At 41.8% G+C, this 69,826-nt stretch overlaps 7 protein-coding genes across 9 annotated transcripts; 4 read left to right on the top strand and 3 right to left on the bottom strand.

The window, feature by feature from the left end:
• Window positions 1–905: 905 nt before the first annotated feature.
• Window positions 906–10,522, top strand: Ms (neuropeptide receptor myosuppressin). The gene is made up of 3 exons (XM_014360055.2): window positions 906–1,020; window positions 10,058–10,267; window positions 10,371–10,522. The coding sequence occupies exons 2-3, from the start codon at window positions 10,063–10,065 to the stop codon at window positions 10,472–10,474; spliced, it is 309 nt and encodes a 102-aa protein (XP_014215541.1). The 5' UTR covers window positions 906–1,020; window positions 10,058–10,062; the 3' UTR covers window positions 10,475–10,522.
• A 4,089-nt stretch (window positions 10,523–14,611) lies between these two features.
• Window positions 14,612–16,617, bottom strand: LOC106644495 (salivary endonuclease-like). The gene is made up of 3 exons (XM_089595500.1): window positions 16,589–16,617; window positions 16,192–16,526; window positions 14,612–15,252 (listed from the first exon to the last, which is right to left on the bottom strand). The coding sequence occupies exons 1-3, from the start codon at window positions 16,615–16,617 to the stop codon at window positions 14,612–14,614; spliced, it is 1,005 nt and encodes a 334-aa protein (XP_089451626.1).
• A 4,092-nt stretch (window positions 16,618–20,709) lies between these two features.
• LOC149373970 (uncharacterized) lies at window positions 20,710–28,673 on the top strand. Its single transcript, XM_089595501.1, has 7 exons — window positions 20,710–20,737; window positions 23,529–24,263; window positions 24,893–25,563; window positions 27,037–27,178; window positions 27,237–27,478; window positions 27,537–28,152; window positions 28,225–28,673. Exons 1-7 carry the CDS (start codon window positions 20,710–20,712, stop codon window positions 28,671–28,673), a joined length of 2,883 nt encoding a protein of 960 aa, XP_089451627.1.
• A 3,775-nt stretch (window positions 28,674–32,448) lies between these two features.
• LOC106644517 (uncharacterized) lies at window positions 32,449–42,679 on the bottom strand. Its single transcript, XM_089595575.1, has 16 exons — window positions 42,300–42,679; window positions 41,684–42,083; window positions 41,474–41,614; window positions 41,168–41,384; window positions 40,973–41,098; window positions 40,001–40,691; window positions 39,521–39,929; window positions 37,458–39,125; window positions 35,300–35,455; window positions 35,012–35,180; window positions 34,565–34,949; window positions 33,961–34,425; window positions 33,629–33,871; window positions 33,009–33,566; window positions 32,799–32,945; window positions 32,449–32,705 (listed from the first exon to the last, which is right to left on the bottom strand). Exons 2-16 carry the CDS (start codon window positions 42,051–42,053, stop codon window positions 32,574–32,576), a joined length of 5,877 nt encoding a protein of 1,958 aa, XP_089451701.1. The 5' UTR covers window positions 42,054–42,083; window positions 42,300–42,679; the 3' UTR covers window positions 32,449–32,573.
• A 2,333-nt stretch (window positions 42,680–45,012) lies between these two features.
• LOC106644520 (steroid receptor RNA activator 1) lies at window positions 45,013–46,028 on the top strand. The gene is made up of 3 exons (XM_014360066.2): window positions 45,013–45,169; window positions 45,237–45,722; window positions 45,797–46,028. The coding sequence occupies exons 1-3, from the start codon at window positions 45,151–45,153 to the stop codon at window positions 45,928–45,930; spliced, it is 639 nt and encodes a 212-aa protein (XP_014215552.2). The 5' UTR covers window positions 45,013–45,150; the 3' UTR covers window positions 45,931–46,028.
• A 185-nt stretch (window positions 46,029–46,213) lies between these two features.
• On the top strand, window positions 46,214–48,212 carry Unc50 (Unc50 RNA binding protein). The gene is made up of 6 exons (XM_014360065.2): window positions 46,214–46,595; window positions 46,658–46,809; window positions 46,884–47,070; window positions 47,141–47,274; window positions 47,352–47,453; window positions 47,520–48,212. The coding sequence occupies exons 1-6, from the start codon at window positions 46,501–46,503 to the stop codon at window positions 47,657–47,659; spliced, it is 810 nt and encodes a 269-aa protein (XP_014215551.2). The 5' UTR covers window positions 46,214–46,500; the 3' UTR covers window positions 47,660–48,212.
• On the bottom strand, window positions 47,913–53,707 carry egl (Egl_like_exo domain-containing protein). Of its 3 annotated transcripts, none has more exons than XM_014360063.2 (8): window positions 53,465–53,707; window positions 53,168–53,372; window positions 51,864–52,539; window positions 50,883–51,787; window positions 50,730–50,810; window positions 50,394–50,638; window positions 49,923–50,317; window positions 47,913–49,843 (listed from the first exon to the last, which is right to left on the bottom strand). In XM_014360063.2, the coding sequence occupies exons 3-8, from the start codon at window positions 52,405–52,407 to the stop codon at window positions 49,500–49,502; spliced, it is 2,514 nt and encodes an 837-aa protein (XP_014215549.2). In that variant the 5' UTR covers window positions 52,408–52,539; window positions 53,168–53,372; window positions 53,465–53,707; the 3' UTR covers window positions 47,913–49,499. The 3 variants fall into 3 exon arrangements, with proteins under 3 accessions (XP_014215549.2, XP_014215546.2, XP_014215550.2); XM_014360060.2 differs by having other exon boundaries at window positions 53,164–53,372; XM_014360064.2 differs by lacking the exons at window positions 53,168–53,372; window positions 53,465–53,707 and adding an exon at window positions 52,878–52,915.
• Window positions 53,708–69,826: the final 16,119 nt, after the last annotated feature.

The following is a 69,826-nucleotide window of genomic DNA, read 5'->3' on the forward strand; positions in this document are numbered from 1 at the left end:
TTTTCCTCTCTCTCGTGACGTACTATTCAAAAACAAACTCGGATCGTCTGTACATTATATAGGGATGTCAAAGGGGGGGTGGGTGAGGGTGGTTGTATACATTTCAACGCTCCTCGAGCACCTCTTGTTTTAATGATAGCGCACATCATCATCATCTCGAGAGCCGTGTTTTCGTTCTATTTTCGACGCCCCATCAATCATTTGTACAATATTTTTTTGTTTCAGTCCCGCAAATCCAATCCCCCCCCCTTCCCTCAACTAAGGGATGACACCCAATAACGCACCGGAATATCTCGGGCGCTAAACAGGTATACATTGAATCCAACAGTTGTTTGAAACTCGACGCGAAATCTGCACTTGTACGGGTGTCACGAGAATTTTTTTTTTTTTTTTTCATCGTAAATGCACGAATCTCGGTAAAAAAGAAAAAAAAAAACTTACCGATAATACAATCGGGCTATCATCAGTTTGATAACAACACTCCAATACGCATGTACACCGATCATTGCAGGGTCCACAATCATATGATAATTTGTACGCATTATTAAAATTCCATCGTTATATAAATAAAGCATTAAATATTAGATGCAAGAAGAAGATAAAGGGTGTACTTGATGCAGTCTTATACGTCATCGGGTATATGGTGGTCGCGTGAAACGTGTTGTACATCGGAAAGAAAAAAAAAAAAAAAAAAAAAAAAAGATGTACTAAGGGAGTTCGAATGTGTATGTATCGTACAGTCAATGGTTGGTGTGCGCGGGTGGTGGTGCGCGCGCGCTATTCTACACGTCGTGTGGGTAGGCGGCATCATCGTCAGGGGTGGAACGGGGCGGTTATATACACCTGGCTGGTGCGCGTATTTAAGGGGGAATGCCGGCCGCCCCGAGCGTCACTTGGCTCGACGAGCAACCACCTGCCGGACTCTCTCTCTACCTGTACACCCTTTGATCGGACCGGTGGTGCACTTGTCCGTGGATACCGGTTGACGATTTTTCAACGAGGCGTCGGCGAGTTTTATCGGTGAGTCCTGAAGATACGTTTGCTTTTTTTTTTTTTTTCATCCCCCTCTTTCCTTCGTGGAAGGGAGAAAGGACTACGAGTTGTAATCGCGCGTGAAAGGGAACGGTAGTTTCGCCAACTGTTGCGCTCTTCCTTCCGTCCGCGGGGGGAGAGATTGTTCTCGGTGCGCGAAGTAATTGAAAAGTTGGCTCCTTTTCCCGATGTCCTTTCGGGAACTTTCTTACATTTTATCACGAAATCGGTCCAATTTTGATCATCCGCTGCACCAACGAATGTTTAACTTGTAACTTATACATATACACGCAAACGTTTGATGGTATAACAGCCGTAGGAAATACATTTTTTTTTTTTTTTGTCAAATTTTAATTTTCGATTTGAATAAACGTTGTTTTGGTGAACTGACGGTTCCGCGGGCGCAGGGCTTCACGAAGCAAATAATATTTGGCTTTACAGTCGCGTCCATACCACATTTACGTAAACGTACATTTAATCGACAACTATTCACATAGGTACAAACTACTTGATTAAATTTCATGTAAGGAAGCCTTGGTATAGCGCAAAAATTGTTTCAGAAACGTTGCCATTAAAACTTTACAACTAAATTGTAAAAAACGATTTTAAAAAGTTGAAAATGTCCCCTGCTTTTTTTATTGCTGAAAATCACTTTTGAATTTCTTTAGTGTACAAGTGTCCGTTTACGGTAAAACCATCCGAATGGCAAGCTATTTTATGCTTGTATCTTCCTATTATTTAATTCAATAAAAAAAAAATATACACAATTATTGTTAAAAAAGTGTCATTGAATAGCTCAGTTCCCCCAATGTGGGCGCTATCATCCACACGGTAACTCCTTACAAAGTCATTACTTTCGTAGTTTAAGTCACAAAAATTAGGGAATAATTACCACGTGTCCGAATATATTGTGTTATACAACTGATTATCTTTTTCTCCCAACACAAACGATATTCACACGGATATTATATTCCCGGCGCATCGGCACCTTGCCAGTAAAACCGGAGGTCGTAAATTCTCATCCCGACCAAAAGACACCATATACTTGTATCCGATGATGAAAAAAAAAAAAAAAAAAAAAAAAGAAAAAAGTCATCTCTGCCAGCATAATCGAGGTGGACTCCATTGTTAATCAAAGCGCGTCCACAGCCCTTCCCCATCGCGATGACAAACGAGTCCCTTCCTCTCCCTCCCGAATAAACTCCTGCACTGCATGACGCGCCGCGCAACTCCCAGCGATTAATATTACCCTCGACCCATCCTCCGTATTCTATTTGCGCTTAATAAATAAATTATAAGCCGGGGAGGGCGTAAAAGTAACAATAAATTTCTTATTTCGATGACGCGCTATAGGGAGGGCGGCTCCGAGATGAATTGGCTCGATCGAAAAACTCACACGACCGCGCGGCTTATGCTTTATTAATTGGGGCGCGTCGGACTCAATAAATTACGAGTGGCTCGAAAAGTGGAGGGGGAAAAAAAAAAGAGAAGTTACTGTTTCGAGGCGCTCCCACGTATGTTATATTATATGAATCAACACTAACTGACGCGATTTGAAATCGTTAAACCAACAAGGAAGCTTTATTCTTCGGATCGGAAGAAGATCAAAATATATCGGAGCTCCGCAGCTTTTTTGCCACAAGTTTACGAATATTCCTACAACCGCATGTAACGGATACAAATAATTGTCCAGAACGTATTTTTTTTTTAGTAATAATCGTTTGTGGTGCATCCCGACGAAAGTGTAAACTTTTATACTTCTGCGAAATCGTAGATATTTGGTACTCGATTTCAAAACGATTTATTTTAAAAAAAAGGAAAAAAAAAAACAAGCTTGACCAAAGTAAACGATGCCCACGCGTGGATACGTTTTTTGAAAACGAACCAGATACGAAGCCATACAAATATTTTCCAACTTTGAAGTAGAGCTTGGCAGACTGGAAATTTTTTTTTTTTTTTTTTTTTTTTTTTATGTTTCCGACGTGCACGGGGGAAAAAAACGATCGACGGGCATTTCGCAATTGCTGTGCACGCGAAAAATCGGACACGCGTTTTTATGCGAATTCTCCGAATGGAGGGAAAAAGCTTGTCCGACATTGGAAATCCGAGGATCTGTCCGTGCGCCGTGAATTTATTTGGATGCGCGTCGAATAGCTCGGACGTCTGTTATTGTACATACCGCGCGAGTTCTAACGTTGCGAACGAATGTCGTCCCGTTGCGAATCAAGTCCTCGAAATTTCGCGATGGAAATCGAAGCTCACTCTTTCGTGCACGACCTTGCATTTTTTTTTTTTTTTTTTTTTTTTCATTGTAAGTAACGAGAAACTCGCGCAAGGTGAAAACATCGAGGAATGCGTCGATGAAGTTTGCGCGCTCGACAATGCCTGCATCCTCGAGACTTGAAGAAGTTTTCAAATCTCCCGAGTTTTGCTTCGAAAACTACGTGTATGAAAAAAAAAAAAAAAAAAAAAGTACCCTTTAGTACGAGTACCATGTACATTATACCACTTCCCCTTCATCTTGCAACTTTTCATTGAAACGCGCACCCTTCGCTGCAGCACAACTACAACGTGTTTTCCCGTTAACAACGTTTCAAACTTGTTCAGCACGTGCGATAAAATGTAGATGCATTTCGTGCAGTTATCAAATTTATTTAAATGACTTACTTTTCGGGATATCGTTTCAACTTTACAAAATTACCTGTCTTACGTACGTAATTTGCTCACGTATGTAACTAATATTTTGTATCATAGTTATTAAAATACACAATAATTCTCAGACGCAAGTAAAAGTTCAAACATTTATTATTATACAGCCAGTGTTGGTTACTATTGTTACATAGGTTTTTTTTTTTTTTTTTTTTTTTGAACACTTTAAGAAAAAATTTTTTTTCCTGATTGAAAAGCATATTCTTCTTTCTAGAAACATTTTTTACTCGGTACTATTTGCAACGTAATATTGAACAAGAAACTTATTTTTCTACCAGTTAAGCGCAATACATTAAAACTTGAAATATTTAAAAAGTTTGACTCATTTTTTTTTTTCTACTAATTGTTTTTCATTTTAGTGTGTAAAGCATAGAAAAAAATATTCCATGTAATCACTACTAAAAAATGCATTCAGCAAAAATAATGAATTTTCGTAAAAAAGTTTTAAAAAGTGGACATTCGATACACGCGTCCTTTGCTTATTTCGAGCGCAAAAGGCGAATGAATAACTCGACGGGAAATTGCGCGACCGGTCGAATCGAATTATTAAAATAATCAGGAGTAACTTCGCGGACGGAATCTTTGATGGGAAAGCCGCGTTCCAACGACAAAAGCGGGACCAAATTGATACAACTAATTATTTTCCTCCGCGTTTTCTCGCACCGTAATTAGCGCGCGCAAGGACGCGGAAACGATTACAAGTATACTCTACGAGAGAGTTTACTTAAATATATATGCTCGCGTATGTAAGAAACCACCGACGCGTCGCCCGAGAGAAAATTACAACCCGCGAATAAAAGCGCGTCAAACTTTATCTTACCTGTTGGTGTAAAAATACACTTTTGCGAGCGGGGGGGGGGGGGGAGGGTGTATTAGAAACTCCTCGCATCGACGAAATCACTCTTGAAAGCATTCGGCATGGCACAGTGTCGAAACTATTTTTTCGTAAGATCGAGTTGGTCTTTTTGTAGAAGAAGCAATAATGATATTTCTACGGGTTGCGCAACTCGGCGGGTGCTTTTTCTTTGCTCGCGTATCGTGTACGCGTGGAGTAGGTATAAAGTTTTTCCACGCAACTTACGTAAAATGTTCTTTGTTGAAAGCACATTGGGTTTACCAAGAAATTTCGTTTAAAAAATCTTTTTTTTTCAAAGCATCAAAAATAATTTAACAAAATTATTACCACGCATTTTGAAAGACGTATACGTTAAATGGCACTTTTCGAGATTTAAATACTGGCTGATTTATTTGTTGAATCCCTCAGAGGAGCCAAGTATGCGTACTTAACATCAAAATCACACGCGATCAACATTTTTCCGCAACGATCCATCAAATTTCACTCGCCAACAGAGTCCCATATCGTTCCTTCTCCTTTTCTTATCGTGACACTTGACTGTGATTTCCCTTGTTCGCGGTGGATTGTATTTTATTATTATTATTATTTTTTTTTTTTCAAAGCTAAAAGAGTGAAAATATACATGCGAAGCAGCAGACCGGAAGGTGTATTTTTGGTTGTGACACTTCGATGAGTACACGCGCGGACGAGTCGTCGCGTGCGTGTAGTAAAAATCTCCCCAAATAGATATTTATCGGTTCGAAAATCGACGAACGGGAGAAAACGAAGTAACACGCGCGACGTGATGCGAATGAGGAAAGCCAAGGTATAACATTATACACACCGACGCGTGCGTGAGCTTATCGTTGCCGTGATTTCCCGTGTATATATATATACGTATATATACACGACTGCTTTTCTCCCTTTTTGTCTTTCCAGTCATTTCGATTGCCGACCGCGGCTGAATTTCCGATTGCACGGCTATATGGGATATCGGATATGGAGACGATCGATCGGCTCCCTTCCGACAAAGTGCCTCTTTGACGTTTCACTCAAGCGCCTTTCTACCTATTTTCCCTCTGCTGAGATCATCCAACGATTTTTTTTTTTCCTTCACTTTTTTTTTAAATTTAAATCCATACCGATTTCATACAACTCACGCTCGGGATTTACGGCGAAACAATTATCTAACTATTAAACAGTTATCAAACTGTACCATCTATATAGTCGCGAATGAAAAAAAAATCCTAATTTTTCTACCTACGCACCACGTACATCACGTACCGTACAGATAAGAACCGAGTGATATCGCAGGGCCGCAGATGTATAAAGAACCGGGGATTAATTAAATCTCGGCCCAACAGAAGGTTGATACGAGACGTTATTCACATCGCCAGGGGGGGAGAGGAAAGATTATCCCGGTAAATAAACGTACGAGAGCGCTGTATACAGATAACAAAAAGAAAAAAAAAAAAGGAGGCAGGGGATCGACAGATTTTCCAGCGGACACTTGTTGACTAACTCCCGATTGTTATCGTTATAATTGCTCCTGCAGCGTGTCGGCACCCCCGGGGGGAGGGGGGAGATTACAACGTAGCCCCTCTGTTGTCAATATTTGCCGGCCAAAGCGACGCGCGCTTTTTTGTTTCCGTTTCGTTTTTAATGAGAAAACGCGCTCCTCGCTCACGTGGCTATACTCGTTATATGTTTTTTTTTTTTTTTTTTTTTTTTCTTACTCGTCGCGCACGTGTGTCCATTATTTTTCGTCCCAATGCTTACGTAATGTACACCCGTACCCGATACTTTAGTGCAGCTAATAATCCGTTGAGCTCCGGCGAGTTGACGATACATATAAAGCATAGTCGTAGGCGCGAAAAACTATAAGAAAGTTTGTTTAATGGAATTTTCCCGAGAAAACGCTCCCCGAGGCCTTCCTCCAATGAATTATTAATGCAAGCCCAAGATATTATTAACACGTAATATGCGAGCACCAGGTGCGTGCTTGGAAATTGTTTTACATCGGTACGTATATAGTTGAAAAAACTTTGCAACGAGTGGGGCGCCCTTGATTTTTCTTCATTTAAAATTTTGTTGAGAGGTTTTTTGCATCGCGAAAAACAGTTGGACTTTTCGCTCCTTCTATACGTGTACGAGCACGTGCAAGCTCACTTTCTCCCGATTACAGGGGAAGCAACAGGTCGGGAGCAGCTTTCCCGCGGATTATCCCCCCCGGCGAGTCGCGAATCGCGCGAGAGGAGTTGCGTTGGAATACCAATTTGTGAGCTTTTTTTTCTTCTTCTATTTTCATTCGGGGATCGGTTGGGAAATGTTAAAACGGTTATCAGTGCTGTACTTACCGTCATGACATGAGTTACTCCTCGAGGCTAAGTTCTGGGGAAAGTTTTATTGCGTCGGCGGTTGCCTTCCCCCCTGGGAATCTGCCGATTTTCGGTACTCGGGTCGTCGGGAGGAAGAGCCGCGTAAATAAATCATACGCCACGATGGAAAAGTATAAGCAAGTCACGTGGCACGTCGATCGGAAGCCCATGTATGGACGCAAAAGCCCCGGGTCGTGCGTCATGTCGCGGTAACATTTTTTTTTCACGAGAGAAACGCGTCGGTTACGGTCGTGCTTTTGTACCCCCACTGGGCCCATCGACGTCACGGCGCCCGGAAGAACATTTAATAATCGAACGGTGGACGGCGAAAAGCCCTCTCGTATCGTTTCATTTGTAATGGCCGGGGCTTCCAGTAACGGGATCACAGCCACGCGAATACATTATTTGTTCGTTTGGGCATCGTTGCTTTTTGAATTTGACGGTAATACAAGTGCTCTCTTCGGCGCGGGGGCTTGATTCGATTTCCACCGAGACGTACGTTTCATTCACCTGGAAAAACATGTCTTTGTACATTACCAGCAAATTGATGATGGTGCATTGTCGAGAGAGAGAGAGAAGGGTAATATTCCTCGGGATCCAATAAAAGCCCACGCGAAGTAGCTGATCAGTCGACAATGCGACGTATTTCCTTTCGTTTCCACGGCAAAGGGTGTAAAATCTATTTTTTTTTTTTCCCCCTCGAGTCCTTGAGCTCTGGCTTGGGGCCCGGATAGCGCGACTCCGACCCAGTTTCGGCTGATTAACTCCCCCTTGTGTTTGCGCTCGTTCGATCCCGTGCACGTCGGGAGCAATAACGAATACAGCGCGCGCCTGCAGGGAAGACGCACGGAAAACTCAATCTGCGCGTGTGTCCTTTTTTTTTTTTCCCCGGGAAAATCGAGCCATATCGGAGTCACCGCTTGGTCACCCCGAGTCGACGGATCATGCATCGCGAGATCGAGATTTTTCAGTCGGAAGTAATTCTTACGGGTCTTGGAATTGCATGGGGGAGCTAAGGTGAGTCGAGCGCCCCCCTCAGAAAATTTCAAGGTATGTATGGAAGCTCTTGCGACGAGCGCGTGATTTTTCAGGGTCCGGCTAGTATATATATATATATGTAGGTGTACACTCCTCCTTTTCATTTGGCGAGAATCTTCTTCTTCCCCTTTGAAATGCGAATCGCGCTTCGCTCTTCTTGTTCAAAATCGTCGGGGGACGTACATCGATTTTTCGCTTGGGTTCCCGAAAGGTACCATACTCGAGGTGCTTTTCCAGTTGTTTCAATACATACGAGGGTGAGTCCAGTTTTGTTAAGTTCGGGGGTCCGATGCTTTTTTTTTTTTCGGAACGAAAAAAGCAATTGGCGAGAAAGTGCAAGTGTGGTGAAAGTGTTACGTGGGAGTACGACTTTCGATTTTTTTTTTTCCACATCTCACTGTCTTTGTCAAATATATATATACGTCTCTGAAATACTGCTGGGAAAAGATTGTTTTTTTTTTTTTCAAAAACCATTGAAACACCGTAGCCTTGATTAGATCAAACGTTATTACGTATACTACCCATTTCGTCCTCTAATGTATCCGTAACACGTGTAAAAGAGGCACGTGTACACGACAAGGTCCAAAAAATATTTTCATTCCGAGGGAACCGCGGTGCAGGTAAGAAGCATATACCAACACATGGGGTGTGCCTTGAGTTTATGGAGGAAAAGAGAGTCGCTTGGCGGAGAAGATCGCAATTTCCGGTCCCGTGACGGCGCGTTGCGTCTAATGAGTATTTACGAAGGAGACGATTGGACGCACGTCCGGTAATTGTGCCACCCCTGCTACACACCTGCGAGACTTTCTTTGGATCATACGTTTACGTCCGTCCCATCTTGTACCCGTTTGTCTTCGGGTTTTACAGACTATATTGGAATAATCGATAATAACTCGTATCTATATTCGTAATTGTGTAACTTTTAGTTTTAAAAGTAATTTACCGATTTCATTGGGTCGTTTGAGGTGTTGTAGACACAGAAATTCCCTTTCACATTTTTTCTGTACGCATCAGTGTCTCCTTACTCGTTTGCATGTGAAAAAAAAACAAAAAAAAAAAAAAAAAATTGTTTCCTCGATTGAAGCCAAGTAGAAAATACCCTCGAGGGCGCCGAGTGATCAAACGTACCCAGGAGATGATCCTCACATTTCATAAATCAGAATACATTGATCATCGATCGCTTTCGTCGGCCGGTGGCTGTCTTAAACTGTGCTTGTAGTTTCTATTGTTGTCTGTTCTATTGTAAATGTCAAGAACGTGCTAACACCTGTCGCGATTCCGATTACCTACATATAGTATATATGTATATTCCGCGGAGACGCACCTATAACGTACCACATGCCCCTCGTCTTTTTCCCAGTCATCGCACAATTTCTGTTTAAAAAAAAAAAAAAAAAAGAATTTTTAGTTTTGAAATTATCACGTGTACACATAAATACGTAGGAATGAAATGGGTATACAATTGTGTTGTATAATATTATACTTATACCTTTGATTGGCACTGCGAATCGTAAATACACACGTCTCTCTTCTCCTGTCCGTCCGAGACTCTCTCCTCAAGGGGAGCCCGGTCCACTCCCTCGATTCATCCGTTATCATAATTATCGTTTCGCTCGCTGGGCACATCTGTCAACGATTACCAACTTTGTCGCGTATCGCGCGCAAAACGCGGAAATGCAAAAAAAAAAAAAAAAAGAAAAGAAAAAGAAAAAACGTGTGTTATTCACAGTGACGAAGATCGCCTGGTGTGGCGAGGGTGGACGTCGATTAATTTAGCCCGAAAATCGATCGTACGGGAACCAAACTCCACGCGCGGGAGTGTATATATATATGTATGTACGTGCAGCTAATGAAATTTCACTCCGTTGATAACAAGTATGTAACGTATATTATATACGGCGTCACCGGAGACGCCGGACTCGTCTCGTTAACTGGTTCGCCCCCCCCCCGGAATCTAAGTTCATGCCAAGCGAATCCGCGGCCATGCACGTATAGTACACGGGACAGTTGATGGTATTATTAAAAATAACGGCGATTAAACCGGTGGATGTATATTATGTTATAGAAACCATGAAGTACAACAGCTGCGCGGCACTGGCGCTCGTCTGTCTGGTGTGCGTCACGGAGTTGAGGATCCAGGCGTTGGCCGCCCTGCCGCCCCAGTGCCACCCCAACAAGCTCCACGAGCTGCCGAGTCGAGTGACCAGGGTTTGCATGGCCCTGCTCACCATAAGGGACCTCGGCACCTCCATGGAGCAGTACATCATGGAGAACGGTAAAACCACCCTCCACCTTTTTTTTTTTTTTTTTTACCCCTCTTTAGGTGTACACCTGTACCCATTTTCGGTTTTTTTTTTTTTTTTTTTTTTGTTCGACAGCCCCGATGTTGAGCGTGGACGACTTGGACGCCCTGCCGCAGAGAGATACCATGAAGCGCCAGGACGTGGACCACGTGTTCCTGCGCTTCGGGAAACGCCGCTAGGCAACCAACGTATATACTCGCGGCTCGTGCGACTGGGAGTGCCGACCGACCCACCAGCATCGACATTTTTTTTTTCTTGTTGTTATACACACGCGCGATTGTACATTAGACCAAAGATCGTTTTGTTTACATCATCCCTGTACTGTATGAACACAAGCGTACGTGTATCTATTGAATCTTTCTTGTTTTTATGATTGCATCGTTACTTTTTTCTTTTTTTTTTTTTTTTTTTTTTTTTTTTTGTTACCATTACACAAACACGTGGACACTGGGGGTAAAAGAAAACAAAAAAAAAACAAAAAATTTAATTTTTCTGCGGTCGCGGTGATGCACAAGGGTTTTTGCGTACGCTTTTTAAACATGCCGACCGCGCGTCTGAGATTATAACACACACCTTTAACGCGTATGTATCGTATAATATGTTATTTCCGTTCGTTTTACCGTATAGTTAGTATATACATATACATATACGGTTTTAGATGTAAGTTACGTAGCTGTTCCGCCTGTGTGGCTTTGTTCGTCTTTTTGATTGTTTTTTTTTTTTTTTTTTTTTTTTCTTTCGTTTACTATAGCGTCGTGTATATTCATAGAAGCGGCAACGAAAGTCTGATTAGGTTTAAAGCATGTATTTCCGAGGCATCACAGTACTGTGTAATTGTACTTATCAAACTACGGATCTTGACCTTACTATGTTCGGGGAAAAAATATATATGTATTGTTTTTTTTTTTTTTTTTTTCCCCATTTCAGGGAAAACGTTTTCGAGTCAACTATTGTATACGCGACTACTAGAATCTCAATGTACGCACGTGGTTGATAAAAATAAGCAAAGATCGGTGTTATTATTATACATATTCTTAAATTGTTTTCCTAAAAATACAATGCTCCTTACACATGTGCTATACAATTTTTTATTCATCACTGCAAAAACTTTGCATAATGGTTTGAAAAAGACAAAAAAAAAAAAAAAAAAATTCAAGTCCGATTACACGATACAGGCTGACGATTCCCCCCAAAAACAACTATTGAAATTATGCATGTATACCTATATCGCGAATCTTTCGAATGTTCCTAAAAGCGAGGCTCAACTTTTTTTCGAGCTTAGCTCTACTGTATAACCAACCAAAGGCTGTTCCCATTTAGTTGATTAATTTTTCCTTTTCATTGTTTTACGTTTTAATATCGAACGTTTAGAATATTCATCTAATATACGGTAGTCGTTAGAACCTTCACCTATTCTTTGCCGTTTCTGCAGTATCGTGTATAGTTAGGCATCATCAACAAAAAAAAAAAAAAGAAAAATAGAAAATCAGTATTTTTACTCTCGATGCAAAGATAATTAAGTTACGAGAAACAAACGCACTTGTGCACGCGTATGTATGTCGTTTGTTTGCGCGGTACAGCTGTGCCAGCTTGCATCTGCTCTCATATAAGGAAACTCTGGCGAAAAGAAAGAAAAAAAAAAAAAAAACCACACAAATGTTACGTAATGAAAGACTATGAACTTTGTGCAGGGGAGTATGCGCTGTATTTTGTTTTTAAATTATAGGTATACGTATCGTAGAGAGACGGATGGTATAGAGGCGAAGGAACGTCAGAGAGGGAGAGAGAGAAAAACTGATCAAAAAACCGAAAATTTAAACAAACGTCAAAAAATACATATAGAAATAAAAGAAAAATCAATGTCTTCGCGCAATTGCTTGTATCTTCGATTGAATAAGTGACCATTGACATTTTAAATCAACACAAAGTACGCGCATGAAAAATGATTATAAATATATATATATATATTTACTATGGAGTACACATCATACATATGAAAATTGATATGTATATGTATATAAAGTTTCTCTCTGAAAATCTTAATTTCGCAGCTGAGTTGTTACTTTATTTATCCCTCCCCCCCCAAAAAAAAAAAAAATAAAAATCCTTGCTGGTTGTACAAATTTTTTTTCACGTATACGATTTATATCCTCAAATAAGCTACTCTCGCGTACATTTATTATTATTTTTCCAACGAGGCGTAATTGTCTGTACGGAATGTATTAACAGATGAAATTGATCCCTTGATTTTCCAAAGTTTTACTTTAGCTCGATAAATCATGCACAGCGTAGATTTATTACTGATTAATATTTCGTTGGATTCCTTTTTCTCCCCAACTTCTCAAATCATCGCACCGAAGGCTACACGGTTCTCCACTCCTTTTAACAAATTACAGGAGAAAAGAAACTTTTTGTACTCCGTAAAAAAAACAAGAATCGCGTGTACCAATAAACAACTTGAAAAAAGCCTCTCAAAAGTTTCACCGACTCCACTGAGAAGGAGCGTATCGGAATAGATGCTCTCGTTCAATAACCGAAGACGACGGTGTTCTTCAATTACAGAAGGAGATCGGGAGCACTTTTGTACTTTCGTCGTACACCGTCGGCGCAGCCGTTTTGACGCGCGTACACGTGACTTTCAAGCGATATTGAATGTTCAATTTAATTTAATTTTTTTTTTTTTTGGCTATTGGAGATGACTTTGAAACTTTTGCAATATCAGTACATCGACGTGAAAATTTATTAGGGTTACATTATAGGGATTGCCCTGAAAAACTTAATTTTATTAGGACACCTCGAGGCAAAAACTTCACTTATTGGCGGAGGGTAGATTTGTCAAAGACATTCAACGAGGAAACTCCGATGAACCGTGTGTTCATCCACTTGGGAAAGTTGAAAAATAACAACTGGAGCCTGTCAACTTGGTGAGATGGAGCACATTTATTTTACGAATTTGGCGCTTCGTCGATCCACACGTCGACCTCTTCAGAATTATTTACAAGTGGCACGTGTCGATGAACGTAGTTACAATTTTAATGCATTATACTGAGGCACAAAACCACACATAACTTTTTTTCATAAAAAAAAATTTTTTCCTCCTTTCGGGCGGAAAGTGAGGGCCGAAAGTACTTTCAGTGCCTATTTCACGGGCGGAAAGTGGAACCTCCCGCCCTAGGGCGGAAAGTACATTCCCGCCCGCAAATAAGAAAAATTAGTAAATTTTGTAGTTGGTGCTGTACATTATCAATATGTTATATGCGACATCTATCAAATATCTTTCTTTATACATCTTCAAAACAAGACTTGATTATTTTATGAAATTCTATTATAAGTATATTTTGTGTATAATTTCTTAAGAAAAAATATAATATTACAATAAGGGAGTATTATATCTCTGATTGCCATTTTTTGATACTCATACTCTCATTCCACCAAGTTTTTTTTTTTTTCGGGAGATTAGATTAATTTAATTTATTTTTTTTTTTTCGGGAAATGGTTGTAAATTTTTTTTAATCGAACGATCAATTGATTTTTTGGACGAGGGGGGGGGCTTTGCCCCCCCTACCCCCCACCGGGGGCTCCGCCCCCTGGACCCCCGCCGGAGGCTTTGCCCCCTGGTCCCCCACCAGGGGCTGCCGCCCCTGGACCCCGCACAACCTTTGATGCGAACTTTCGTTTATTAACAATTAACTCTTACTTATTTTAAAAAATTCCCTACCTTACCGACTACTTTTTTAGACTTATTATTTTATAAAAATAAAATCATACTCAATTTTAAATAATTGATGCAAAATAAGCTTTGTGTACATTAGATAGACATTGAATAAATATTTTTCATTTTTAATCCTGTAGTTAAATTTCTATTGAAGTGATCATTAACCAGACAAAATACGTTCTCACTTTGCGCCCTTAAGGAGAAAAATACGATACGCGACTCGGGCGGAGGCCTTCCCGCCCTTGAGCGCACTTTCCGCCCGAGGGCCGAAAGTACTCGAAGGGCGGAAAGTGCGCTCAAGGGCGGGAAGAAGCACTTTCCGCCCTAGTGGCGTAATATACTATTGTTTTTTTTTGTTTTCATACTTAATTTAGTTGAATTGTTGTATTCTGTACAGGTTGCTATGCCCAGAGACAGGTCGACTTGATGGGCACAACGTCGACATAAATAAAGTACCCCACACTTGGCTTTTTCACTTATCCTACTTAATATTAACATTTACATCTTTTTTTTTTTTTTTTTTTACATTTTTTGTACATGCTTGTTAAATTAATAAATAATAAAATTAATTAACGAATGAGGGACGCGTTGAAAAAAAGATTCAAACATTGTTTTTCTTGTTCTTCTTCGAGGGCTTGTACTCACCCGTCTTTTTCCAGGGCGACAGTTCCAACCTATTGTACCCCACGAAATCTTTCAGCTCGTCCAGACCCAACTCCTTGTGGTTCTTCTTATAAAAGCTCCGGAGGTCGCAACAGTACATGTACCCCTTGGCTGGGTCGTCGTGGTTTGGGCTGATCCTGTCGCAGGTCTCGAGCTTCTGGCACACCCTGTACTCGCCCTTGGCCATTTCCACCTCCGTTTTTCCAGCGTAGGGGTTGTTGACCACCAAAAAACAAAGGGCCTCTTTGGCCTGTCTATCAACCACACACTTGTAGATGACCTTGGGCACGGGGATCCTGAGCTGGAGGTCCTTGCCAGTGCCTTGCTTGTACAGGTGTATCTCCTTGCCCTCGAGTCTGAGGACCCCGACACCACCGGCCCACACGTCCAGCTCGTGGTTCTTGTGGTACGCCAAGTGGCGCACGTACTCCTCGACGAAGAACCAATTGCCCGGATTGGCGTTTACCTGCTGCCACATGGGCACTACGTTGGCGTAGAACATCGTGCTGTCCTGATGGAGTTTTGACGTCATGTCCGCTTTGGCGATGAGGTGACCTTTGGCCAAGTACTTCTGCTCGCCTGTAGTTTCAAGGGGCATGTACATGTTGTTATACACAGATCGATGTTCTCAATAAATATACGCGAGTCGTACCGATGTAGTACCGGTTATGGTTAATTATAGGGTCTTTAATTCGCACCACCCAGCCGATATAAATTTTAATTTTAAATATTTATCAGTAATCCCATAAATTATCTTGATCCAAATGACGATACATATTGTACCGTATGTAGATATATATGAACGTATAAACAGTGCCGATTTTAATGTGTTTCATTACAAAGTTTCCGTATTTCATTTTACTATTTTCCAGCTGCATATACTTTCGTATCTTGTATAAGTAGTGCCATTTCTATTGGTTGAAGTTTCGTTAATGTAATTGTTGGTGATCGAATAATATGTCTGTACTGATAAAAATGTGTAATGCCGAATTATAGTGGGTGAGCACAGATTATAAATGACACCATTTTCTTACTTTCTCGCTCGTGAAGTAATAGTAACCTTCGCCACAGAAGCGCTAGCGCTATCAGGGCCATTTTTCATCCCAAAAGACTGTATAGAGTATATAGCACATGTGCCGAGCCCTATTACGCGCTGTCAACGTCCAAATGTCACGAAAAACACGTTACGAAGTGGGAAAATTTGCCCTCGTATGATAAAAACTACTGTTACTCTGTGAATAATATATATGTTATTTGGGAAAGGACACTGATGATTGCGACATATTTTTTGACATAATAATATACCCCGGCGTGCCCATTATTGTACTTTGGCGTGCCAAAGACTATAGTGAGTGAACGAGAAAGAAAACATCGCTCATGTGATGTATATTAGACACTGCTGGTGTGTTTATATACCATCAATCGATCATCACTATCTATGAGCACTCTGGTGTGCACTTTTAGTCGTGTGCAACTTATATGGAAAAAAAATTTACCCGTAAATCCTATTGAACTCACTCAGATTGACCGATATGTACTTTGCCGACGCTCCCTCGACGCCTAATATCGAGTCAAGGGTCCTGCAGGTGTTATTCACGTAGTACGCTCCTCCACCGGTGCTCATGCGCATGTCGCCGTACAGACTTCCAGTCCTGAAAAAACTCTGATATTTATCCTTGGGTTGCTTACAGACGTCACTGTTGTTGGCGGGAGTGAGTTTCGCGTGGGCCCACAACGTGACGGCCCTGCTCTTGTCGTGGCACAGCTCGATGGTCCGTAGAAACATGTCCTGGCCCACGTCGAAACCGATCTCGTAGCGCTGGCCATTCGTGCAGTTGGGGTTGTCCGGGTGACTCCTCAATAACGGGGAGCTTATGGAGTTGCCCTTACTCAGGGCTGGCTTTTTTTTTGGTGCCTCGGACTTGGGGTCTGTCGCGAAGTCATTGCTCCTCTTTACCTCTTTTAATAGATCCGTTCTTTTTGGTGACTGGATTGTCTCTGAGGAGGATAAAATTTCATTTTTTTTTTTTTTTCCATAATTTTGTTTCGTAAATCCTTCAATAAGCTAAACGAGTGACCATAGAGAAGTTCATGAATAATATTCCTTTTTTGTTAAGTTCGACTTTTACTTTTATTACCAGAGCAACACGTGTATATTATTATTATATCGAAGTCTATCCTTATTCAGATTTTCCAATGTTAATTTAAATGAGAAAATGTGAATAAGGCTAGACTTCGTACGAGGCGTCGATATACAGTACCACAAAATTGTACTCAAAGATATAGGTAACGAAGTCACTCAAGATTCGTTCAGCGCATAATATAATGTTTAATATTTGGAACGCAATCGTTAAATTTTAAAATGCATTTTACTGAAAAAAAAAAAAAAAAAAAAAAAAAAAAACGGTCATCAGTGTGTAGACTGCGCTTTTTACAATATTAGTTGTATTTTACACTTCTAGTAATTATGTTGGACACCCTCTGATGCGGTCTACGTTTATGATATTACTTTTTGAATCCCTTACAAATATTTTCATATTTTATTATTCAGAAAGTCAATGTCGCACTACTCGAAGACTGCAAAATTTTCTGTCTTATATTTTGTCGTCTTTGGTGACGACCATACTATTAAGCGTACAAATAATTTTTTTTCATCAATACGTAAACCTTTGTATGCACTTAATGCAATTACGATTACACAGGATGTGTAATTTAATTTCATATAAACTTAAAATTGATTTTTATTGTTTTAATATCTTATTGTCATACATTTCAAAGCGCTTGACTTTTTTTAAATCCCACCAAGCAAATCATATGACAAGTTTTAATTAAACACGTATCGAATTAAAAAGCTTTAAACGCGTAACAACACATTTTTTGTTTATATAATTAAGTTGATACTTAATAATTCACTCTTTTAAAATAATCACACTTGAAGAGTAAAAATTATTTGAGTATTTTTATACTTACTAGGTGAAATCGGTTCGGAAAAAATGAAAATGAATAAAAGCACAGAAAAGATGATATTGCACGACGACATCGTAGGACCAAAGTTGAACACCTACTGGTGATGAAATTTGTTAATGAATTTATTATAATAACTGTCTTCCTACACTTGCCCAAACACAAATGGCTCATCGAATTTTCTTTCTTTAATTAAGTAGTCATTCCGAGAAATTTTTTTCTCAACCCCGGGAATTTCCTTCTTCCTACAAATGCACACTCCATTAGTTAGCCATTCTAATGTAAGTTAATTCAATTACGAAGCTTCGGATGAGCATTTTTATCACCCGAAAATTGATTTTTTCGACACCATTCCAAATTAATTTTTTAATGAGTTTTGCTATAACTGCAAGGACTAGACATTTGCATGGTGTATTTCTTTATCGAAACAAGTATCTTATGATCGATACAAGGAGTCTACTCAATTTTCTAATGATAATATTTAGTAGCTCATTATTCATGTGCGCAATTACTCAAGTACCTAATCTACTTACGTCAGATGAAAAAAAAAAAATTCAAATTCAAAATGAGCTTACGCACGTAAAAATCTACCTCTTTTTGCTCCTCCCCATTTAGAGTTAAAGATAATATCTCTTTTACAAAACTGAGGAAACAATAGAGGTGGGGGAGGAGGAAAAAGCCCCACGTATGCCATTTGGAAAAAACAACCCTCCTGAATTGGTTTCACCCTTTTCTTGATAGCAGCAAGTGAACGACCGGTTATTTAATTACCGGGTGACGTCGCTATAGAAGAGAATCATTGCATGTTTGTAGCTGCATTTTTTCAAGCTATAGGCATCGTCAATATCGTCATTGGCGATAAAATATAAAGTATGTATAGGCACTTTTTGTTGTCAACTGTCGATTGGATGTTTTACTGTTTGGACTGAAACCGGTCGTGAGTATTGCATTTTATCGTTACGTAATTTTTATCAGGGGAGCTGTTATTGGTACATCCAGTCCTTCGTTAAGTTCAATTTAACTAAAATTATATAGTTTTTCAATTAGTGTTGAAAAAATAAAAAAAAAATTAAAAAAAATGATTTACTTTCCGAAGATTACAATGATCACAAATTAAATGCGCATTTTATTTTTTAATAATCAACTGGAATGGGTTGGTAAAACCTTTTGTTTGTCTTCTCTTGGTATATCATTGAACTTTTTATATTTTTAAATATTTTACTTTCTAGGTATTCATTCCAGGATAAAAAAACCTTGCAAGTGTCATTTACTTAATATTTTATTTATTTATTACAGAATCCAAAAAATAAAGACTGCTGGACAATGAGGTCTCCTTAGAGGTGGTGATACAAAATTGGAATAACATTTGGGGGGCTAACGAGAGAGTAAGAATTGTAATTTTTAATTATCAATTTAATGTTTCTTTTGACTCCAGGAAACGGAAGGTTTGTCACTGGGTACGAGAGATCGAAAATGACAAAGTATCCAAAGGTAAAACGAAACGGAGCAACTCGTGCGCTCGTCAACTTTGAGCCGTGGCTTGTCGAGAATTTCATCATCACGAATATTCAATTAGCCAATGGCACTGTGCGAAAGGCCTTGCAAATCATTTGAAACTCAATGTTGTAATCCACTAAACACGCGTTTTCACTAATAACGAATCTTTATTTATTTATTTTTTTTCATTTTCAAAGTAACACGAAGACGCACGTAAAGTTTGCAAGTTCTCCTTTTAACACATTTTTTAATAAAAAAAAAAAATGACAGGAAGTACCGATGCAAATCGAGGAACTCTCTAGTTTGGGACACTTTGTTTTTTCCTCCAGTAAAGCCCACGATTATTTAAAACAAATATAAACCTCTCGATCCTCGAGGAATAACCGGAATGAAGACACGTCAGTGCTCGTTGGAAAAAGTCCGCAGAATCTTTAATTTCTTACGAGGGCTGCAGCAATGTATGCAACAGTTTCCCATTCGGAGACTTTTTGCGATGAAATTGGAGGAGCCGTTGGGGCAACTTGTCATTTTCACACTTGACAATTAAAAGTACGATTGTCTTATGTGTATACCTGCGGATGAGATTGAATAAAAGTGGAAGAGAAAAAAAAAAAAGTAGAGGTGCGTAACTCGAGAGGGAGCGCCCATATAAATATACACTTCCGTGCGCCGCTTTTCTCGTATATTTTTTCCTCGGCTCATTTTCCGCCCAACGCACACAAACGCGCGCGGTTTTGCCTCGGACTCTTTTCTCCCTTTTCCCTTCCCTCTCTCTCGGACGGTTTTTTGTGTCGTCCCTTTGTCTCGGGTGCAGCTTCCGCGAAGCCAACCGTCTGCTCCTCTGCCCCATCAAGGCCTTACCTAACATGAGACTGATTGCGAGGAAAAATAAGACTCGTCGTAGTTGACCCCCTATATAGGTGATATGGCTAATAGCGAGGGATTTTCCTTTCACTCTTTTCTTTTGCTTTCCTCTCGATGATTCGCGTTGGACTGCAAGTACAGAGTGGAATTTTTTATTTCCAAAGCGTTTCATGCACATTCCGAGTCTTTGCAAAAGTCAGCCAGATCTTGGCGCGATGCAGAGATTCTTGAAGTGTATATCCACCGTCGTTGGACTTGCACAACGTGTAAATATATGCATGGTGCAATTAGATTCTGGATTTTTAAACGTGTAGTGGGAAAATTGTTTTTTTTTTTTTCTTGCTGCGAATAAAGTGAATTATTTTTGATGCAAAAATATGTTTACTCATCAATATTCATAGTAAACTACCGAGAACAATTTTTTTGTTTCCAGCACATGAGTGACATGCAAGATATTTTTTTTACCCCCATCAATTTATAACGTATTGTTTTTGTTGAAAAAAAAAAAAAAATTTGTCAAGCACCATGCTGAGAGTAGCAATTGAAGTAAAACTTATTGAGCATCAAAAATTAAATTACACTTTTCGCAAAAAATTGTATTGCGAAATAATTTTTAATGGATCCGTGCCCAAGCCATTGAGTTTGGTAATATTGTGCTCGAATATTTTATGACGCAATCTAATTTTCAACGTTTTTTTGCGTACGAAAAGTATGACGCTGACGCCCTCGCAACGACAAAGTAAATGAAGACGCGACGACTGCTCGAGTGAATTACGAGAAATTGCGCGTGTGCTTATATGTTATATAGTACATGTGTACATATATAAGTGGTACGTACACTTTGTACTTGCGTATGTTGCGTATGGAGGGGGGAAGGGGATGCGGCTGAAGTTGTTGGAACTGTTTTGTATTCAGAGCAGTTGGTTCGTCGGCATCTCCATCTTTTTTTTTTTTTTTTTTTTCCTCTTTCTTAGGTATCTGCGAAACGGCCTTGCCATGTACTCTGCTTGTACAGTTGTTGCTATATTTTATTCTATAGGTACAATGTTATCTTTCGTTTTTTTCATTCTGTTTTTGTAAAAGTATAATAGAAATGTTTACTCGAATTTCTAAAAAAAAAAAAAAGGGAGGAGAGTTTTTGCGCACGTAAGCTTACTTTTAATTAAAAATTTTTTTTTTTTCATCTGACGTAAGTAGATTAGATACTTGAGTAATTGCGCACATGAATAATGAGCTACTAAATATTATCATTAGAAAATTGAGTAGACTCCTTGTATCGATCATAAGATGCTTGTTTCGATAAAGAAATACACCATACAAATGTCTAGTCCTTGCAGTTATAGAAAAACTCATTAAAAAATTAATTTGGTAATAATAAATTACTGACCCCTGAAACCATTTGAAAAAAAAAAAAAAAAGGAAAAATTCACTGCTTGTGGATGCAGAGCACGACTCTATAGGAGCGAAACAAATATATATCGGCCCTAATCGCTATACTGGCACATCAATCCTCCCCCGCGGATTTGCGTATTGTCCCGAGATCTTTGGCGATGGTAGAATTTTCTTCTTATTTCAAGAGAAGATCATGTGCTATTCTATTTTTAGATTTTACTGTGAAAATTTCTAAACAACTCTGTTACTCAAAGTTCAATATTTTTTAATTAAGAATAATCAAGAACTGAAAATAGCTACATCTCCGCAGGTAATGCAAATTGAAACAACTAAATAGTTGTTTGTAACACTTTAATATTTTACAGACTAGCTTATTATACCACACAAAGCCCGGAAAAAGCAGTAGCTGTGCTCTAAGTTTTAGATTTTTAAACTAAAAATAATTAAGAACTTTAAATCGCCATATCTCCATACATAAAGCAGACATTGTGAAAGGGACGATATTCTGTAATCAGTAAAATAAACAAAATTTTTTTTTTTCGATACTGTGGGACTTTAAACCATAAAAATGATTAAGTATTCGTTCGTAACGCTAAGATATCTTACATACTATCTTATTATACCACACAGACCCGGAAAAAAGCCGTGGCTGTCCTCTAACTTTGGAATTCAACTGCAATTAACCGAAATCTCAAAATTGCTATTTCTGTGTAAATAATGCAGATATTGTAAAAAGAACGATTCTTCGTCATTATTAAATTGAAAAAAATTTTTTTTTTTACTCAACTGCGAGACTAGGACCATTTAAAACAACGAAATATTCGTTTTTTCTTTCACGTTAATATATTCTACAGATTAGCTTATTAAATCACAAATAGTTCGAGAAAAGAAGTAGTGTCGTAAAGAATAGTTACTCTAATTATTATTTTTTCTTCAAAGATTTTTCAAAATTATATTCATTTCTTATGAAATTTTAGTACATTTGATTAAAGTGTTTTTTATGTTTGATATTGTGGTAAATATTTTTACACATCATGCGTATACTAGATCATTTCAGCAGACAAAAAAAATCGATCTCCTATTACGGATTATGTTTCTGAAATACAAATTTCAAATCATAATTATTCAATGCGCATGTATGTCATTCCAATATTAGCCAAGTCATAAATTTGTTCTGTAATCGTACTTTGTTAAAAAATCTCTCTTTTCTACGACAGTACTTGTTAAATAAATAATCAGTTTCTTGATAACGGTGAAACTAAAGTGTCTGAAATAACGTTACTTTGGATACAATTTGTATTTATCAAAAATTTTTTCAGAGGCTTCTTAGATTTTTCAATTTTAGTAATGCACTGTGTTAACCGCTGAACTATTTTTTACTACTTTTCTTAGTCGATCCAATCAATTTTTTTCGCGTGGTTCAGTCGTTGGTGGACAATGCGACGAATTAATTTTCGGGGGTGATAAAAATGTTAATCTCAAGCTTCGTAGTTGTACGATTTTTTCTATTTATGTGGTAAATTTAAATTAAAAAGAGTGAGCGTTTTTGTTTGAATCAGGGAATCCCCAATGTTAAAAAAAAAAAATAAAAAAAGAAAAGTTTGAAACGCTGCTTTGAAAGACTAAGTAATTAAAGAGAAAAAATTCGATAAGTCGATCTTGTTTGTACAGTTGCAGTGACAATAATTTCCGATCACTATCAGAACCGATAAGATACGAAAACTAATATTTTTGAGATCAGGGACCGCTAAAATTGTTGCATAAATGATTTAACAAATTTCGAACGCCAGTAGACGTTCAACTTTGGCCCTACGATGTCGTCGTGCTATGTTATTTGTTCCGCACTCTTTTTATTTTTCATTATTTCCGAACCGATTTCAGCTAGTAAGTACTTACAAATATGTGTTTTTTGCTCTTGTAACCTGACTATTCCACCACAAAAACCGTTTACACAGTGAAATACTTCATTACCGATCTTTCCCTTCATACCTTTCCCCTAGAGTACAATATACCAGTGCTCATATACGCTACGCAATATTTTGCTTTGGTGGTAAACGAAAAAGTCGATATTTGCATGAAATGTATTTTTCGTCTCCAGTCACTCAAAGTTGAAAAAAAACAAAAACGTTTTCTCGCAGAAACAATCGAATCGGCAGTGAAACCAGATGCGCCGAAGAAGCAAAAAGCCGAGGACGGGTGCACGATAAACCTAAAGTCCGACATGCACAAGGAACGGCCACCCATGATAGTGAGCATGTCGTCGAACCTGAGCTACTTCTACCCCTCGGCGTCGGACCCCATGCACCTCTCGATCGGCGAGAACGCCACGGTGGGCGTGTTCTGTCCCCGCAAGTCCAACCGCCTGAGCAGCGCTGCCTCCGGGTCCGCGGTCATCCTCAAGGAGGACTCGGTGCTCACCGAAGTCCAGGGGGTCGCGCCGATCGTTTGCAAGGCCGGTAAACGGCTCAACGTGGCCGGGGAGGAGGTCGATCTGGCCAAGATCAACTGCAAGGAGGTGTCGCGGGCGAGCTACAACGCGATACTCAGGGAGCACTCGAAAGTGCCCAACTGCAAGAATGGCCAGCGCTACGAGATCGGTTTCGACGTGGGCCAGGGCAGGTTTCTACGGACCATCGAGCTGTGCCACGACAAGAGCAGGGCCGTCACGTTGTGGGCCCACGCGAAACTCACTCCCGCCAACCAGGACTCGAACAGGCACTCCGGGGAGAGGCAGGGATTCAAGACGGGGATGCTCTACGGGGACATGCGCATGGCCACCCTAGACCCGTACAGCTTGAAATCGGCTTACGAGACCCTTCAAGCGATTCTGGGGGCCAAAGGGGCGGCGGACAAGTACGTGTCGATCAAACCGGGTGAGTTGGGTGTTCATCTTGGGCTATAGCAGTGTCTAACTTGGGCAAAGTTGTAAAATTACCATTTTATTTTACATTAATTTGTTCATGACGAATATCAATGTTTTTAATTCCAAGTATTCAATAACAATTTTAATTCTTTCGACAAATATTACTTACGCAAATATTTTAATCAAATTCTTTTATAATGATTACTATTTCGGGTGGAACGGCTAATGTAGCCATTTTGCCAAAATATTGCTTTAAAAAACAGTGATTAATTATTGAAATAACTCTAGTTAAAACTAAAATAAGGTATTATTTCATCGAGTACTGCTCATCTCAGACCAGTATAGATCTAATATGTGATGTTTGGATTCTTTTTTACAACGGCCCTATAAATACCATAAAAGTTTTTTTTCTCGTACACTCTGTATATAGACTCTGACACGCGCAAAAGTAAAACAACGCGTGCTCCATAAAACGATGCCCACGTACATCAGAGATTGACCCGCGAGATATAATAAAAAAAGCGTCGCTCGCGTATCTAGTTCACGTCGTATCGGATATTGTATCGATGTACAAAAGAAAAATACGCGAGTCGTATGCATATACATATATCACACACACCTCTAAAATGGATGTTACAGGCGACCGGAAGTACCTGGCCAAGGGCCACCTCATCGCCAGCGCGGACAAAATCTACAAGTCCGAGCAGGACAGCACGATGTTCTACGCCAACGTAGTGCCCATGTGGCAGCAGGTAAACGCCAATCCGGGCAATTGGTTCTTCGTCGAGGAGTACGTGCGCCACTTGGCGTACCACAAGAACCACGAGCTGGACGTGTGGGCCGGTGGTGTCGGGGTCCTCAGACTCGAGGGCAAGGAGATACACCTGTACAAGCAAGGCACTGGCAAGGACCTCCAGCTCAGGATCCCCGTGCCCAAGGTCATCTACAAGTGTGTGGTTGATAGCAATGCCAAAGAGGCCCTTTGTTTTTTGGTGGTCAACAACCCCTACGCCGGAAAAATGGAGGTGGAAATGGCCAAGGGCGAGTACAGGGTGTGCCAGAAGCTCGAGACCTGCGACAGGATCAGCCCAAACCACGACGACCCAGCCAAGGGGTACATGTACTGTTGCGACCTCCGGAGCTTTTATAAGAAGAACCACAAGGAGTTGGGTCTGGACGAGCTGAAAGATTTCGTGGGGTACAAGAAGTTGGGGCTGTTGACCAAGGACAAGCTGGCCAAGCCTGTGCCCTGGTCCAAGAGGGATGAGAAGAAATCCTCGAGGAAGAATAAGGAAAATGTTATTTCAGTTGTTCGTGTTTGAAGAATTTTCCAATGTACAACTCGAGCGTTGACTAATTTAGTCGATGTTTTGTTTGACAAGCATTTTCAAAAAAATTTTGTGAATAAAAATGTAACGTTTAATACCTTGGTATGATATAATAAAAATTATGACCTGGAGTATATCTAGTTGAGCGCTCGAAGGACGAGTAGTTGATGGACTGTTACTTGAAAAGCCACACCTGTTTGTACCAAAAAATATTGCCTTGTAGAGAATAAAAAATAGCGAATTAGGTATATTAGTTTTTGGGATAAAAGATAAACAGTATAGAAAAATTATGTAGATTGTAATTGATGTATTTTCAAAACTTTGATCGAATGAAACTTTCGATGAAAAATTGCAGAAAACAAATTTGAAATTTTTAGCATCTATCTATTGACAGTTCATTTTGTGTGTTATCAAGCGCTCAACAAGTTGTTCAATCCATGGCCACAATTATTAAATTGTCACATCATTTGTATCAAATTATTTCACCATCCTTGCCTATCCAACATTTTTTTTTTCCGTTGGCTTATTTATTATTTATTTATTTTTTTAATTATTTTTTATCTAAACATATATTCGTGAATAGAAAAAATGTAATAAAAAGATTTTCCAAACGTCTTCCTCTGCGCGACTTGTGATTATTCTTCGTTGATGCTATCTGTATCGTATTCGTACTGAAAACAGTCACGGAAGTGGACACGGATATATATACGTACAGAAACTCGACACGCGAAATCCCATATTTTTACACAAGACAAATCAATATAAATACACCACAAGGAAATACCATCCAAATTTTTCGTCATACTGACGCACTCCTGTAGGGCATGGAAAAACAAGCGTAGTGTCCTTGAGATGATCGAAGAAAAAGAAACACACGCCTCCCGAAGAACGAGATCATTATCGGTACACGCGGATCCGTTAGATTTTACGAAAAGAAAAGAGACGCCCGCCACGTAAAGCGCTCGTCTTATCTGAGGAAGATCTAGCGAGGAACGGTGTATTTGAATCGCGCGTGCCGTGGAAACAATGGGCGCCCGCTTTCCTCGTAACCTTCCTCTTTTTTTTTTTTTTTTTTTTTTTTTCTACCGGTTCATCGATCGATTCTTTTAACATCTTATCGATCACCTACTTTTTTTTTTGTCCTCCCCCGCTCTTCTCTTTCTTTTTTCGCAGGTGAAACGGATGAGCAATCGGTGATGTCAACGCTGATCCAGTTGAGAACTTGTCGAGGCCTTGGGATATGTAATCGATTGTATTTTCGTTGCACGAAATCGGTAAAACGACGACGAAAATAGAACGATATAGATGCGAAATTTCGTCTGTATACTTTTTCTCGCGGGTATACCCGTGACGCAGATTACCATCGGCCTCCTTCCACGTATCCCGGGTTGGGCAATCGCGCGCCAAAAGACCTCCGAGTCGAAATAATGGCACCGATAAGCCCGCCAATAAAAGAACGCGGCGGGCCAGGGTGCTTGGCAAGTGTCACCTCCGACACCAATCGAGCACCTGCACTCACCGCCTGCCTCCACCATGACGTCCAAGTCGGCCGCTTTTCTGGCCACGTGCCTCTTCTCCTGCTGCATCCTCCCAGCCCGTAAGTGCCCCTTGAGAGAAAAAAAAAAACAACCAATTAATTGCCTCACAAAACGCAGTCTCGCTGCTGACCTGCAACGTAAACGTCAAGAAGGGCCTGAGCGACGCCCACCCCCTACTGCTGCACCGAACCAGCGACGAGTTCTTTTACCCCAACAAGTGCAACTCCGAGCGCATAAAACTCCAATTCTGCGACACCCTGCGCGTCGCCTGCACCGAGGGGGACCTCCAAGTCTACGGCAAGAGCTTGCGTCGCACCGCCGCTGACCTCACCTGCTACGGGGTCAACCTGTTCCGCGTGGTATGAAACAAACCAACCCAAGTGTGGGCATCAAAGATTAATATATATATCTCGGCAGGGCCGGGACTTTCTGGCGTCGCCTTTGAAGAACGTGACTTGTCCGAGCGCTCCGGCCGCCCGGCTGGCAAGGACCGATCTCGGCTGTCCGAAGGGAGTGACGGCCCGCGTTGCCTTCCCCATGGCCAATGGTAGATGGGCCAGCACGATCGACACCATCTGCCACGACGAGGCCTCGGCCAGTACCAATTGGCTGCACCACAAGCTACCGGGAGCCATCGAGAACCGGCAGGTGCTGGACGAGGTTCCAGAGTTTGCCACCGGTCCGTTCTACAACGACACGGTCCTCGACTCGAGCGTCTTTACCAGGGACAGCCAGAGGGCCAGGTTGTTGGCCCTGACCGCCAACCAGGCCCTCGTCGATCGGGTCATCCCTGCCACGGGTGGCGACGTCCTGGTGCCGGGTATGCTGGCGCCGGTCGACGACATGTTCTACCGGAAGCAGCAGAGGAGCGTGTACTACTACGTGAACACGGTGCCGGTCTGGAAGAGCATTGACGACGGCAACTGGAGACAGGTGGGCAACGCGGTCCGCAACCTGGCAGGTCGTACCTGCAGGACCCTCGACGTGTACTCCGGTGGCTTGGACGCTCTCGCGTACAGCAACTCCATGGGCGGTGAGTACCGATTTTTCGATCCTTTTCCTTCCTTCGAGGGTTATTGGGATTTTTAATCCTCCTCCGTCGCAGCTCCGGTGAGTTTTACTCTGACCACGACCAACGAGCCGATGGCGCCCAGGCCGGCGGTGACGGTGCCCCGTTACCTCTTCAAGTACGTGGTCGACCGGGCCAAGAACCAAGCCCTGGTCTTCGTCACGATCAACGATCCGATGGGGGTCGTTCCACCTGTGGAGCCGCTCTGCCCGGAGCACAAGGAGTGCTCCGACAGGTACCCCGAGTTCAAATTGCCGTTGCTCGGCTACACGTACTGTTGCACCGTTGCTCAGGGCAGCGGGATCGCCAAACGGCTAGCCGATCTCGGAGTGCCGATTTACCCGAACGCCCAACCTTTGAGCCTCGGCGGGAAGGAAGCTGCCGATCCATCGACGCCTGCTCTCGGCGACATCTTCTCCAACTTCATCCAAGACTTGGCCGACCCCGACACTTTGGACTCCACGGCCTATCTCGATGACTATTGAAGGTTTTCTTCTTTACTGCGTTGTGTGTGTGTGTGTAATGAAGAAAAAATGGAACAATTGAGTGTACATTAGGTGTAATTTAATGATTTTAAGAAATAGTTTTTTTTTTTTTTTGATGATTATTCATTCGCTTGCAGCTAATTTCATCAATTTTTTAAGGCTTTTTGAAAATAAAAAAATTAAAAGATCATTTGAACAGTTTTTTTTTGTACATTTGTACACGGACTCGTTATTTTAAGAAATTCTACTCATTGCGATCCAATGATTTTCAAGCGGATTGGAAAAATTTTTAATCGATGAATAACTCATGCATGTTATTTAGATGAAAAATGAAAATGCAGTTGGCGGTACGTGTTAATTTAATTGTTTATGCAGGTTTCATAATTGAAATACTTATTTTAGGCTGCAATGAAGATATTTGAGACGATATATGAGTAACAAATAATAAAAAAAAAAATGTTTAAAACATTCATGCGATGATAATCGTTCGATGATACGCACTGGTATGAAGAATTTATAATGTGTGCAAAGCAGCCACACATTTGACGAATAATCAAAAAGACGGAAAATTTGATAAAAGTGCTTTCAGAGAAATCCAGCTATATTTTTCTTTTGCTTTTTGATGTTTGATGCAGCATTACGTAACGTATGTCATAAATTTTTTTTTATCAAGTTTCCAATGGCACGTCTCTTTCATATAAGTTATTTATTTACGATCGAATTAATAATTTATGAAAAATGTGAAAGTGATCAGCAACTAATTCGAACCCAATAAATTTCCAAGTACTTGTTATGCTTCAACAGTTTTAACAATATTAAATAATGTACATGTAAAAATATCGTCATCAGAGTATGGTTATCAAGCTAAACATTTGAATTCTACGTTTATTTTATCAACTCACGCGATGGAAGGAAGAAAAAAAAAAAAAAATTAAAATGCATCCATGCAATAGAAAGAAAGTAGATTCTGCGTTGAATTACAAAGATGCAAATGAGTCGAATTATTCGAGACTCGTCGGCAGAAAGGGGAATATCACAATACAGGGTCATTGTTTTGTTAATGAAATACTCCACTCGCTAATAGATTAACCTTTGAACACACACAACTAGCGACTCTCTCTGCAGTGTAAAGTGCTGGTTTGTCTTCTTTGCTCGGCATGTTTGTGGCGTTTTTTTTTCTTTTTTTTTTTTTTTTTTTTTTAATTGCGGTATCAAAAAAAAATTATAAAAGATTCATTAAAAGCTGGAAAAATTAGGATAGGATGCATGGGTATGTTATGACAATAATACAAATTGTCGTTTATTATTATTAACTGTATTAAACTATATTTTACAATTTTTACTTTAATCAACAAAAAACACTTTTATTCGTCATCATCGTTTGTTCGAAATTAATTGTTTTATTTATGACTATTCAACCAACCTGTAAAACGATTCTTACTCATTATCAAAGAAGTAAATTATCATACAAAAAATTTAACGTGAAAACATTGAGAGGCAAACTCACACGTGAGATACTCATTGTTTTACTTTTATTGCACAAATAGCGATTGCTCAACGAAATCATAAAATCACAGCACACCCACACACATACCATTTTGGATGAGAATAAAAAAAAAAGACGAAATTCATTATTTACAGACAAAAAGTTAATAATTATAAAGCGTACCCATTCAATTGATTTTTATACATTTGATTTGCACGTACGTCAAAATAAATATATTTATTATTATTTAAAAGTTAATGACGAGGTATGTATGTACACGTAAAACAATCCTTTCTGATGAGAAAAAGCATATTAATAATACAAAAAAAACAGATCACGCAAACATCGGTTTGAGCGATGTTTAACATTTTAAGATTTGTCTAGTCGCTACAACGTTTTTTATCAAACAAACTATTAAAGATAGCAACATTTTTTTTTTCTCGTTTCACGACAAGAATATCGTAAATTTGCGCGACTGCCAACGTCGGATTTATTTTTCAATACCACGATATCGGTATTTATCACTCAACTTTTCCAAAATTCAACTATTTACAAATTGTTTTAGGAGATTCATCAAGTTAACTTATTCCTATAATGATGCAGGTATAGACTAGATCACGTCTTGTCCGCACTTGCAATTAGTATTGCAATAAATTCCTTGAGATTATTACTTCATCATATCAGTAGAAAAGTACCTACTCTTGCAGCATCGAGTAAACAACTTTCCCATCTAAAAACAATCACTAGTCTTTTTTTTTTTTTTTTTAATTTTTTCAACGCAAGTAGGTAAAGCTTTTAGGGAAAACTCGGTGCTCGTTTTGATAACCAAGTCGGTAGTGGACTACAGTTCTCCTTGAACTGGAATTTCCCGCGCGCACCACTCGCGCCGCCAACATTTGCATCTATAGCATTTAATTAACGCCAATAGTTGCAAGCGTTCATTCTTAAAAAAAAAAAAAAAAAAAAAAACAACAACAACAACACTTTGCTGATGCTAAGTGAATTAAAGACCCTCCATTGTTTTTTATGCGTGTACTTTCTGAGATGAAAACCCAATACAATACACGTACGTGTAATAAATGCATTTTAGATGTGATTGTACTAGTCGTGCGTAGTCTAGTATCGAACTTTGATCATTAAAAAGGAAGCGTCGCGGCAATTGTTTTGCTTTTACTTTGTTCGTATTGCTTTGCTATTTGAGAAAATTTTGTAAAGTTATGAGTAATTATGCAACATTGACTTTTGATTTCAATAATAACACAATAAGCCTATATTCTAGAGGTCAAGAATTTTTTTTTTTTTTTTTTTTTTTGTTGGAAAAAATTGTACTAAGCAGACACTGGTTGTTTCGGAGCGCATTTATTTCCTGAATTTTCCTTCAGGGTGGTTTCGAGTCCCCCCTTGTCCCACAGGTGTAAAAAGCCTGAGCGGAGTGCGAAACAGCAGTAAGTACTGTATAATCATTAGTTTAGGAAAATTATAAGCTTAGCTGATCCGAGATGCTACGGCACAAAGCGCCAGCCTTGCCGGTGAGGAGATTGGGCGTTTTTCAGGGAGACTAAACTGTTTGATAAGTACCTGCCAACAAGGTATGGATTCTTGTAACAGGAGGCATCCTTACGGAATACTCACATATGGATGTTTCGAATATTTGATTGTTATTTCAGTATATTTAAACGACGAGTCAGAAAACATTGTCACTGTATGTCGATAAAGAGGGATGAACGACAAGTTATTCAATGAACACATGAATTAATTATTTGTTTGATTATGGGGTGTGTCTTGCACAGGAGCTTTCAAAGCCGCTACCTAAAATATACATGCATGAAAAAAAAAATTTGCTGGGAACAGTTGACGCACTTTTTCTGAATTGTACGTATATGCAGGAGAGATGCTGCAAAGTTAAAACTTTTTGAAAATATTAGCAAAGATAATCCTTGTTTTTGACATTTTTCTTACGCAAATAATTGTTCCTAATAGTTGAACAGCAATTGGTTTGGATGCTGAATAACTATTAAAAATTCAATAAACGTGCACATCCACGATTAGGAGTAAGCTTTTCTTGATTTACTTTGACTGGTTCGATATTTGTGCGCTCACACATTTTTACAACGTGCAACAGGACCATGTCCGAATACCATCATTTTCTCGTAACTGTTTTTCAACACGTATACAAAAGTAGACAATAAAAATTACCTTGTGATTTACAGATGCTTCGGCTTTAAACGAACAATTATCTTTGGGAGCACTGAGATTCGTTCTTTCGCCAAATCCAAGATCAGTAAAAAAAAAAAAAAAAAAAAAAAAAGTCCATACAAATTACTAAGATTACGATTGATTCACGGCTCGAAAATTTTAAAAGCTCGGAAACCAAGCTTGGGCTAAGGGGGCGCGGAGTTTGGTGGCAGTTGTGGTCAGCAACTGACCCCCGTCGTAGTCGCACTTGACATGGATTGTTGCTGCTGCTGCTGTGGTTGGGCTTGTTTGTCGTTGCCAAAGTACGACACGCTCACCACATCCCCGCCCACGTTTATCAGGCACTGACCCTGTAAAAAAAAGACAAAGAAAACGCCACCAATTAAAACAGTGATATTTCTCCGCTCCTAAAAATTCGTTCATTTCAAAGATCGTAAACGTACCTGATTTTTATGAGGACTATGCAGCAAGACACACTGGTTCATGAAAAAAGCGACCATCGCGTTGCCACCAAGTGCAGTGATGTGTGCACGAACTATTGCCAGCACTTCGGTGACGAAATTGTGAATAAAGCCACTGAGACCCCCGCTCTGGAAAAATTCAAATAACACATTACGGTTCGATAAATCACGATAAATTCAAACAAAACTTACCTCTCGAATGGAGTTGGATTCCCTGATGAAGAAGAAGTTCAAGTTGCCCAAGTACCTCTCGATCCTCCCCCCAGGCAGATAAGACAGAGGAGTAATGTCGACCCCGTACCTTTCCTTCAGCGGCACGTGTTTGTGCCTGTACGTCGTATGCTTGAGCCTGAGAGGCGAGCGCGGTCGAGGCTTGTGCACCAAGCCCATGCCAAACGTCGACGACTGTACACTTTGCGTTGCGACCTGACTCTCAGCTTGATCCTCGTCAAGGCTGAATATCATGTCACCGTCGTCGTGGATTTTTTTGACCTGATCCTTGCTCTGGGAGTGGGAAAGCAGTCGCCTGCGGTACTTGTTGAACCGGGTCGGCTCGCCAAGGCCAAGGGCCATACCGACGAGAGTCAACTGGATCTCGTCCTGCTCGGGCATGATGATCTTGAACTGAAAATCGCACAGCGCACACGGCACCATACGCCTCAGTTTGTAGTACACCGTCTGGAGCAGTTTGGCAAAGTATTTGGACGGCATCGACGTGGCCTGGCCTGCTGGGATTTTTGCTCGCGAGACCTGATAGAACAGCGACAAATTGAATAATCGAGTTGACACTTTGGTCGTGACCGACAACGCACCTGTATGAACATCTGGAGGTTGCGAACGATTTCGAGATCCTCGAGCCCCGGTATCGTCTCCGTGTTCACCACGTGGAAATCGTTTGGCGGCCTCTCGTCAATCAGCAAATTGATACGGTCCATGTCCTCGACGTCGTCCACCTCTAGCACGCACACGTCCTTCATGCCAAGGCCGAGATCCAACTCCGGGAGTTCCTCCTCCGACTCGTCCGTGTCCGACATCGAGCGCCCGTTTTCCACGTCCTTATATAGCGGTCAAACAACAAACAAGACTGGATATAAAAGAGAGAGATTGAATTTTATAAAAAGTATTTTACGAAGGCACCACCAACCGGCAGAGGCTTGAGCTGGTAGAACTCCATGTTCTTCTTGACAGCGTCGACGAGGCTCCTCTGCATCTCGGAAACCTTACCCTCGTTGTTGAGCGAGTCCGTGGCTATTTGTGGCATCGAGGGTGGCGGCAGAGCCGTCAAGTAGACGGCCGTGCCTACGGCCATGCCGATGACGAAGCGCTCGCCGATCGACACCTGCACCCGGAGACCAAAGGCCGCGTTCATGCCGCGCACCCGGAGTTTGTTGATCAGCAGGCTGTAGAGCTCGTACTCGAGGAAGGGCAGGCAGTCCGAGATCTCTTTGGCGTTGAGTTCACCGCGAAGGTCCTTCTTCGGGCGGCAGACCGTCGCCTGCATCAGGGAACCTCGACCCGTCATCGGGATGCTGTCGGGCAGCTCGACGGTCGACATCAGGACGTCCGGGACCTTGGCTCGCCGGCACATGGCGCACTTTGACACGCTCACCTGGTGTTTAAATATAACCGTGACTCTTTCATGAGGTGTTTGAATTGTAATTGTAATTCTCAAAATTACACACAATTATCATCATTTCGTAAAAGTTACAGCTCTACCTATGTTCCGAGCAAAAACCATAGGGACCCACCTGGAACTTCATGCTGCTCTTGTTGTACGGCAAATGACAAACGCCACAGTTGAGCGGATAAACGGGCTCGTGCTCGTTGCTCTCGGAGGTGTGTCGCTGCTTGGCCGATCTGGTCGCCGGATCGGCAGCCGAAGCTGGCATACAAATCGGCAACTGCTGGCTGTTGGAGACGGAATTCGCGGTGACCACGCTCGCAACCTCGGACGCGTCCTTTGGCCCGCTGCGCTTCTCAGGAGCCACCGCGCCGGCCAACTTGTCCGAATCCATCGAGGCCGTCATCTGTCCCTGGACGTGGGTTATCAGCACGTTGTCCTGGTCCTGGCCCGTACTGTGGAGGTTTATCACCGCAGCCGTCCCGGTACCGCTCAACACGCACACGTCCTCGCTACAACGGGACCGTTTGACCCCTCCGGTTATACGTACTAGTTTGGTTTGCCTACAAATTACCTGATGCTGGTCTCCTCGCGGTAACCGATCACGACGTTGCAGGCCAGGGCGCGCGCGTGCGAGCGCACCTCCATCCGTATCTCCGTCCACCAGGAGTCACGGCCCTCGGGCTCTTCCAAGTTGCTGATGCGCTCCAACAGCTTGACCGACCTCGCGCTCACGTATCCACCTTTTTTTTTTTTTTTTTTTTTAATTGACAAAAAAAAAAAACGTACAAAAGATTATTTTTCGCATCGGGGATTTTGTGGGGCGGGTCAGGGGAGAAACGGAAAGAAAAAAAAAGCTCACCTATGTGGAGGACAAAGCCGGGCGGGTACTGTTGCATCGTTATGAACGGGTACTCGAGCATCTCGAGGGCCTCTTGATTCATCGTCCGCACGACCCCGGCACTCGAGGGCTTCAAGTAACCACCGGCCGAGCGATCGCTGCCCGTCAACGAGTTTCCTACAGGTTTTTTTTATTTATTTTTTTTTTTTTCCTTTTTTTTCTTCGTTGACGTCTTTACATGTACGTACACATAGACAGGCGGACACGCGCTACCTTTACGTATACATGCTTCTTTTTGTCTTTAATTTAGAGAGAACTGGCCTTTTATCTCGGGTCGCCTTTGATCGGCGTCCGAGAAGTAAAGGATTTGGGGAGAGGGGGTAGGATGCACTTTGAATTTTTAGAAAAAAAAAAAAACAAAAAAAAAGGAACGTGCGGAATGTTCAAATTTGTTAATTACTTTATTTTTTGAAGGTCACTGGATTTAACATTCGGTGTGGTAACGTACACTTATGTGTCACATATTAGGTGGGGACTTTATTTGTTACGAAAAACTATTGATACGTGTATTTTTAGTTAAAGTAGTACGTGTTTACTTATATAGTAGTGGTTTTTGGTGGCTTGTAGGTTTTTACATTCGCAGTAAGAAAACATCATGAGAACATTTGACAAAGACTTGAAAAAAAAAAAAATCAAAATATGTTGATACACACGTGTACATACATAAAAATAGGATATGTTTACAGTGTAAAAAAGTTGAAACAATTAACTTGAATAGTTGGTACACGACTGTTGTTCTGTAAAAAAGTGTTTTCGTTCGCATAACTTTGTAGACATATAATGGAATAGTAAACATACAAAAACTATGTTCATAGGAAATTCTATGTGGGTTATCTCATCAAACGTTGAAGTAAAAATGGTAGCTTGAATGGTCCTCTTGTGCATACATCAATGACAGTCACAGATTTTTCTTGTTGAAAATTGAGAAATAATAGATAACTCGAACCATCATAACAATAAATCATGGGAATTTAAAAATTCGTGCTGATACAAAAAAAAAAAAAAAAAAAACTCAAAGTAAATCAATTTACACCTTGAATAATTTATAAGCCATATATGGTTGATAAATCGAGGGTATGTCAAAGTTCAATTTAACAATGACAAATGCAATTTAACTTCGATAAGAATCGAAAATGGGAGAGCGTAAGTATCAACCAATAAGCTATCCTGCCGAAAGAAAAAGCTCTCTTTCATTCCCTTGCTCTTGTAAACACAAATAAAAATAAAACGGGTCCCGACGATAAAGCAACGAGCAGCCGATTAACTTGATTTGTTTGCTGTATATACATAGGACAACAGAGTAAACAAAGGGTCGGGGGGTGTAATACCGTCATGAGGTGCACCTGAACTCTTGTCGCTGAGCATCGATTTCGAACCGTAGCCTCGACCCGATCGAAGTCGGAAGGATCTGCCCTTCTTCATTAAACTTTTATCTACAATGTTCAATTTAATGTTACCTTTTAATGTCACGCTCATTTAAATTATTACGCGTGAATGATCGTGAAACTGATGTACGTGGGTGTGTTATGAACGATAACATTTATTACGTTATTTGACAAATAAAAAAGAAAAAAACCAAAAAATCTCCCCTTTGGCATGACTCATAATGGCACTTGTTAGAATGAAGAAAAAAAAAATCAATCAATCAAACATTAATTGAAAAAGAAAAATGAGCGATGTTAGTGTGGTTTGGGACGACGAAAAATGAAAACATCAATTCGAGGGTCGTTTCTTATGCTGGTACTCACGTTCGCGAAAGAACTTATAAAATCCTGCTGGTATGCAAACAACGCGAATGTAACAGAAAAAACAAAAAGAAACGCACATAAGGAGAATGCACGTACTTATAAGTTTGCACATAATATATCATATGCATTTTACTCGTGTTCATGTACAAATATTATTATTATTATTATCATTATCTGCTGGGTAGAATTGAACTTTTTGCAATGCACGAATGATTTTTCTCTTTCACTTTCTGTACCGAATGACTCTTGTGACGAACAACAATAGATAGATGAGACAAACGGAGCAAAGAAGAGAAAAATTATCGGTGCATGAGAAAAAGTCGTGTGGAAGAAAAAAAAAAAAAAATATATATGTATAGAGAGAAACCAACCTTTGGGCGTGATGCTGAGGTCCGAGTCGCTGGACCTGCGATGCAGGGGAATCCCCGGTGGGTTTTTCGGCGACTGGGTGGCCTTGGCGTGCGGCTGCTGCTGCTGAGCCTGACCGCCAGTCGGACTGGCCGAGGTGGTAGCTTGGCTGTCCTGAGACTGGACTGGCTGGACCTGCTGCCTACGAGTGGACGGTGTACGGGACAGCACGCACACATTGTTAGCCGAGTCAGTCGTTACATTAGTCTCGTTACTGGGTGCATTTGCGTTAGTGGCGGTGGTAGAAGAGATGGGAGCTGACGTGGAGGTAACTACGGGTCGGCCAGGGCTTTTAAAGCTCTCGCGGGAGCGCAGCGCATGCATCTCTAGGGAGTCGCTCTCGGCGGGGGGTATCGCGTGACTGACGTGGTGGTGGTGGTGGTTGTCGGGCTTGGCTTGGGCGAGGGCTCTGAGCGGTTCGGCCATGGGCTCGAGACTGGGACTACGGGGCGGGCGCTCGGCTATGCTCTCGGAGGACTCGTGGTGGCTCCTGCCGGGGTGGTGCAGGGAGGACGAGTGCGGCGAGTGATGGTGATGGTAGTGGTGGTGCCGGGGCGACGAGGACGACTCCGGGGATCTGGAGCGGGATCGACGTCTCGGCTGTTGGTGGTGCCGGCTCGAGTCGGGCGAGGGCGTCTGGTTGTTGTTCTTGACCAGGGCGAGGTGCTTGCGCCGGCGAGTCGACTCCGAGTGGTGGTGCGCCAGCATGCGCGTGTCTATCGTCCGGATGAGCTCGAGCATGCACGACTGGCGAAACTTGCGGGCCAGCATCTCGGCTACCTCGTTATCCTCCGGGAAGATGAACGCGCTTTTGGACTCGACGGCGACCGGGAAGGGGCTTTTCGGTACAATGTCCTTTAGGTTAACGCTCGGCACCTTGAGGTGGTTGGTGTCGCGACCGGTAGGTGAGACCGGCGATAGCGGTTGCTCCGCGTTTTTTTCTTTCGGTCCTTTGTAGATGACGGTGTCGGTGCGCTCCACTCGGCGGGGGGACTTTGATCGCGGATCGATCGTCGGACTCGGCACCGATAGTTCCCGACTAGTCGCGTGGTGGTCGTCATCCAAGCTACTCGACGGTACTATCTCCGGGAGTTTCAAGGGGGGCGGGCGCTTCTTCGGCATGTACTCCTCTTCCGAGGATTCCGAAAGGTCCTCGTCATCCGCCTGTACGATGGACAGTTGCTTGTGCAGCCGGTGCCTCGGGGACTTGAGGCCGACGCTCTTGGGTGACTTTTCCGGGCTGACGGCTTTCGACTTTTCAGTTGCGATTTTCGGTACAGCCGCTAGTGATAAAGTTGAAGGTTCTGGTAGATGTTTCTGCACGATTTTGGGGACCTTGGAAGGCGAGGTGTGTTTTCTGTTTCGCTTCAAGCGATAGTCGTTGGGGATGGCGCTCACGGGCAGGTCGGAGTCGACATCAGAGGAGAATTCAGAGGAGAGCATGTCGTCTATCGAGAGCAGGCGCGCTTTGGCTGACGGTGGCGGGGGTGCTTGTGGCTCTGAGCTTTTTCCGATGTCTATCAGTACGAAAGTTTCTTCTTTTCCTCTGACCAGCTGGTTATTGTCTGTTGCGGCCTCTTCGATCAGTCGAGTTATTTCTTCCGTAGTTGCTGCTTCGTTGGGTGCTTGTTCTGGAAAATGGGTAAATATCGTTTTTAGAAAAGTACCGAGAGAAAAAGGGGCATACGGCTATGGAGCACATTATCGAGGAATCCAAACGTGCCAGTCTCTAGATATATTTTCCAAACAAAAAGTTGACCAATCTACAATATTCTACGCATGTATAAGGAAAAGCAAAGCTTGTGTGTACTTGAAAAACACGCAAAATCCAACGGAAAGTCGTCAACTAATTCTAGAAGCAAACAGCCTGTTTCCATCAATAATGTAACCATTTCGTTCCGCCTTTGCAAAAGTAAAAAAAAAAGAAAAGTTTATCCATCAACTAGGAAGAGAAAAAAAAAGACAGGAACGAAATGAAATAGCAGTATAATAAAGAAAAAAAAGACAGCCATAAAAAGTATCATACGCGAGGAAGAAGCAAGTAAACTCAGCAGCAACGGCGTGTTCATCGGCTCGCAGCTGTCAGGCTCGGGGGACGAGCTAGGATCTAAAAGGGACAGCGTGTCGTCGAGTATATTGTAATTAGTACTTGATTCCGAGGGCTCGTCCTCTTCCTCCTCCTCTGAACTCGAGGTATCCGACTCCGAGGACGAGATCATGGGAATCGGTGCCTCCGTCTCTTCCTCCGGCACCTTCAGTTTGCTGTAGCTCACCAGAAGGGTCTTGCTCTCCTTCTCGTCAGGAGCTTCTTTCGCTACCTCTACCAGAGGCTCTTCGTCTTCCTCGCTTTTCTCAGTGATCGGCAAGACCCCGAGTACCAAGTCGTCCCCATCTATAAAATTATCCGGCGACGGAGTCGGTGTCTCTCGATCCTCCTTTAGGAAAAGAAAAAAAAATATTTCATCGGCTACTTGGCACATTGCACATTGGCATATTGAATACCTACCTTGACGATGTCGAGAGGCAGTCCACCGCCCACGTGGACGGACCTGATGAGCATAGCGGCCATACTCTCGCCAGTCTGCTTCCTGTGCGTGAATCTTTTCTTCCTCATGGACGTCAGCTGAAAGTCGGACATGGAAGACGAGCGTGCCGAGTCCGAGCCGATGGACCACGTGCTGGACCAAGAGCTCTCGAGGTCGCTCTCTTCGTCGAGCGAGTCTGTCTTGGACCTGCCGCGCTTGGCCAGGTGTTTCAGGTTCCTAAAGCCACGGGAGAACCGACCGACAGCCTGAGGCTGGATCTCGAGCTCGAGGAAATCGTCGGCTAGTGACAAGCTCGAGTCCAAGTTGCGGCGCGCGCTCGTCCAAGATTGGACGGACGGCTGGCGCGGTGGGATGCTCTTGGCTTCGACGAGTTTCAACGGCGTGATGGGTTGCAGGGGGACGTTGTCACCGTACAGGGGGAATTTGTTGCCGAGGATCGTTTGGGGGGCCGTGGTACCGTTGCCATTGTTGTTATTGTTTACAGGAGCGAGATTGCTGGAGTGGTGATGGTTGTGGTGGTGGTTGTAATGGTGGTGATGGTGATGTTGAGGATGATGCGGGTGTCGAGGTGGCAAGCGGGGACTGCTCTCTGACTCTGAACAATCGGAGGATGGTAGTGCTCTGTTAGTTTTTACACTCGACGAATCAAGCCTGATTGAGGCCGTTCGTTTTAGTTTTAGTAAAACATTTTTTTAATTTTATTAATCGGGAGGTCAGTGACATGCGAGGTTGTTAAGTAGGGGCGAAAGCAAACAAGAAATATAATTTTGTAGTCGTGCTTTACCCAATCACCAATATAAAGAGTATTTAGAGCCTGCATAGATTACGTAATGGATTTACTATTTCAAAAAGAATGTAAATCGACAATAGTTTTTTTAAGCAATAATAATTTTAAAAAGTAATGTTATTGATTTGAAAATTTAAAAACGTACTCTTCTGCTGCGGTCGCTTCGTTCGGGAGAGTCGAAAAATCGTGAAGCTTGAGAAGTGTGACGACGGTGCCAATGCCTCTGGCAACGACTCCAGATTCTCCCTCGAGATCTAAATTTTGAATGTACCTGAAATACAATAACTTTCAGTATTTTCGCAAATGTGCATCTATTTTTCAATATTTTCTGACGTCTTACCCTATGACGGCGTTCCCTCCGAGATCCAAAGCTTTGAGACCAATTTTTCTTTGCACCTCATTACTTATCTTCATAAACAACATTTGTCGCGCTTCATTTGACGCTCTTGGGGTTCTTATTTTATCGATCCATTTGTATTCCGGGTCATCGCTTACAACAAGTTCTTCTATGAACCCATGTATTACCTGGGCGTGATACCCATGTGGCACAATAGAAGCTTTGAACAAAATTATGCATCTCAACTACTTATATATATTGTCTTACAAGCGAATGAAAAAAATTTACAGTGAAAAATTTCAAGCTTACAGTGAAAAAACGTAACCCCACACGAAGATTGCTTGAATTTGTTGAAATCACAAAATAAGTCTACTTTGACAATAATGTTGACTTCTCCCCTTATCCCGTGCATTGTGTCAAACACTGGAAGCCAACCAGTCATAACTGACCCTGGAAAAATAAATCAGTAACATTTAAGATTAAGATACAAAGTGAAAATTTGGTGAAAAATATATTTACCTCCTTGAGAAGTCATACTGGTATTCATAGAAGCTTCCAACGTCCAAATATTCTTAACTGGTGGAGGAACACCCGGCAGTAATAATGGATGTAAATTGATATAAACCTTGCCAATGGCATCATTGGCCGAATAAGTGTCATGATCCATTAGTCTGATCTGCAGTGGCTCATCCTGCAACTCTGCATCCTCAACCTCAAACTTGTACCACTCGGAATTCCACTGAGGATTCAGCGATTTTCTGCACACGTCAGTCTTGTATGTTGTATTGCCAAATTTCACCTCCACGTATGCATCCGTGGTATCGGCTGAACGATCCATCACTGGCAGGTTCCTGCCTGCCAGGATCTTTACTTTGATTTTTCCAGGCATGGCTGATCATTAATCTTCAATCTTGATGTGCTAGAAAAACAAAATTAAAAGTGACCTTAGCCAAAAAATACATGTATAAGCTTGGATACCGACTATATTTGGAATGCCATATATGTTTACAAAATTGGAAATTTAACAAGTCTAAAATTAGCTCTGTTGAACAATATTGGGTACATACATTGGTGATGTTAGGAAATGAATGTTTTGTGCAGTGTAAATTATAAACTCTTGCACATTTGTACTTACACGTGTGGATGAGAAAATAATTAAAAATCACTGATGACTTGACAAAATCAACTTGTACGATGAATAACATCCCCTGCATAAATAATCGGGCTTTTAACAACGATGTATAAAGATCAACACTAATCAAATCACAGCCAATTCCTTGAACTCCATCCCATAGAATTCTCTGTGTCCATCACCATCAACTTTTTTCTCATTCCGAAAAATACTCCAAACAATCCTAAAAGTCATGGAGAAAAATATCACGGTTTTTCCTGCTGCAGCCCATCGACTTGGACGTGCGTGAACAATTAACTATAACGTCCGAATTGCGTCGAACAGAGGCACCAGCAAATAAGTTTATTTTTATTTTCGTTAGCGCCCCTCTTTATTACTCGAGAGAATTAAGAGAACCTGAGATGACAGTTTGCGCATCAGCGTTTCTTTCTCGATAAAAGCTTCTTCTTTCTCTTGCTAACATTTTCGTTGCGTCTTTTAGGCGAGAAAAACGTGCCAAATGCTTGATCTCATCTTAATCCAGCGATGGGATATAGTTCCGGCCAGATTTGGGAATTCTCTAGGACCCAACCTCTCTGACGTGGGAAATCACTAGATCAAAAAAAAATTAGTACCAAAGGTGACGCGCGAGATTCAAATAAGGTCCAATAACACAAGCATCCATCACCTGATGACCCAGGGCGCTTACTGGCCACTCTTTTAAATAAATAATTATTAATAAATAACACAAGCGCCTATCACCTGATGACCCGGGGCGCTTACTGGCAACTCTGTAACATAAATAATTATTAGTAAATAACACAAGCGCCTATCACCTGATGACCCGGGGCGCTTACTGGCAACTCTGTAACATAAATAATTATTAGTAAATAACACAAGCGCCTATCACCTGATGACCCACGGCGCTTACTAGCCACTCTTTTAAATAAATAATTATTAATAACACAAGCGCCTATCACCCAATGACCCGGGGCGCTTACTGGCCACTCTTTTAAATAATTAATTATTAATAAATAACACAAGCGCCTATCACCTGATGACCCGGGGCGCTTACTGGCAACTCTGTAACATAAATAATTATTAGTAAATAACACAAGCGCCTATCAACTGGTGACCCGGGGCGCTTACTGGCCACTCTTTTAAATAAATAATTATTAATAACACAAGCGCTTATCACCTAAATACTCGGGGCGCTTACTGGCCACTCTGTTAAATAAACAATTATTAATAAATAACACAAGCGCCTATCACCGTATTACCTGGGGCGCTAATTGCAAATCTAGTAAATAAATAATTATTCATAAGTATGTCAAGCACCTTCTTCCTGAGGATCCAGGACACTTGTTTGCAACACTATTAAATGATAAAAAGTTGATCGATAACACATTAATTATATCACAATTTTGATTGCCCATCTAGTACGACAAAGATATTTTTAATTGGCGCTCTTGTAATTACTTGATAATTTATTATTCAATAGTAGCTAGTAAGCGCCCTGGGTCATTAGGTGATAGGCGCTTGTGTTATTATTAATTGATTATTTAACAGAATGGCCAGTAAGCGCCCCGGGTATTTAGGTGATAAGCGCTTGTGTTATCAATAATTATTTATTTAAAAGAGTGGCCAGTAAGCGCCCCGGGTCATCAGGTGATAGGCGCTTGTGTTATTTACTAATAATTATTTATTTAAAAGAGTGGCCAGTAAGCGCCCCGGGTCATTGGGTGATAGGCGCTTGTGTTATTAATAATTATTTATTTAAAAGAGTGGCTAGTAAGCGCCCCGGGTCATCAGGTGATAGGCGCTTGTGTTATTTATTAATAATTAATTATTTAAAAGAGTGGCCAGTAAGCGCCCCGGGTCATTGGGTGATAGGCGCTTGTGTTATTAATAATTATTTATTTAAAAGAGTGGCTAGTAAGCGCCGTGGGTCATCAGGTGATAGGCGCTTGTGTTATTTACTAATAATTATTTATGTTACAGAGTTGCCAGTAAGCGCCCCGGGTCATCAGGTGATAGGCGCTTGTGTTATTTACTAATAATAATTTATTTAACAGAGTTGCCAGTAAGCGCCCCGGGTTATTGGGTGATAGGCGCTGGTGTTATTAATAATTATTTATTTAAAAGAGTGGCTAGTAGGCGCCCTGGGTCAATAGGTGATAGGCGCTTGTGTTATTTATTAATAATTGTTTATTTAAAAGAGTGGCCAGTGAGCGCCCCGGGTCATCAGGTGATGGATGCTTGTGTTATTGGACCTTATTTGAATCTCGCGCGTCACCTTCGGTACTAAATTTTTTTTGATCTAGTGATTTCCCACGTCAGAGAGGTTGGGTCCTAGAGAATTCCCAAATCTGGCCGGAACTATATCCCATCGCTGTCTTAATCTCACATAAGGTGCGCTCGCGTGATCGCGATTTCGTTGGTGTGTACTTATTTCTCGCTGTACTTATAACGTTAAAAAACCAGTGTGCAGAAATTACCAGCTCGACTTTTTTTTATACATTATTTTTAATGATAAACCGGTATGATTATTTACTTCATTTTTAGCTTTATTTATTGTTCAAAACAGTATATGTGTCAGCTTTTTTGAATTGGTGCTTTTTATTTTATATGAGATGGATGAACGCACTTGCTTTCTTTCTGCTATGTCGTCTGCTCTCCGATGTAAACTATATGACATATATATACTGTCAAAATTCACAGATGGTGATATATCATTTCTTCGTTGTTATAGCAGGCTTTCCCACAATATACTAATTACTAAAGTTGTTACTCTAATTTTTTAGTGTGTGGTAAGAAAAATGTATTAAAAGCTTTTAAAAATAAACATCGAGATTTCAAACTGTGGTTTATAAATATGGAAGAAAACAGCGAGAGTAAGTCATTGTTTGAATCAAAATATTCATTTGAAAACTATTGTTTCCATATGTGGTTTTCCATCAGATGCAGTTTCGATGCAAAAAAAATTACCAACGTCCCACGATTCTGGCTGGAATGATCCACCAGCCTGGGCTCTAGCGGCCGCATCACAAAATTCCAGCACTGGAACGCCGAAAAAGAGGCTGATGAACAAGAGGGTGGCATTCCCACTGAACTCTAAACCTACGGAACTAGCAGCTTGTCCTACCAAAGATCAAAACATGCCTCCGATGGTTAACATGCCACCACCTGTGGGTGTAGGAAGTTTGACGACAGCTCCGCACAAGCCACTTGTGGCACCAACAAAAGCTAGGGATGAGGATTCAGACGTTGAAATTGACAAAGAAGAAGCACTGAAGGATACCCTTGATAATTTGTGCCATGCCATGGAGCAGCTCAACTCTGATAGGAGTGGTGAAATCAAAAAGAGAATAGATAGGATGGAGACCATGTGGAACGAGGATAAACTTAACAAAGTTGTGCATCGGAAACTGTTGGAAGTTTCTAAAGGTATTTTGTAAATGTTCTGTTGGTGTATATTTCAGAAATTTTTGTTAATGACTGCTGTTTTACTGTCTTTGCAGCCCTAAGGGAAGGTGAGGTGGAAAAAGCAGATCAGCTCCACGTTTCGCTCATGATGAGTAATGCCTCAGTTTGCAGTTCTTGGATGCCTGGCATCAGGCAGATCATTACAGAGATGAAGTCTAAAAAATTGTGATTGTGGCTTATAAGACTTTTTTTTTAACTAAAATAATTTTTCAAAGTAATTTATCTTGTTTATATATGATTTCATGCGAAAAACTGTACAAATTAATAATACCGAATTAAATATATGTTGTTTCGAGAAAATTGAGTTTGTCATTTAGTTTGCAAAAAAAATGTTATACATTTCAAACTATAATATTATAACAAGCCAATCAAAATACAATAAATAATAACATCGTATACCATATATACATATATATATCTCACAAATGGTGAATCAGTCACGGCACTGTCATCAGCAAAAGTGATGTTCTCTGCTGCGTTACCATGTTTACATTTCATTCATCTTAGTTCATGATGCTTTTTCTTTCTAATTTTGATGCATTGATTGTGTTGAATTTGCAGTGATAATAAGTACTCAGTTGTTAAATAATACTTTTCAATGACGAAATTTGAAGCATAAAAAAAATAATGATTTTTAACCTCAACTTGTGTTATCGTATTCGTGTCGTGTTTGCCGATTGTAATCTGTATTAAAGGTTTTGTGCGTTCACTGAGTTTTTTGTGAAGATACCAGGGAATAATGAAGTACTCCACGTCGCCTCCCATGAGCCGTTGCGCTTCGCCTCTATCCGTTAGGTCGTCCAGCTCATCTTTACCAATGCCAGTGACATACAGGTAAACATTTATAAAACTATTTTTTTTTTTTTATCCAATTAATTGTGCCGTTTATTTTTCAGGCAAGATTGCTTTGGAGCAACCACCAAATTTTACAAATATTTAAGAAAGCTCCTCAAGTTTGACCAGATGGACTTTGAGTTTGCAAGTTGGCAGATGATTTATTTATTCACATCACCACAAAAAGTATACAGAAACTTCAAAAGTAGAAAACGTAAGCATCACGTAACACTGCAATTGTCTTAAATGTCGAGAAAAAAAATAGTACTATTTTCATCTTCATTTCAGAAACGAAATCTCAGTTTGCCAGAGATGACCCAGCTTTTTTAGTCTTGCTAGCTCTTTGGCTCTGTGTGTCATCAATTGGATTTGCCATTGTCTTGGGACTTGGATTCATCCAGTTTACAAAATTTCTTTTGTATGTTATATTTGTTGACTGCATCGGAATGGGAATTTTGGTGGCTACCGTTTCTTGGTAAATTATGTTTCCACCTACAGTATAGCCATTATAAAAATGGAAATAATTTAAAAATAATGAATTTTAGGGTGATCACAAACAAATACTTACGCATAGATCATTCTCAAGATGTAGAGTGGGGCTATGCATTCGATATACACTTGAATGCATTTTTTCCCCCTTTGGTTATCTTGCACTTTGTACAACTCTTTTTGTATAACAGTAAGTTTTATTTATAGCGTACAAAATGGACTGCAATTTTGTCACATACTCTTGAGCAATAATGTTTTTTCTTTTAGTTTTAATTGGTCATGACTACTTCTTTTCACGTTTTGTGGGTAACACCTTCTGGCTTATAGCTGTAAGCTACTACATTTACATAACATTTTTAGGATATGCAAGTGAGTGATGTATACCTACTTGTGTTGATAAAAAATGACATTTGCTACATTAGCACTAATTTTCAGGTGTAGAAATTCTTCAAAATACAAATACAATACTGCAAGCAGCGATGCCAGTAACAATGCTCATTTACATCGTCGCATTAGCTGCTGGTATAAATATGAGTCAAGAAATGATGAGATTCTATCACGAACGAGTTGTGTAATGAGTTTACATTTAGTGCTTCCAAAAGTGGACTGCTGAGGAAAAGATAAAGTAATTGAGTTTTTTTTTTTGTAAACTATTAGTCACATAATTTAAGATTTTTTCATCCAAGCGTTGCGCGTGTGATTCTTACGAAAATGTAAGCGTTTCAGTAGGGACAAGGATGGTTAAATAATTCTGATAAAAAAGCTCATCAACCGTGTGAGATTTAGTATCGAGCAAAAAAGAACATCTAAAATGATGAGACAGTTACATTGTTAAAAATATGTTTATTTCACAATTTTTTCCGGTATATAAATTAACGCTATATATAACATTGTGTAAATATTTCTATGTTACTGTATATGCCCAGATTTGATATAAAGCCATGTTTTTTAAATATTATATTACAAATTGAATTTTTTTCTCTACGTTATACGTCTTGTCTCAAAAATTGTCTCGTTAATATTATTTACATTATATTGCTAGGTCGTTGGTTGCATCAACCAATGTTACGAGATTAAAAATTTTTTTTTTAAAAGCGCAAAGTAAACTAAAACTATGGTCTGACTCTCTTCTTACATGTTATCATGGATTTTCTTTCAATTGGCAGATTTGTAAGAAATTTGACGTTTTACATTACACAGAGGCAAATGATTCATATGAAACAAAAACCTTTCGAATCGAGGCGGTTTGAATAATCGTATAAGGCAATCACTACATTCTAGTCTGTACAAAACATTATATCAATAATATACATGCTTCAGAAGCTTTTTTTTATATGGCCAAAAAAATTTTTCCTTATTAATTGCATTTATAATTTCTACAACTATCTGGCAACGTGAATTGTAATTTTTTTTTTTTTTTTTTTAACCGCGATCGAACGATTTCCACATTTCCCAAGTGATTTTTAGTTTTCGAAACCCAAGCACCAAGTAAATAAATTTTTCATTAATGACAATGCAAAAAATTGTCTAAATGGTTGAAAAAATTCATGATATTAGGTACGTTAATACACTAAATTTCATCATCAACTGTTCAATTGCTTATGATACAAATACAGTTCGTTATTGTTAGTGTGTAAATAGTACCCGAAATCAATCGTCTAAATAATTACGTATACGGCAGTTATTACCAACGCTTAGGTATTTATTAATTAATGCAAAAATTAGTCTCCTTTTGCACAACGCCCGCAATAACCCATTTTTATAAAATCCTTCAAAACTCTACGTTGTAACGATCATAAATTATTTCAAGAGAAATATAAAAAACCGAAAATTCTATACCATTCGTAAAGTATCATCTTCACAGGTAATCACACGCATTCTCGATAAAAGTTACGGTTTCATCGCTCAACGTACGCATATCATATGTCTGTGAATTTCTCTCTCTCAATGTACAATATCTATCTATCCGATCGCAAAGGTATCCAATTAATGTCGTCACGATTGCTTCCAACAAAAAAATTATCAACAATTTTTATAAAATACATAAAAATCCAGTTTCGCGTTTTGATTGGATTTCAGCACAATTTTTATCATGAATACGATAAATAGCATTCGACTGACAAGAATCAGTCCAATGACAAAAAGTAATTATGCGTGATAGATTAGGATATCACCATGTATTCTTCTCTCAACGCGGGGAACAAAATCCTTCTCGTTTCGCTTTTCTATAACAGCACCGTTTCGTACGTTCGGAAACAGGATAAACACACACACACACACACACGATTAGCCCCGCTAGAAGGGAACGTTGTCATCGGTTGCATAAATAAATGTACAAAATGGTTCGTTAATAAAACGGAGAAATAAAAAAACAATAAAAAAATCAGGCAACAAAAAGTAACACCATCCATGCAGCTACTTCGGCGAATTGAGCAGTCTCTCGCGCTCCTCTTCCTCTTCGGTGAAGAATATCCTCGTGATGACTATGTCCCCGGTGCTGAGGGTCTGGCAGGCGGTCTCCTTACGTTGCTGCTGGGCCCTATTGTTACCAGCTGCTTGGCACATGCACGGACACTTTGTGGGCGACGATCGAGTGCTGTCGTGGTCGTTGGTTGTGCCCGTCACCGCCGACAGTATGGCCTCGAGGCGCTCGATCTTCTCGAACCCGTCCATCGAGCCATCCTCCAGGATCTCGTCCACCATCTGCATCGATTCCGTCAGACTCGGTGGCTCGAGATTGCGCGGCGACATGACTCCCCCTATCCAAACAAGAGGTATCTCAAATTACTTTTGTCCTTTTCTTTTCAAAAAGAGTATTGTCAGCAATTATGAAAATACCCGAGTGCGAGTTCTCGGATGTGTAGCTGTCCAAACTCGGGAACTCGGTCTCCTCGGTCTTTTCGTTCTCGTCGTCATCCTCGCCACTGCTGTTCTCGTTCCTGTCCTGGCCCATGCTCTCGAGCTTTTCGAGCTTCTTCGCGACCTTGTAGCTACCCTTGAGCTTGTCTTTCTCCTCTTTGGTCAGCTCGAGGTAGCGCAGCAGCCGGATCTCCCGGTTGCTTAGCACAATGGTCCGTCCCACGCTCTCGTCCATCTTCCTGCGCAGATCGGCCACTTCGGTCTCGATCTTACGCTGCTTCTTCCGCGTCTTCACCTCCGTTGGATTTACGTGCATCAGCACCTGCTCTTCGCACAGCTCCGCGAACAGCTTCTGCATCTCTGGCTTAATCGATCTGTCGAAGCAAAAATATGAGTTTTTCCAAATAAATGTATCCCTGCACGAGCAAGCTGCAATAACGATCGACTCACTTGGCCATGGCGTTGTAGATGAGCGGCACTAGGCTTTGCACGTCGCTGCTCGCGTAGGCTATCATGTCCCGGGTGAGCGGCCTCCGGGCCCAGTAGCGCTGATCCCGCCGGTATATGTTTTTCACCTGCTCCTTGAGCATATTGCACGGCGCCCCGTAAAACTCGCATAGAGTATTCAGCGTGGCGTTTTTCACCTTGTAGACCGGCTTGCCGGTGTTTTGGTATTCTATGACACTGTGAGCCGCCTGAAAAAAAAAAAAAAAAAAAAAAAAAACACAGAGTCAAAGACAAAATTAGCTTATACAATTGTAGCGAGCAATTTGGCGATAAACTCACCTGTGTATCAAAGACGTTGGCGAGGGTGATCCCGTACTGGTAGAACAGAGTGACACTGTCGTTCCTGCAGTCGTGCATCACCTGAAACGAGGAGTTGTACACATACAACATTCCACGTGGGTCGATTTAAAAAAAAAAGTAACTTGCGCGCACCTTGACGACCGCGTCGCTCTCGAGGAGCTTCCTCAGCCCACCGTACTGAACGATGTTGGGACACGTGATCAGATCAAAGACGTAGACCTGTCCGCTCATCGTTCCTATTTGCATGACGGTGATCTTGCCCTTGAGCCCGAGGTTGATCCCCTCGCAGTCGAACGAGACGACGCACTTGCCGTCGACCATCGACTTTCTGTTGTTCATGAGCTCGTCGACCACGGCCGAGCAGTCCTTTACGCTGACCACGACTTTCGTCTGCTGGGAAACCTTGGACTTGAGGGCCTCGCCTATCACGGCGTTCTGCAGCGACCTGTCCCTCTCCGTGTTCTCAGCCAGGGTTTTTATCAGCAGGCTGTTGATCCTCTGCTTGAGGGTCTGCTGCTGGAGACTCACGGGCGGCGAGACCGAGCTGTTGTTACTGTTGTTGATGTTGTTGACAATGAGCACCTCATGCGGCGAGGTTAGCGAATTCGGCTGGGTCGACGAGGCACTGTTGTTGGACGAGGTGAGGCTCTCGGGCTGGGAGCTGCTGCTGTTGTTGGTCATCAGCCGGGGAGAGACGTGATTGCTTCGTCTGCTGCTGTTGTTACTGTTCCTGGCAGTCCTGTCATTCGGCTGTTGGTGGTCGTTCGGGGTCGATGCAGCTGATTTGTCCTTCTGCTGTTGCCTGGGCCTGCCGATAAATGTCACGAGATTGCTTTGCACGTGGAAAGCATCGGGAGTCATCTTGAGGAAAGCCGAGAGATCCTGCTGGGTCTTGAACATTGCATCCCCCTCCGGGAACCTCTCCACCACCTGGGCGAACAGCTGATCCACGAGAATCACGCCCTTTTGCTCGATGCAATGCTCCAGGAAGTCGAGCAGACGCGCTGTCACCTCCGGGTCCATGGATACGTCCGGCTCTACACCGAAACGATTAGTAAGCGTTCAACAACTACCGTGTGGGTATACGCAATTACTTGATATATATGAACCTACCCAATTCTCTGAAAGGCTTGGCCTTGACACCCTCGTACTGCTTGAGCACGACGTTGTCCTCTATGACGACGAAGGCGTCGGGGTACCTCGCGAGAAAGTCCTTGAATTCCCGAAAGTGCTGTCCGGATATGTGCCTAACCTCGGGCGATGCCTGAGACCTGTGGCCGAGGAGGCTCTTGATGGGCACCTCGGTGCCCTCGCCGTACTGCAGCAGCTTGTGCGAAAAGTACTCGACGGCTTCCTGGGCGTAGTCGCGCTTCTTCACACCCGGACTCGCGCCGTCCTCCACCTCGGCCTCGGCCTGCATGGCGTTGACGCCCACGTAGTCGCCGTCCATCCGGAAGAGCACCGGGTACTGGGCGAGGAACTTTTTGAGGCCACTTTGCGAGCCACCGGCTATCTGGCGCATTTCCTTCGTGAAGCCCTTGGCGCCGAACTGACAGCTCAGATCGTGGAGGGACCTCGGGCCGCCCTTGTCCATCAGCCGCTCGAAGAAGAAGAGCAACGTCATGTTCCTCACCATCTCGTACTCCGAGCTGTCCATCCTTGAGATTTTGTTTATGCTTTGTTTGTTTCTTTGGTGCCTATTTTGCTGCTGCTGCTGCTGCTGTATATATACTGTAGCTTATACAGTGCCGCTGTACGTTGGATTCGACGAGCTCGGCTCCGGTGACAGCTGATGACAAAAATAGGGGCAATCAGTATACATTGCTACAGCTGATAACTACAACACTACGACCATTGGTATACATATATATTTTTGAAATTATAAAATTTAGTCTATCACAATATCTGCCAGTTATACGCCCGAGAGCCGTTATATATACTCACTGTCCCAAGAAGTAAATTAATTATAGCAGCCCGTCGCGAATACCTAATCTCATTAATTTTTTTTTTCTTTCTTTCTTTCTTTTCTGCAGAATAATCAGTTCCCCCCCGACACACGTACATCATATATACGTAGGCAGCGAGAAAAGAAAACGCCGTTACAATATATAAAACAAGCGTACATACCTGTGATAAATTACCATGTATTATATCTCACTTTGAATGAAAATGTATAAATATGTAAGTTCGAAGAATGCAAAAATTAGCCCTTAGGAAAACACACACATTCCGGAATTTATGCTGTCTCCCCTCCGACCCCAATAAGCAATGAGCGCGATATTATTATATCCATCGCACGTCAGGCAAAAAAAGAGTAAGAGGAGGAGGAGGAGGAGGATGAAGTATTAGTTGCTCCGAAAAACACAATTAATTAAAACACACGCCTATATTGCATGCATATACGTGTACGTACCTACTTGCTTTAGAAACGATCAAGTGATGTTATATCGAAGAGAGGAAGAATCTCGCTCTCACGCTGTTGTCGTCGTGCGTGCCTTGCTCTCTTTCCCTCTCGGCATGCACTTGTATTATATACCGCAGACGGACAGCTGCTGCAGCACGTATCTCCCAGGTGGTCCGGACTCTACTCTACGTATTATAAGTACCTCCTTCCTCCTCCTCCTCGAAACGAAACACACGCATATACATATGTATTGTAAACAAATCAACAAACTTTGAGATCATGTGTAATCTCAGGTGTGGTGTGTGCTTACAGGTGTACCTGCAGATAAAGCGGTGCCCCCAAAAGTGATGATAACGATGAATGTGTATAGGGTATTAATAAACGATAACACACTACGGCAGAGTGAGGGGGAGGGGGCGAGAGGTATTATTGTACGATGTGTAAGAGGCCCCCCGGGCCTGGGCTATAAACTGCCAATTGTTTCCCCCATCGTCGACGGACGATCTGCAGGTCCTCGGGGAGAGCCTCGTCCGGCACTGCTAAGCTCGGGCTTATAGCCACAGCTCTCGACTCCCCTCGTGCATATGCATGCACTTGTGTGTATATACAAAATATGCAGAGAGGAGGAAGGAGGACTTTTTTTTTAGCCGTGTGTGTGTGAGCACCTCCTACTTACTCCGCGTGCTTGGAGAGCGAGTGCCCACGCCTCGCGAGTTTGGGTTTTTTTTTTTTTTTTTTTTTTTTTTTTTTCAAGTATTCTGCTCCACATAACATATACCGTACGTGTTCGTGGGAGCTGTGGAATATATATATATATATATATATATATATATATATGTTCAAGTGCGACTAATCGCACCTGTTTTATCGGTATTTTGTATCGATTGATCGGTATATTAAGTTTTGTTGCTGAAAATCGGCAAAATGCGAGATGATTAAATATTTGGGTTAAAGTTTGGAGTTTCACTATTTTTGTCTCCTCCGCGTATCATTACTTGATTCGAAATTCTGTGAAAGTTCCGCAAAGGCATCTCGTTGGAAATCGGTATTGCAAAAACACTTGCGTATATTACTTGGCTCCGGCAAGGTAGATGTTGGACTTGATGATAGTCGGTATGACTCGCACATCTACTATCACTTATTTGGAGGATAGTTTAAAAAAAAAAAAATATTTTTTTTCTCTTTTTTTTAGTATGTATGATTACCGATATTTATGAATCGTCAAATTACGGATTGAAAACGATTTTCTGATGGATCGGTATTGTCTCCTCTTTTATCTCGCTTTGATCGGGTGATTTATTAATATGTGACAGACGAGCTATACCAAACCAGTTACGCTCTCTTATACACAGATTTTACATAGATTTTGTTGCTAATCGAGGAAAAAAGCGAGCTTCACACCCACACTCTCACGACAGCTTGGCGCGAACTTTATCAAACACCTTTCTGATTCTGTTCGATATCGTTGGATTTTTTTTTTTTTTTCATTTTCAATTATATTCTTTCTTACCGATTTATCGATCTTACAAGCAGACGACGGTTCGTCAACCGATTTTCGCTCAAAAAACGTACTTATTTAACTGTATGACTAAAATAACACCCGAAAGCACAAGAAATCGGTATTGATTACGTGGTCGGACTCTTGTGAGTATGTATAGTTTACTTTGTTGGAAGACAAAAAAAACGACACGGTCATCCTTGAAATTATTCAGAGAAAAAAAAAAAAAAAAAAAAAAAAAAGAAAGGTAGTAAACAAACGACGATTCCTTTATTTAACATGCCTACTCGAAACGACGCAGATACACATTAAGTATACGTCGTCTGTTCAAACATACGATTATTTTTTTGCGCTACGGCTCTCTCTCTCTCTCTCGATTACGTATGCACTAAAAAAAAAGAAAAAAAAATTTGACCAACTACATAATTATGTGAGGGCCCAAACATCGAGAGCCACTTGACATTTAAATATTGTTTTCAGGGCACACCCCCCCCCCCCCAATTTATTATTACTCTCACGTATGGACTCTCAATCCATCAGATTTGAAAATCGAAATTCAAATTGGAAATCCAACACCTCGAGCTCATCCTTGCCGGAGAGCAACCCTCCAAGTCCCAACGGTATAAATGTAACCCCCAACGTGCACCACACATACCCTCCCAACCACGCGCACACAGCGTGTACATACATATACATATATACATACACCATCTCCAGAGAGCAGAGAGTGATATATAAGCGACGAAGCAAAGGCCGAGCCCATCACGAATTGCCGCCCCAATAATTACACGTCGCGTCTCGATCTGTTTCCCTCGCGGGGCTCAATTCGCGACCGACTGCATCACTTATTCCTATACATGTACCAACCGGCACCAGAGTATAACATCTTATTCGTTCCTCCTCTGCAATGTATCACACGTACTTATATGTATAACAACAACAACAACGTGCACACGTATGTATGTATGTATGTATATAGAGGTACAGCTGTGCCAGCCAGCATCATCATCATCATCGTCCAAGATGAGGTGCACACACTGCAGTATAGGTACGTATAGGAGGGGGTGGGAGGACACACGGAATCGGCGTCGCGACGCGCGGCCATATCGCCGTTCGAAGGGAGTAGTCGACGTAGCTGCCTCCCCTAGTCGGGGGCCGAACGTCGCGACGCCCGCATCGCGCCCCTTTGCCCGTGCACGCGTGTTTATACACTCCCGCGCGTAGTTTACCCGCACTTGTATACGTGCGAGCTGTTTTTTTTTTTTTTTTTTTTTTTTTTTTTCTTATCTCCAGTGAATATTGGTGAAAAAAAAAGAAAAGGAACTTTTCATTCATTGTCGGTGTGTGCATCAGCGCCTCGTCTAAATGAACGACGCGGTTGGACCGGAGCCGAATGAGTGCAGTCTTCGGGCGGGTACGAGGGGAATCAGGGAAAGTCACGAGATGAGTTTCATGGCTAATATGTACTCTGGCGCAGTTGGCGGGACCGATGTATTTTACAGGTGAGACGTCACCGGAGAGAAAAAAAAAAAAAAAAAAAAAACAATTTACTCGGTTGATGTACACATTTGGCGCGGATCGATCGTCCCAATTGCGATCACCTCTCGGATCCATCGGTCCTCTCCGGCTTGTGATTTTCATTTCCGATATTCCCCGGCGCTCGTTCAAATTGCCTCTTGGATGTTATTCCCGCTGCCGTTACAACGGCACTTTGGCCATCATACACATGCGTCCGTTGATTCGAAAAACCCTTCCGATGGGGCAATCGGCGAGTATTACAATACGTGTATAGTCTATAGAGATGATCTTCGGACGATATATTATGTATATCGTTGTAGATATTTATTGGAGTCGATGCGTAATGTACGAGTAACGGGACGGATTTGTCACACCGAGGTTCGGTGCTGTTTCCCTTGAATGTTCCCATCACGACCGTTGGGCAAAAGAAAAAATCGAGAGGGACAGTTATTAACCGACTCTGGTCGAATGAAAGGGGCGGATGTGATGTGGTTTTCGTATATTATATATATACATACATGTTATCCTTCCGCTTTGAGTTATTCAAGATATCTTCGATTGTTCCACCCCCTTCCTCTGTATGGTGTGTTTTGACGTTGTACGTGTATACGCATCGGGCGCTTTCTCTCTTAATGGAGATGGACAAGATAATCCGATCTTATTTGACTTCCTGACTCGGTGAGCGATGGGGCCGCGCGCATTGCCTACCGGATTTCATCCCCGAAAATACACATGTATAAATGTTATCCCGAGCGGATTAATTTTCTCTTGTCCCGAGATGGATGATTTAATGTTCTTGTTTTTGTTGTTGTCTGCCTCAGTGAGGGAAGAATCTACTAATGTTTCCTATATAGGAAAATGTTCTGGTATATAACGGTGACGTGGCTGTATTTATGGTTGCTACTGTGATCCTTGATCAGACAGCAGTTGCATATCGTAACAAGTAGGAAAAATAGTACATCACGGCAGTGGTATCGATCAGAGTTTCAAAAAAAAAAAAAAAAAAAATCTTGAAGATTATTTTTCGCTTTTATGTTACAATTTTTCGATTCGGCAGAGTACAGGCTCGTTGTGCTTGACGATATTTTTAATTAATACTCTACACGGCCTCGTTACTTTATATATTTATAATTTTTTTAATGCTCCACACCAACTGTACGTGTATCTTTCTTCTTTTTCGTGTGAAAATCAAAGCTTTTTTGTAACGAAAAAATTACTGTTGCCTATTTTTGTCAGTACATTTATAATGTGTGAATTACAGGTGATAGAACATCAACTTTCACGGAATAGAAATGAATGAAAAAAAAAAAAAAAAAAAAAAAACGATGAAAATGAACATCGGAGGTCGGCCTCGCAAAACGCACGGCGTTAACTCGGCGAGACCACGCGAAAACGGCAGAATCACAGGTCTCTTCGGCCGAGCTGTCAGAAGCAGCCCCAACTCCTCTTTTTTTATTTTTGTTTTTTTTTTTGTTTTTCAAAGGTCCTCCAAATCCAATCTACGGCTTCAATCCGTTTGGAAAACAACTCTGCGCACGTGTCCTTTTATCTTTTCGCGTTAACTTTCCGACAGCCATCGGTCCAGCAATCGCATACGCATCGTCGACTACTGCATAGTTTTTTTTTTTTTTTTCTTCCGAGGCCCTCGCGATCGAATGGAGATTTCTATCAGCGAAAAAAACACTCCTCTGGTGCTCGTATATTCAAAAATTCAAAAATGTTCGGTACACTCATACTCGAACTTACATCGCGCACTCGACAGTATACTGCATCCTTGTAATTTTACGCGGAGGACAAAAAACCCAGGCATGTGTAAACACAACATGATACCGTCACTTCACGCATTACCCTATTTTTCAGGCTGTTTCCCGGACGAGTCAGCGGCGAAATGAACTTTGTAAATTAGAGACACGCGTTTCCTTTCTCCCACTTTGGTGGCAGCTCGCGCGGAAATTACCTTCCCTCGCGCACCTCCGTGTACACACACACAGACTTAGATTTTAATAAAGGAGATGTCCCAGAGCTGAAAAAAACAAACAAACACCCGGTCTTTGCAGCGCAGTAAACTCTTTTTCTTTACAAGATTTACGAAATGAAGAAAAAGAAGTGATGCTCCGGTTGGCTTTTCCCTCCCCCTCACGTTTGGCGTGACGCGTATAATATCTTACAGGGATATCGTTTTGTAAGTATACAACGCTCGGTAGACCATCATCTTATACACACCGCTGATCCATCCCGTCGCGTTAATAACAAATGAGGTTTACCTTTTCATGTATATGTATATACTATACATACATAATACCGTCTCACCTCGGATGGATGTACCTATAACCCATCACCCTATAAATGTATCATAATTTCTCGCCCGACTACACATTTACGAGCTCTCGTTTGCGTACACCTTTAACATTTACACACACAGGTATTATATACAAACATGTGTTGTACTATACGGTAAATATATACATACGCGAGGGATAAACTCGTTAGACGCCGTTAATTTTTTCCTCACGTGCAATCCATCACATTATTATATTGTGGTTACAGACTCCACGTGAGATATAATTACCTATAGTAGAGCGTATTACATAACATTGCATCTATAGTTCAAAGGAGAAGGAGGTATACGTAATATTACATATAAAGCGCCAAAGTAAGATTCCCCACGGTAATAGGGGGAGGTGCGCTCGTAGCTGCGGCTAATGCAAATTCCAGGTGCGAATTGAATTATTATGTTGGTGTTGGGGTAACGAGGAGGGCCCGGGGGCACGTGTACATGCCCTATACGTGTGTATGTACAATACACACAGACACACTGACAGAGCGAGGGTGAGCTTTTGAATAATCATCGAGCGTGTAGCCCCCCCTTCTTTTTTTGCTGTCAAACTTTGCACTGATACATATAAATTATATATGGGCTTCCTCTTTAAATTTGAATATCGGATGAGAATAGGTACAATATGTATGAGAGGGAAAAACCTGTACTCTACCTGTACACCTATACTAAAAACGTTCAGTTCGGCAAATTGCCATGGTATAGAAAATTTATACATTCGGTCCACTTGACTGGGATGAAATAATAAAATAAAACAAAAAAAGAAAAGATTTGCGACGGTAAGTACAATGTGCGGGTATGTATAATAATACAGGAAGGAGGAGAGAGAAAGTATCGTATATTTCGGTGTATTTATATAATATACCTGTACAAACGAGTCGCGAGTACTTAACATCGGAAGGCAAATAAGACGTGGTCTACATATAAACTGAGTATACGCGTGTCCGGGACGTGTTGGTGTATAATATAAGGGACACACGTGCACCAGCGATCTATCTCTGGAGGGGGAGGGAGGGATACCGATCTCCAAACGATATCCGATTGTCGAGGAACATAAAACCAAACGGATACAGACACGAGTGGCTCACACTGAGGTACTATACATGCATGTATATGTGTCGCGGCGTCGAGGATTTATACATGGAAATCTATAGCTCTCGCTTACCAGGGACGTAAAACTGTTTAGGGGGGGTATACATGCGATATTGGTTAACGCCCCCGTGCACGTATACAACAACGATTCTCGCGGTGTTGGGGGTCGTCTTCCGCGGAATATGTTTATAATTATACGGAAGCGGGGAGTAACGCGATCACTCTGTGTCGCGTGTCAACGTTGTTTTAACCGATTACATTTTGCGGGAGACGTCGCCAGCTCGGTTTGCTTTCCGAAAAGTAAGTGCACGGAGATACCGAGACGCGCATCGAATTACACACGGATCGATATAGCTCCGGAGTGGCTTGTATATTATCTGTCCGTCATCTCCCGCGCGCGTGTGTATCCCGCAAGTAAGTATATTGGGGGAGAGATACCGATGCCGAATTGCCGAGGCGCCGAGCTGTGCGTTAGATATGACACTTTGGCCGACGGACGGGGCAATCCGAGCGTCGCTCGCGCGGAAGGATCGATATATACACACCTGACGTTCCGCTGATGCAGGGAAAGGGAAGCAAAACAACAACAACAAAAAAAAAAGAAAATCAAACCAAAAGCAAAATTGCTCAACTGCACATACATGTACATAGGTTTTTTTTTCCTCCCCCATCATCGTTATATTGCCCGTAGCAGCTGCAGATATACATTCGGGAAGATGGATCGTTCGCACGTATAAGCAAGTGGATGTGTAAAATATATATATCTGGGGTACGTGTGCACGCGGGGGGAGAAAAGATGAGGCTCGAGGGAGGATTCATCGGTCGCGTAGAATCTGGTGACAAAGAAACACGGAAGATGGGCTGGCTTATCGGTGGACCCCACCAAATGACGTATAAAGAAAGAAAAGATCGGAATCGAATAAAGGTATTTTACGCGGAGGAAAAACTTTTGGAACAAGCTGTTGCCGTTGTTGGTCTAATTTTCATCGGGGGAGCCACTGCACGCACACTTGTGCATGCGTAAACTTTTACCAGGGGCAGGGGAAGAGCCGGGACGTTATACCCCTCGGTAGTCGACCTTCTCCTCCTTCCATTGAAAATTACATGGGCAACCCGTGCAATTGAAACTTCATTGGCCACGTATATACCAAAGGGGAGCAAGTGATTCACGATGGAGCGAGGAGGAGGAAAAGTTGACGCGGGACAGGTACATATACATATAAGGTACATTGTATAGCGCTTCGAGCCATCATCCGCAACTAGGTAGGTATATATGTACCTACATAGAGAGAAGTTTGCGTTGTTGCTCGTCCTCTTCTCCTGATACATCATCTCTCCCTTGGTGACGATACGCACCCACGAGAGCGCAAATAAGGGATGCGGCGAATCGAAGCGAGGACTTTAAAGGACATACTATACCTATATAGATGCGCGCTTACTCGATTCCGTCCGTTTGTACGTATACATATACACGTTACACACGCGTGCACAACCTCGCTATAGGTTTGTACCTTTGCATTTACGTATACACGTATATACACAGCGTGTGACCAAAGCACTGTAAGGATATATATACGTGTATATACAAGCGACGTGAAATCGAACAGATTGTCGCACACGACGTGTACGGGGTATGCGTTAATCTAGGTGCAGATACGGATGTTTGCTCGCGTACATATACAAGTATAGGGTGCAGCTGTCACCTGCACCATAGGTTTGATCCTATGTATACATATAAGTATAGACATTACGACGGAAATGGACTGTTTGTTTTGAAATGTGCTGGTAATCTCGTTAGGCGCTCTCTTTTTTTTTCCCATCAAAACTCGATTAATATGTAACACACTTATCTATATACGTATACGTTTGCTGCAGCCGCGCGAGAGACAAATGAGCGTGTATATATATTATAGTGTATGTTGTGGCCTTTCTCTCTCTCTCTTCATTTGTCATTCATTGATTGAATTCGATTACGGGGTATATATATATAGGCAAAACATCAGGTACACCACCTACACGCGCCCCGTAACTATAATTAATCTTATTGATACCTCTGTCGTCGTCCTCGTCCTCTGCGAGTTCTATCTCTGTCTCCTTTCCATTAATCGACGACCCCCGGCCATTGTTTGCTCCTTTGCCGACTCAATCGCACACACATTGGGTGTAATACGCGTCCTTTGATCGATTCAAGGTGAAACAGCTAGACCATAAGCTGCTCTTTTTTTTTTTTTTTTTTTTTTTTTTTTTTTCTCAACCCTGAGCTTACGAACGAAAAATTAAAAAAGCACACGCGACGACTGCGAATAATTACGTAGTGTAAAGGTATACACTAAACTCACGTGTGTGTGACACATGACGTTATAATATTGCGTGGGCACGCTTTTTCTCGATCCGAATCTTAAACATTGCGTACATAATATATACGTGTATATATCAGGCTCGATTGGGTTTGTCGTTGTTACAGGTGCGAGGAGGGCAAATAGGAGGTTGGCAAGAGGATGTCGAGCGGCGATAAAGCCAGCCCGAGCCTGACGATCGATCGCGCCGCCTTTTTGCTGCTACGCGTCAAGAAAGCCTTCAAGAAGAAGAAACAGCAGCGCAAGGAGAAGAGGTGAGGCTTTTTACCCCTCCAACTCCTACACATATTATGATATGTATACTCATGAGGATCGTGCAATACCGATCTCTCCTCCCCCACCCCCCCTAATTGCCGCTTATCGTCCTCCGACTGATTTTTCTTTTGTGCAGCCTCTAACCGCCTTGTGTGTGTATTATTTACACACGGGCTGACGTAGGTCGCTTATTTTTGTTTGCCCCGCGGGGCGCGTTTGGAAGGACAAAAAAAAAAGCAACTCAGCCGTGTCCCGTCTTATCACCTCCCACCCCATGGCTCTTTGGAAGAAAAATTATTTGACGAGTTCTCTACACCTGTGTACGCGTCTTTTGGATCCTCCATCGATCGAATCACGTATACGTGTGAGGAGGGAGTTTTTTTTTTTTTTTTTTTTTTTTTCTTCTGTGTCTCTATAGTCGCGGCGTTTAAAAACCGGGCGTCGAAAGCTCGTAAAAAAAAAGTAGGGGTTGGGGGTAGAGGGACTAAATCCATCGGGGGTGGTCGCGTAGAATAAAACCCTCTCGCAAAGTGATGGGTATATACGGAGTGAAGTGGGCGAGGTGGGAAAAGGGTGTCGGAGCTGCGTGTAATACCGATAGATTTTCCTCTCTCTCTCTCTTAGCGTTGTAAACCTTTTGGTTTTTTTGTTGTGCACCGCGCTAGTGTCGAATCTCCACTTTGACGCGAATGAATGGGGTTTTAATGAAAAGTGGTGCACTACACGACCAAGGATTAGTTCCGCCTCTCCAATACGAGCTTTCGGATTTGTATACATACATACATACACGGTAAAAGATTAATGTTGTACTTTGATCGTGTACAACGGTGATGATTGTTTCGATGATAGATGCCAGAACTCTCAGATGTATGGAGAGAAAAAAAAAAAAAAAAAATATATAAATCTAGGACAAATGACAAACTACTCGTTTCTCCTTTGCAGAGATGCAGGGACGCGTGGATTCTTTTTTTTTCTATGTAGTACAAGGTATATATACAGATAGGCTTTGCAATTTTAACAACAACGCGTATCTTTTCCTTTCGAAGCACGGGATCATACGTACCCTTTGATGCCAAAACCAATGAGCTTTTATTTTTTTGTCACTTGAAAGATTCGGTGGTAATGGAATATCAAGAGAACGTGGCGCGTCCCATATCCGGCACATGTTGCATTACCGATAACCCAAGAAATCCCATCGCTTACTCGTGTATGGGTAATAAAAAAAAAAAAAAAAAAAACATTGTGGTTTCAGCACACCAGCGCCGGAATGCATCAAGCAGGAGAACCGCGGCGCGGTGCAGGCTCGAGGTGGCCGGCCGGCGCCGCTCCTGCGCTCCCGCACCCTGCCTGCCATCGTCGCCCCCGGACTCAACATCCTCCAGGCGCAGATCGACGCCCGTGAGTCCAATCATACCCCAGAGAAACAAAAAAATCCCCCCAAACGCGGAAGTTGACGCATTGCTCGTTGCACGAACTTTGTACCGGACGAGAGTCGAGGCGAGCTCATCTCGGTGGACTATATATTTTCGCCCTTTTTGTTCGACACCCACGTATACAATAATACGGTGTAAAACGATGATGCTCGCACCTGGTTTACTTAATTGCCGGGGGGAAAAGTTTTCGTCCCAACTTCATTTCTCTCGCGCGAGCAAAGTAACTTTTTCCGCGAGATTTCATCGGAAGGTGCAAAACTTTTTACCCCCGTACGTTATAACGACTTTCTTCCTCGTGTCCTCGACGACGGCGTTCGAGAGTCCAAAAGGGGGGGGGGACCTCTGCAGTTCCGATCGATTAATTGGATTGCGGCTGTGCAACAGTGACAAGAGGAAGAAGAAGAAAAAAAACGCGAGAGAAGACCACTTCTGCTGGAACTTTTCAAACGATAACGACAACGGAAAAAGCCCACCTATATAAATAACTCCACTTCTGGACTATATTTATACGTATATGCGCGTTGGACTCGGTCGCGGATCTACTGATCTAAAAATAGCCCGAGCAAAGGGTATATATGTTTTTCCTCGTCCCTCGCGTTTCAACGTAACCCGCGTCGGTTCGAAAAAAAAAAAAAGCTTCGCCGACGTGCATCTCGAGTCAAGAGAAAAGAAAATTCGTGTTCGAATTGAACGGGGGGACAAATCAAATGTACCATAATAAGTATGTAATATGCGTTTGCAGAGTCGAGCGCCGAAGGAGGAGGCTACGCCGGTCCGGACGAGGGTGTTGGGCTGCTGTACGCGAACGGCAACCTGATAAAGCACCACCAGGGTCAGAAGCGCAACAGCAGCGTCTTGCACTGCGGCAAACTTCTCGCGCCACGGATATCCTTCACCGACGACTCGATAGGTATGTATGCATATACGTATATATGGTATGGACGATCATTTGAATTCCAAATTTATGCACGAGTAAGTACGACATGGGTGTATACGCCTCTCTTTTTTTCTTTTTTTTCTAATTGCAGTTACTAATACATGAGTGAGTTGTGCATTTACGTAAATAAGGGTGTACAGCTCTATAATACAGATAGAGGCGCGTTTGCATATGCACGCATATGTATATGTATATTCAAATGCTCTTGGGATTATTAATTATCACCGTTGATGCGAGAAAAAGTATACATGTGTGGGGGTGTGCGTGTATATTGAATTCGCGCTGGTAACTCATTTCTTTTTTTTTTTTTTTTTTTTTTTTTTTTTTTTTTTTTTTTTTCCTTTATGTACAGGGAGTTGGGAATTGCGAGGTTGAAAATTGAATTAATTACGATGGCCTACAGCCTCCCCCTCCACCACCCCCTTTCGCTCGTGGACGCGTTAATAATCGAGAGAGCCAAGTTCATCTAAAGTATACCTGTACGGTGTGCTTGTTGTAGCTGTTTGCGTTTTATCCACGCGCGGCACTTCTCATACCGTTATTTATTGTGCAGTTACATTTAAAAAAAAAAATTTATGCGCTTTATGATACATTTATTTGAAGATGGCGAATTTTAAACATGAATTTTTCCGTATACGTATGTGAACGTGGTAACATTTACACCATTTACGCGTTTGCGATTAAATGCTAAACAGTGATGGGAATGGCCCATATTGGTCACTTTTTAAATACAAAATTCAAGTCCAGTTCAAGATATTATGTACAAAGAGTATTTTTGTTCTGATTATAAGAAAAAGATTTTTATATGGATAGACGCGTAAAGAATGGATTACACGTGCATAGAATAAAAGCTATAGGTAACAATTTTGTGCCTCTTTAAAAAATATATATATAGAGGAACAAAGGGCTTCATTCGCAACTATTTTAAATCTTTGGCTCACGTGAACTGGAATAGCTCAATCTGTCGAGCGTAGCTAATCGAGCGTTTGCTTCCATGGGTCGAGACACGATATTCGATTATGCACATCCCCTATAGTATAAATTGCAGAGCACACAATCATAATGACTACACTTATAAAACACAAGTGATGAAATAAGCTGTTGAGGCATACATTCTTGTGACTGCGGTCTTTTTTTAACCGTACTAGTTATGTTATGCTTTTTTTCTCACTCCGAGGTAATTAGTACGATGCACGTATGGAACTCCTTGCAAAACTGCAAAATATGCACCCAATAGCGTGTGCAACGTCCCACACCACTGAGCAACCCAATTCTTTGAATAAAAAAAAACATGTCTTCACCCTCATTCCGTTAGATATTTTCTGGTAATTAAAAAAAAAAATGTTATTTTGTTAAATAAAAATTTTCTTCTTTTGATTACTTGTTTTCTTGTTTAATTGTATATTGATCGACTAAATTATTTTTCGTCCAAAAGAAACTATTCAACGTGAAATGGGGGTAAAAAGAAAAGATCGTAGATTGAAAAGGATTGCCAGTCATTTATGGAGGGGAGCATAAAACGCAATTAATTGTACAGGGAGAGGCATAAAAAAAAAAAAGAAAAAAACGGCTTGTTTGTCTATTCCAACGTGTAGGTGAGCGACGGGTGTCGGACACGGGGCCGAGCTTCCACCACCGGGACTCGACGCGCTCCGCCGCCGGCCGGCTGAGCACGTGCAGCATAGGCAGCGCCCAGCCCCTCACGAGGCTCGCGCGCCTACTGAACCAACGCCCCAGCTTCACGCCCAGCGACGACATACCCCGCCGACTGTCGTGGGAAAGGTGAGAAAAAGCCTTTACACGAATTGGCCGATTATTCACACCCCCCCGCTTGATTCATTACCAACTTTTTTCTTTTCCCCCCCCCCTTTGTTTGCTATACACATAGTCTCTGGGATACGGTGAATCTAAAGCCATTGGTCACAAAGTTCCCGGATTAGGTATACGACTGCGATTATTGTCCGGAGCAAGCAGACGCGGGAGATATGACGATTCCCGGGGAAAATTTAATCGAGCCACGGTGTACGTTTGCTCGCGCGAGCCGCTTATTTGCTCCAACTTCTAATTTGCCATACGGGGGTGTCGTAGGGGGGAAAAAAAACAAACAAATAACTCGGCGCATATATATGCAAACGGCCCCTCGGAGAGGAAAAGTTATTGCACGCGCTCTCCTCCTCTTTTGTCACTTTTATCGCGACACTTTCCCTCTCTGATGCTCTCGGCCCACGCGCGAACACGCCACGACCCTCCGCGAGTTGTATGAACAAAAAAAAAAGAAAAAAGAAAAAAAGAAAGCCGAAGAGGTAAACGCGCATGAGCGGAATATATCCGGTGTAAGTATACGGAGCTGTAGCGATCGAGTGGTCCGATTGGCATGCACACACCTGTGTGTGCGCACGACCGCGGCTTCTGCGGTGAAAAAAAAAAAAGGGAGTGTAGGTATGGATCGAGAGCTCGTTTCAAATATGCACGGGATGCACCACATTATAGGTGGACCGCGCGACATCGAAAGGGCTCATTTTTTGGGAATAAAACCCTCGTGCGCAGCATGAAACTTTGTCCGAGTCCTGGAGTGCGGTCGCGAGGGCAGGGGACGCGCTCAATTAGATTCAATTTCAGCGGCAATCCAATACACGAATATCCCCCCTTTGTGCGTCCCTATATATACGACGGATCATTCCCGGTGTATATTCAGCAGTGCATATACTACAAAAATGCACTTGATGAGAAAAAAAAAAAAAAAAAAAAAAAGAAAAAGAAAAGTACGTTGTTTGGCTCAGGCGGGAGTGCAGCGGCACGGGGTCGTGTTTGCCACGGAGCGGGAGCATCGACAGCCTGGCCGAGTGGGGCCTCGTGGGGAGCAGCGGTAACCTCGGCGAGCAACAAACACCACCTAAGCGAAGCCCCAGTCCGCTGTTGGGCTCGAGGAGCGACCGTCTGAGCATCGTGTCCCCGAGCATCGGGCGCAGAGTCAAGGGCCAACGGGCCGTCCTTGGTGAGTCTGGCTTTTCTTACATATATAAATACATGTGTATTTTGTATCTCTCGAGTGGGCGGGCCGGTGGAGGATACACGTGCGTTGCGTGATCACAAGTCGGAAGCGACGGACGTTTCGGTGATTTGCAAGCTTGCTTTTGCTTATATATAAATATAGCCGAGGACACGCGCGCAGTACAATTATACATATATATACATGTGTGTACAATTCTGGCTGCGGGTGGTATACATCGATTTTTCGGCCTTTCTTTTTTTTTTGGACAAATATGGCCATTTGTTTGCGATGAGCTTGCTAAACAACCGTATACACATGCATCGGAGGTTTTAAGAGCACTCGTGTAACAATGTGTGTTAGTATATATACCTCGCATGTCGGGGAGAGCCTGTCGACGATTAACGGGTGCGCGTGGCGGTATAGAGGTGCCTTCGTGACTTTATCACCACGTGTGTACCTTTGAAATTGCACGTCCGACTGCGCGTGCATATATACATATAGTTGCGTTTATTTGCCGAGAGCCGTCCTGTGCACGACCACCTTGATCGGTCGAGTTTTCTTTCGGGGCTTGGAAACAAGACAAACAAATCAAACCGCGATCGAGCTTTTTTCCAACGAGAAACGCTTAAAAGTGAAAAATAGTTTATCCCCCCTCCCCCCTAAATGGAGGATTAGCAGCTTTACAATGGCAATCCTCCGTTGTTTCCTCAGTTGTTGATGGTTGGACGTGTTCTTTGCGAAAAAAAGGGACGAACGGTCGGCTGGCTTTCATTCAAATTATACAGCTCTTGGGTATACCATCGTTTGCCGAGCCTCGTCACGTGTACGGTGACGACGGCGAAAATGGTCATTTTTCGATAATGGGCGAATTTTCGTTCTGTCGCGGGTGTCGATTGGTGACGATGCTATTTGGTTAAAAAAAAAATAATAGTCACCGCGATAATCCGAGTACATATAGTGCACGCACGGTTTCATTGAACTGCTGGCTGGAGCTTTTGTTTTCTTTTGGTTTGCACGAAATTTTTTCCCCCCTCATAGTGCGTGCGACTTTACTCTTTTGGAGTACCGATGTGTTTAGTTCTTGTTTTACGAGAAAAGTTGCTCGTTGAAATGTATTCTGATGCGTACCTTTCGTGCTGATAGCGAACGAATGTAATTGCGCCGCGCTTTTGGCGCTTCATTATCCTTATACGTTTGCTCGCTATCGTGACTAATTTTCCCGAGAATTTCGTATTCGTACGCGAAAGAGAGACAGAGATAGAGTATAGCTGACACAACAGGGATGCTCCGTTGTAATCAGTTGGGGCGAACACGCCCGCGGTTACATAACGCATGACACGCCCACTGGACCGTGTGTACATCTACTGTGGCTATTTTCTTGAGATTTCTTTGAAAATGACATACACATGTAAGGTAGATATTATGGTGATCGCGAACAAATGTTGTTTCAATTTAATTTAGTAAATATCTGAGTTTTTTTTTAATCGATACTTGTACAAATTAAGCCTTAACGTAAAATATATTTTACTAATAAATTAATATTAACATATATATTAACAGTTGTGTATTAGTATGTTTTGAAATAGATTACAGAGTGGATCGAACTGCTTTATATTTGACCGTTTTTTCATTAATGTCAAGGTCTTGTAATTTTAGTAAAATAATACAATTTTTGGCTCAAACATTAAAATAAAATTAATAATAAATCCATCGTGCAGTGAACATCGCTCACCTGAATTTTCATTTTCATTTTTATTTCTAACTTATATGCATACTTACTTTATTTTTTTTTTTTTTTTGCTCGGAGTGACTCTTCTTCGAGTGTTAAATGGGTGTTGGTTCAATAGTTAATACAATTGAAAGATTTAATGAATATCGAATATAAAAAATTTGAATTTGTTTAAAAAATCCTGTGCCATATTTAAGGCCCTTCTTCTCTCGATAGCTTAATCCAGTCGAAATTTCACCACACACTCAAAGTACTGGAGCTCTCCTTTAAAGGACAAACTTCAGTTTGTCCACTTTTTCAATAATCGTATGAAATCAATATAAAAATAAAAAAAATCACCTGCAATGACAATGAGCGTGATATACCTAAGGTATTCGTAAAGCGTATAACTAAAAAGCACTTCCTGCACGAGGTTAAATGGGGTTGTCGGTGTAGGCAGGACGACTATTTGTGGATCCTTGCAATCGTCAAAATAATATTACCACCTGCTTTTGCCTCGCTTCCCTATATATACTGTATAACTGTA

This window comes from Copidosoma floridanum, unplaced genomic scaffold (assembly GCF_036245765.1).
Source record: "Copidosoma floridanum isolate Cflo_tuat_1 unplaced genomic scaffold, Cflo_Japanese_pri ptg000025l, whole genome shotgun sequence".
NCBI lineage: Eukaryota > Metazoa > Arthropoda > Insecta > Hymenoptera > Encyrtidae > Copidosoma > Copidosoma floridanum.

What these genes read in the sequence shown, in the direction of transcription:
- LOC106644520 (XM_014360066.2), top strand. An exon ending in ACTGTTGGAAGTTTCTAAAG is followed by an intron (nt 45,723 to 45,796) that starts GTATTTTGTAAA and finishes CTGTCTTTGCAG; the next exon opens with CCCTAAGGGAAGGTGAGGTG.
- LOC106644495 (XM_089595500.1), bottom strand. Translation starts at nt 16,617, where the DNA reads ATGACTTCGCGACAGACCCCAAGTCCGAG. An exon ending in CGACAGACCCCAAGTCCGAG is followed by an intron (nt 16,527 to 16,588) that starts GCACCAAAAAAA and finishes GTTATTGAGGAG; the next exon opens with TCACCCGGACAACCCCAACT. An exon ending in GTACATATCGGTCAATCTGA is followed by an intron (nt 15,253 to 16,191) that starts GTGAGTTCAATA and finishes TTGAAACTACAG; the next exon opens with GCGAGCAGAAGTACTTGGCC.
- egl (XM_014360063.2), bottom strand. Translation starts at nt 52,407, where the DNA reads ATGGACAGCTCGGAGTACGAGATGGTGAGGAACATGACGTTGCTCTTC. An exon ending in AGAGCGACGCGGTCGTCAAG is followed by an intron (nt 50,811 to 50,882) that starts GTGCGCGCAAGT and finishes TCCTCGTTTCAG; the next exon opens with GTGATGCACGACTGCAGGAA. An exon ending in CCAACGTCTTTGATACACAG is followed by an intron (nt 50,639 to 50,729) that starts GTGAGTTTATCG and finishes TTTTTTTTTCAG; the next exon opens with GCGGCTCACAGTGTCATAGA.
- Ms (XM_014360055.2), top strand. Translation starts at nt 10,063, where the DNA reads ATGAAGTACAACAGCTGCGCGGCACTGGCGCTCGTCTGTCTGGTGTGC. An exon ending in GCAGTACATCATGGAGAACG is followed by an intron (nt 10,268 to 10,370) that starts GTAAAACCACCC and finishes TTTGTTCGACAG; the next exon opens with CCCCGATGTTGAGCGTGGAC.
- Unc50 (XM_014360065.2), top strand. Translation starts at nt 46,501, where the DNA reads ATGAAGTACTCCACGTCGCCTCCCATGAGCCGTTGCGCTTCGCCTCTA. An exon ending in ACAACTCTTTTTGTATAACA is followed by an intron (nt 47,275 to 47,351) that starts GTAAGTTTTATT and finishes TTTTTCTTTTAG; the next exon opens with TTTTAATTGGTCATGACTAC. An exon ending in AACATTTTTAGGATATGCAA is followed by an intron (nt 47,454 to 47,519) that starts GTGAGTGATGTA and finishes ACTAATTTTCAG; the next exon opens with GTGTAGAAATTCTTCAAAAT.
- LOC106644517 (XM_089595575.1), bottom strand. Translation starts at nt 42,053, where the DNA reads ATGCCTGGAAAAATCAAAGTAAAGATCCTGGCAGGCAGGAACCTGCCA. An exon ending in GAAGCGACCGCAGCAGAAGA is followed by an intron (nt 40,692 to 40,972) that starts GTACGTTTTTAA and finishes GGCCTCAATCAG; the next exon opens with GCTTGATTCGTCGAGTGTAA. An exon ending in CCTCAGCATCACGCCCAAAG is followed by an intron (nt 35,456 to 37,457) that starts GTTGGTTTCTCT and finishes AAAAACCTGTAG; the next exon opens with GAAACTCGTTGACGGGCAGC.
- LOC149373970 (XM_089595501.1), top strand. Translation starts at nt 20,710, where the DNA reads ATGACGCTGACGCCCTCGCAACGACAAA. An exon ending in GACGCCCTCGCAACGACAAA is followed by an intron (nt 20,738 to 23,528) that starts GTAAATGAAGAC and finishes GTTTTCTCGCAG; the next exon opens with AAACAATCGAATCGGCAGTG. An exon ending in GTACAGCAACTCCATGGGCG is followed by an intron (nt 28,153 to 28,224) that starts GTGAGTACCGAT and finishes CCTCCGTCGCAG; the next exon opens with CTCCGGTGAGTTTTACTCTG.